At 47.3% G+C, this 56,753-nt stretch overlaps 4 protein-coding genes and 1 pseudogene across 7 annotated transcripts in view; all 5 read right to left on the bottom strand.

Moving 5' to 3' along the window:
* Window positions 1–913, bottom strand: part of LOC123168977 (uncharacterized) — a 1,800-nt gene extending 887 nt beyond the window's left edge. For both annotated transcript variants that reach the window (XR_006484584.1, XM_044586837.1), the window contains exons 1-2: window positions 590–913; window positions 370–503 (exon numbers count right to left, since the gene is read on the bottom strand). Coding sequence is in view for 1 of the 2 variants with exons in the window: in XM_044586837.1 (XP_044442772.1) it covers window positions 374–503; window positions 590–660 (201 nt within the window). In the remaining variant the exon portion in view is untranslated. The remainder of the gene's footprint in view (window positions 1–369; window positions 504–589) is intronic.
* Window positions 914–19,053: 18,140 nt separating this feature from the next.
* On the bottom strand, window positions 19,054–21,345 carry LOC123164157 (probable serine/threonine-protein kinase PBL19). Of its 2 annotated transcripts, XM_044581577.1 has the most exons (4): window positions 21,226–21,345; window positions 20,610–20,988; window positions 20,043–20,306; window positions 19,054–19,947 (listed from the first exon to the last, which is right to left on the bottom strand). In XM_044581577.1, the coding sequence occupies exons 2-4, from the start codon at window positions 20,952–20,954 to the stop codon at window positions 19,444–19,446; spliced, it is 1,113 nt and encodes a 370-aa protein (XP_044437512.1). In that variant the 5' UTR covers window positions 20,955–20,988; window positions 21,226–21,345; the 3' UTR covers window positions 19,054–19,443. The 2 variants fall into 2 exon arrangements, with proteins under 2 accessions (XP_044437512.1, XP_044437511.1); XM_044581576.1 differs by lacking the exon at window positions 21,226–21,345 and having other exon boundaries at window positions 20,610–21,205.
* A 1,604-nt stretch (window positions 21,346–22,949) lies between these two features.
* Window positions 22,950–27,720, bottom strand: LOC123164158 (novel plant SNARE 11). The gene is made up of 9 exons (XM_044581578.1): window positions 27,332–27,720; window positions 26,888–26,980; window positions 26,421–26,514; window positions 26,283–26,320; window positions 26,025–26,113; window positions 25,737–25,816; window positions 24,277–24,333; window positions 24,007–24,174; window positions 22,950–23,374 (listed from the first exon to the last, which is right to left on the bottom strand). Exons 1-9 carry the CDS (start codon window positions 27,403–27,405, stop codon window positions 23,282–23,284), a joined length of 786 nt encoding a protein of 261 aa, XP_044437513.1. The 5' UTR covers window positions 27,406–27,720; the 3' UTR covers window positions 22,950–23,281.
* A 14,916-nt stretch (window positions 27,721–42,636) lies between these two features.
* LOC123165356 (uncharacterized) lies at window positions 42,637–45,757 on the bottom strand. Of its 2 annotated transcripts, XM_044582988.1 has the most exons (5): window positions 45,651–45,750; window positions 45,325–45,557; window positions 43,915–44,059; window positions 43,259–43,352; window positions 42,637–43,135 (listed from the first exon to the last, which is right to left on the bottom strand). In XM_044582988.1, exons 1-5 carry the CDS (start codon window positions 45,672–45,674, stop codon window positions 42,813–42,815), a joined length of 819 nt encoding a protein of 272 aa, XP_044438923.1. In that variant the 5' UTR covers window positions 45,675–45,750; the 3' UTR covers window positions 42,637–42,812. The 2 variants fall into 2 exon arrangements, with proteins under 2 accessions (XP_044438923.1, XP_044438921.1); XM_044582986.1 differs by having other exon boundaries at window positions 45,325–45,757.
* An 890-nt stretch (window positions 45,758–46,647) lies between these two features.
* LOC123171194 (zinc finger protein ENHYDROUS-like) lies at window positions 46,648–49,427 on the bottom strand (annotated as a pseudogene).
* Between the last annotated feature and the right edge of the window lie 7,326 nt (window positions 49,428–56,753).

Consider the following 56,753-nt stretch of genomic DNA (forward strand, 5'->3'; position numbering starts at 1 on the left):
CAGCTCTATGGACTCCACAGTCCACACCCCTTGCAGATGCTACAGAAGTAACTAAAGTCACTATTGACAAAGAAATTACTCGATGAACAGAAGCCAGCTCACTGGTTACTGTCTTATTCGATGAGGCACCATTGCAGGGAATATTGCAACCATGGATCAAAGACAAACGATGGGATGACCAAAACAGACATGCCAAAAATTATCATCTCCCCTTTCTTTCAAAATAGCACTATAAACCAATGTATTTACAACTTTACATCTAAGCAACTTACTGACTATGGTTTAAGCACATTGGCTGCATCACCAGCTTGTTTTTCAGTCGAGCATTCTAAGCAGATGTGGAAAAAGAAGGAAGGGAGATAGCATTACCGCACTATGGTTTGGGGTGAGCGTGGGAGTCGGAGGAGGGCGCGGCAGAGGTGGCCGTGGAGCCGCTGCGAAGGTCGTCGATGATGCCACCAAGCTCGCGCCGCGCAGACTCCCTACCGAACATGAAGCCGTACCTGCAGAACAAGGGAGGTCCAAGACCTTAAGAACAATGGTTCGGCTGGCTGGGGGGATATGGGAAGCAGATCAGACTGCACGTTACCAGAAGGAGACGGCTGAGAAGACTCCGGCGGCAGCCACCGTCTGCAGCAGCGTCAGCTTCTTGGCCTGCATCTTCCGCTGGGATTTGGGGCTGATGGGAGTTCTTCGTCAGCAGCTGAGATGCAGTGCGGAAACCTTGGCTCGGACAGACCTTGGCCAACCCTGGCTCGTGGTAGGAGGCCCGTACGTGTCGTCGGCGGCGGCGGCGGGAGACGGAGGGGAGAGGAAAGGAGAGCCGGCGGCGCCTGGAGGAGAGAGAGGTGGAGGAGGGGGGTCCGCTACAGCGCTGCGCGTTACGTGCAGGCCTCTGCCGTCCGATCGAAGTCCAGGGTCCAAATCAGGCTGTTCCATTTTTCCTTTTTATGAAAAAACCAGAGCTCTTAATAGTTAATAGAATTTCACTGTTAATTAACTGAAAACCAGACGAAAAACATGTCCACAAGACAGGACACCCAGCCAAACAGACTACCCACAAAGGCCTACACATGTCACCGCAGCCCGCCGGAGAGGAACTCCGTTGAGGTTGCCAGAACAGTTTCATCGTCATAGTTTATCCTCGACTAAGCGACTCCGACTTCACCGCAGACGATCAACCAACTCTTCCACTTTCACATGCACGAGTATTATGTTACCCTCACACTTCATTCTATGGAGAAGGTGGGAGGTGCGCATTGGCGACAATGGAGGTAGGCGTCGGTGGTGATGGACATCCAAACAAGTGGATGTGGCGGCGACGAGGGGGAATTGGAGGCAAACATGATGGTATTTCTCATGTAAATAGTACGAAGCATAAGGGGTAGCGCCACCAGAATGAAGAGGACTTATTCCATGCTAACGGTGATGCCCCGTCGTCTCACCACCTATGACTATGACTAGAGACTCAAATCTAACCTAAAATCCTCATCCGACCATCATCGGTCTAAAACAACAGTGTCCCTGCGCTCCTCCCCTCACCAAAGCGGTGGACGGAGGGAGAAGGGGTCGTGATCTCACCGGAGAGGAGGTAGGTTGACACTGTCGCCCTAGCTTATGGGTTTCATGGGAGGGAGGGAGGCGGAAAACGCCTTCTTGTTTACCCGAACTCAAACCAGTTGCAAGAATTTAGGTGCATGAAACCACATTTGCCTTGATCATGGGTAGCCGCAGTGGTGCATAACCAAACGCAATGGCACCTTAATTCGTCGCACCAACACACCTTCGTGTCTCGTGATATCTCTATATCTCTCGGAATCTGGTAAGTATCGAACATTCAGCATGAGCACATGGCAACTTCGAAAGTTTTTGACGGCAAGTTTAGTGATGCGAGGATGACAACTTTAGTTGCCAAGCATGACAACTTTCGTGTTTTAGTTTATGTGTGACAGAAATTTACCGTGCCTGTCCCTAACTTGTCATCCTCTCGTTGACTAAAGTTGCCATTCAGGTTGCCATGTTTAAAATCCGGATGTCCGATACTATCTCTATAGTCTGTGCAACTCTCACTCCGTCAGCATCCATTGAATACACTTGTGGATGCAGCAGAGAAACCGGGCAAAAACGACAAATTTGACCTGTGGACAAAAAGAATTCACAAAGTGAACTGCACTTGAAAAAATTTCACTCTGCTAACTGTAAGTGCATCTAGTGCCACCCCTGATTGGTTTTGGAGTATTGACGACAAACTTGGTTGAGGGACTAATGTGTTTGTGAGAATTGCAGGATAACACAGGTAGTAGTCCCTCATTGATTTGGTTACCTACCGGAGATGACCCCTAAAAATGTGTGAAGACATTGAAGACAATGGTGGTATGTGAAGATATTCACAATGAAGATTATGACTCGAGAAGACATTCACGTGAAGACTATGGAGTGCGAAGACATAGTTGTTTCGTAGTTTCCTTTTCTTCTTTGTTGAGTCATAGGAACCACCGGACTGTTAAGTGGGGTCCAAGTGAACAAAGTTGGAGTGACTGATGTGATGCTCAACCAAATCCTATGTCTTCGAGCGAAGACAATGAGAGCAAATCTTATCCAGAGCTGGATGAGTCAGCTTTACTTGTAGCCCAAGTCAAGCTGTCGCGTGAGTTTGAAATCTGACCGTTGGACACGTGTCAGTTCCTTAGTGACCCAGGGTCATTTCGGACAAATCAGGTCGGGTTGCCTCCTGGCTATAAATAGCCCACCCCCTACACCATAAATTGGTGGCTGCTCAGAGTTAGTGCACGGCTTTTGTCGTTTGAGAGCAACCCACCTCCGAAGCATTTGAGAGAGAGATCCTTGCGAGGACAAAGCCCAAAACACCCAGAGCCAAAGAGTGTCAGGCATCACTGAAGTCTTTCTGTCCGCGTGATCTGAGGACTTATTACACTTGAGGACTGTGTATCCTCCAGCCGGTTAGGCGTCGCGTTCTGAGCATCCAAGAGTCATTGTGGATTGCCGGTGAACGAAGTCTGTGAAGGTTTGGAAGTCTACCTTGAAGACTTAACAGAGTGATTGGGCGAGGACTAAGTGTCCTTAGCTCAAGGGGAATAAGGTGAAGACGCGGTCTTCTGAGTTGAATCTCAGCCTCCCTAACCAGACGTACAGTTGTCACAGCAACTGGAACTGGTCCAACAAATTCCTGTCCTCTCCAAGCTACTGGTTCTATCTTCTCCTTCTCTTTACTTACAGTATGTCTTCGTGAAGTCATTGCCTGCTTACTTGATCTGATTGACTTCACTGTGTGACGACTATTGTTGTTTGGCTTCATACTCTTCCATCTTGATCCATAATACCTAACTGCTAATAGTCTTCGTGCTTTCACTTTATTGCTTACTTGACTATGCCTTGTCTAATGTAATCTACCTTCCGCTGCATATCAATAGGTTTATTTCTATTGATTGTCTTCAAAACCCTTGTGTTTTGAAGACTTTGATAAAAATCGCCTATTCACCCCCCTCTAGCCGATAACTAGCACTTTCAATTGGTATCAGAGCAAGGTGCTCCCTTGTTCTGTGTGATTCAGTTTAACCACCTGGAGTTTTAGCTATGTCGACTGCAGGGATAATCAAAGTCTCCGCTGCGTGCCCTGTCTTCGATGGCATTGATTAACCCTACTGGAAGAATAAGATGCGTATGCATCTTGAAGCCATTGATGTCGACCTCTGGTATGTCGTCAAGAACGGTGTTCCCAAGGCCGGTGAAGGTGTCACCCCTGCTGATGTAAAGAGGTTCATTCAACTGGATTCCACTGCCAAGTACATCATCTGTGGTCATCTGACCAAAGGACAATATGGTCCTGTGAGTGCTCTGGAAACTGCGAAGCTAGTCTGGGACTGGCTCTCCAAGGTCAATGAAGGCGTCTCAACCCAGAGAGACTCAAGGATTAGTGTTCTTCGCAACCTCTTCAACCGCTTCAAGAGAAATGACAATGAGAATGTCCAGCTCACATTTGATCGCCTCACTGATATCACAAATGAGCTTCATGCACTCGGCGCCACTGAGATCACCAAGCATGAAATCGTCAAGACACTCTTGAGATCGCTCGACAGCTCATTTCACACCCTGGCCCTGATGATTGAAGAACGCCCTGACTTCAAGACTCTCGATCCGTCTGACATACTTGAGAGGCTCAACACACATGAGTTCCAGTTGTCTGAGAAAAGAGATATCTATGGTCCCAACTATGGCCGAACTCGCGCTTTGAAGGCAAAGGTTGTTTCCTCATCTGAAGAAGAATCTGACTGCAGTTCTGGGGATCCTGAAGACATTGGAAAGGAGCTTCTATGCTTGTGAAGAAGTTCCGGAAATTCACTAAGAAGAAAGGCTTCAGAAAGTCTTCAAGATCCAGCTCGAGAAATGATGAAGCTTCTACTCATGACCACAAGAAGAGAACATGCCACAAGTGCAAGAAACCTGGTCACTACATCTCTAAGTGTCCACAGTGGGACAACGAGAACAAGAAGAAGAAGAAGAAGAAGAAGAAGAAGAAGAAGAAGAAGAAGAAGAAGAAGAAGAAGAAGAAGAAGAGCAAGGAATACGATTCTGATGACAAAAAGAAGAAGAAATCCTCAAAGTCTTCTTCCAAGTCTTCGTCCAAGTCTTCATCATACAAAAAGAGCTCATCTGGCAAGGCTCGTGCATTTGTTGGCAAGGATTCAGAGGAGGAGTCTGCTTCTGAGGAGGCGGAGGTGGAGTCTGAGGAGGAGTCCGATACAGGCGTGGCAAGTCTGGCTCTAGCTACAGCCTATGTTGCCAAGTCCATCTTCAACACTGAAGACAATGGCTTCGTCACCAACGCTGATGCTAATGACAAGGACGACTCTGCCCCCACCTACTGCTTCATGTCACGCGATGCTTACTTTCAAACATCAAGTGAAGATGACTCTTGTTATGAATCCAAACCTAGCTACAAAACACTTGCTAAAATTGCAACTGAACAACAGAAAGCTATGGAACATATTCAAAAATTGCTAGACAAAAGCGATGACCTGTTGGACGCGGAAATGATCCGATCTCAGTCCTTAATTGAAGACATAAAAAATCTTCATGTTAAGTACGAGGAACTTGAAAGTCGCCATGAAACGCTCTCAACAACTCATGAAAAGCTTTCCTACGATTATCTTCAAAGGAAGCAAGAACTTGAGAAATTGAGAGCGGCTCATGAAGATCTTCAAAAGGAGAACGAGTCACTTCGCGCTCAACAGATCAGTCCCGCTCAGGAAGGATTTGAACCACCATGTCTAAAATGCCTTGAGCATGATAACGCTACCTCTGTTGCTGAATGTTCTACTGCTGCTACTGTTGCAATATCTTCAACTGTTGATGTGGTAACTAACCCCTCAACTGAGGATACCACTCCTATTGCTGATGAGAATGCCAGGTTGAAGACATTGCTTGAGACAGGAATGTACAAAAGTCTCAAAGGGCATCAGACACTATGTGATGTCCTCAAAAAGTAGATTTTGAACCGAAACCCTAGGAAAGAGGGTGTTGGGTTCGAGAGGAAAATGAATGTTGATGGCTCTTACTGGAAGCCTGAGCAGTACCCCAAAACCACATGGGTTGCTGCAAAGGGACCTTCAGTGGATCCATCCACCCTATCTGGCTTCACTTGTGCTAACCCGATTATCATTGATGAATCCTTTGATGCAAACTATAAACTATTTAAGAATCAAAATGGTGAAGTGTTTGCCAGGTATATTGGTACTAACTGCAAGAATGGGCCACCAATGAAGAAGATCTGGGTGCCCAAAAGTTGTCTTGAGAATCTTCCCGTGAATGTCATCATGACACCACCAGGGAAGAAGACAAACCCCAGACCAAAGGCTTCATATGGTCCAAAGGCTTCATACAGACAGAGGACTCACCAGAGTCACCCTAACGCCAATGTTTTGTAGGGAAATCATACTCGGACTTCTGAATATGAGTGTGTTTCTTCAAACCACTATGTTCACAAAACTAAGAACGTTTCTGCTTATTCATATGAGTATTATTCACCTCCTGCAAGGGTATTTGCTAGGGCTCCAAAGCCGAAGTTCTCAGATGCTGCACTTAGACTCATTGCTTCTAAGCCACCCCTGAAAATGTGGGTGGTTAAGAAAACTTAACTCTTTTTTGCAGGGAAAGGTCTCCAGCCGGAAATCAAAGGCGTCTGATGCTATTGCTGGGGACCTAAAACATCTTGTGGGGCGCAAGATAAAATGCCCAAATGGTCTTACTATGTATTTTGTTCCTGAATCCCTTGCAAATCATCCTATCAGTTCTAACCTTGATCTGAGCTTTGATAATCCGCTTGTTCATCAAATGTTTATGCTTCACAATACCCTTGGTGAAGCCTATCCCCCTAACTGCACTGTAGGGTATGACACCACATGCTTCAGAATGGATTATGGACAATGGATGCACTAATCACATGACCGGTGATCGAAGTCTTCTCATGGACTCAACCTTACGTCCATCTGACAAGAGTCACATCACATTTGCTGACACTGGTAAAAGCAAGGTATTGGGTCTTGGTAGAGTTGCAATCTCAAAGGATCAGCACATGGATAAAGTGATGCTTGTTGAATCCCTTGGTTTCAACTTAATGTCTGTCTCAATGCTTTGTGACTTAAACATGATTGTGATATTTGGAAAATATCGTTGCCTTGTTCTAATGGAATCTGACAAATCTCTAGTCTTTGAAGGGTATCGAAAAGATGATCTGTATATGGTAGATTTCACAGCAGGACCACAGTTGGCCGTATGTCTTCTAGCAAAAGCTTCAGAGTGTTGGCTCTGGCATCGGAGGCTAGGGCATGCTGGCATGAGGAACTTGTACACACTCACGAAGAAGAAACATGTCGTGGGCATCGAGGGCGTCAAGTTCAAGAAGGATCGTCTGTGTGGTTCCTGCGAAGCTGGAAAGATGACTAGAGCCAAGCATCCCTCGAAGACAATCATGACGACATCTCAACCCTTCGAGCTGCTTCACATGGACCTATTTGGCCCTACTCACTACTCTACTCTTACTACCACTGCTTGTCTCTATGGCTTCGTCATTGTTGATGACTATTCTAGATATACTTGGGTGCATATAATCCTTTACAAGAATGAAGTGCAGGATGTCTTCAGACGCTTCGCCAATCGTGCCATGACGAACTATGGCATCAAGATCAAGAACATCAGAAGTGATAACGGCACAGAGTTCAAGAACACAGGCCTCGACACTTATCTTGATACATTGGGCATCACTCATGAGTTCTTTGCTCCATACACACCTCAGCAGAATGGCATCGTGGAGCGCAAGAACAGAACACTTATTGAGATGGCACGGACGATGCTTGATGAGTACAAGACTCCAAGGAAGTTCTGGCTTGAAGCCATTGATACTGCATGCCACGTCATCAACCACGTTTATCTTCACAAGCTTCTAAAGAAGACATCCTATGAGCTTCTAACTGGTAAGAAGCCAAACGTCAGTTACTTCAGAGTATTTGGTGCTAGGTGCTGGATCAAGGATCCACATCACACTTCAAAATTTGCACTGAAAGCACATGAAGGTTTTATGCTTGGTTACGGAAAGGATTCGCACTCCTACAGAGTCTTCAACCTCTTTCACTATAAAGTGGTTGAAACTGTGGATGTGTGGTTCGATGAAACTAACGGCTCTCAAAGAGAGCACCTGCCAAATGTGCTAGATGAAGTCCCTCCTAGTGAATCCATCAAGCTTATGGGTACTGAAGAAATCATACCTTCAGAGGGACAGGCTGAAGAAGAGATCATCATTGCACCAAGTCAACCTGAAGACAATGCTCAGCCTGAAGCCAATGCTGAAAATGAAGACAATGATCAGCAAGGACAAAATCTTCGTCCAGTTCATCCTCGTGTTGCAAATGAAGTACAGATTGAGAAGATAATTGTTAGCATCAATGCACCTGGTCCACTCACTCGTTCAAGAGCAACTCAGCTAGCAAATTTCTGTGGGCACTTTGCATTTGTCTCTATATCTGAACCCAAGTTGCTGAAGCCTTCATGGAACCTGAATGGATTCAAGCTATGCAAGAAGAGCTTCAACAATTCGAGCTGAACAATGTGTGGGAATTAGTCAAGCGTCCTGACCCTCGCAAGCACAATATCATTGGCACCAAATGGATCTATCGCAACAAACAAGATGAGCATGGTCAAGTTGTCAGAAACAAGGCTCGTCTCGTTGCCCAAGGTTACACTCAAGTTGAAGGGATTGACTTTGATGAAACATTTGCTCCGGTGGCTAGGCTTGAAGCCATCTGCATACCGCTGGCCTATGCCAACCATCACAACATCCTTCTGTATCAAATGGATGTGAAGAATGCCTTTCTCAACGGCAAGATTGAAGAAGAAGTGTATGTTGCACAACCACCTGGCTTTGAAGATCCAAAACATCCTCATATGGTATACAGGCTCAACAAGGCACTGTATGGCCTCAAACAAGCCCCTCGTGCTTGGTATGACACACTCAAAGACTTCCTGGAGAGCAAAGGCTTCAAACCTGGTTCCCTGGATCCCACTCTCTTCATGAAGACAAATGATGGAGAACTGTTTGTGTGCCAAATCTATGTGGATGACATTATCTTCGGCTGCACTGACAAAATATACAGTGATGAGTTTGGACACATGATGCAAGAGCAATATCAGATGTCCATGATGGGTGAGCTGAAGTTCTTCCTTGGTCTTCAAATACGTCAGCAAAGCAACGACATCTTCATATCACAAGAGAAATACCTCAAAGATTGCCTGAAGAAGTTTGGAACGCAAGACTGCAAAGGATACACGACGCCAATGCCAACCAAAAGTCATCTGGGCCCCAACGACAATGGTAAAGAGTTCGATCAAAAGGTATACCGCTCCATGATTGGTTCTTTACTCTATTTATGTGCATCTAGGCCAGATATCATGCTTAGCGTTTGCATGTGTGCTCGATTCCAAGCGGTACCAAAGGAATCGCATCACTTAGCTGTGAAGCGAATTCTTCGATATTTGGCTTACACCCCAACACTAGGATTATGGTATCCAAAGGGCTCAGCATTTGATCTAGTTGAATTCTCAGATGCTGATTATGCTGGTGACAAGGTTGACCGCAAGTCCACATCAGGCACATGTCACTTTCTTGGACGATCTCTTGTCTGTTGATCTTCAAAGAAGCAGAACTGTGTGTCTCTCTCCACTGCTGAATTTGAATACATTGCTGCTGGATCTTGCTGCGCTCAGCTTCTATGGATGAAGCAAACTCTCAAGGACTATGGCATCCATCTGAAGCAAGTGCCACTTTACTGCGACAATGAAAGCGCCATCAAGATTGCCAACAACCCAGTTCAACACTCGAAGAAAAAGCACATTGAAATTCGTCATCACTTTCTCAGAGATCATGTCATGAAGGAAGATATTGATATCATTCACGTCAACACTGAAGAGCAATTGGCAGATATCTTCACAAAGCCCTTGGATGAGAAAAGGTTTTGCAAGTTGCGGTGTGAGCTAAATATCTTAGAATCCTTGAATGTCCTGTGATTGGACACACATCCCAACGCTTATGCATGTTGATGACTTAGATGTGCAACACACGAAGTAAAGTATATCTTCAATCAATGAAGACATACACTCTAAGTGTGAATACATTAATGTGGAATTTGACCTCGGAGCGCCACGATAATTGTGCGTCGTGTCTGGGTCTAATACTTCCTATACGGTGGGTAACGCCACCACCAAACTTTTGTTGAAGTGTTTCGTTTGGCGTCACATCTGCAAAGTCTTCACATTTGGTTTGTCTTCAACTTTCACTTGACTTCATGTTTATCTTCACAATGTTGATTTGGTCTTATTCTGATATATACATATATTTGTGTTCTGCCCTCTACAGCATTCACTTATAGCTATGTCTTCTTGTTTGAATCTTTTGATCTAAGTGAATGTGATCGGACCCTAATCCCTTCTATGCTTCTACCTCAGATTCTATCTATCTAAATCATATGCATTCTATTGAAACTGTCGAATGTCTTCTCTGCGTCCTTGTCAGCAGAAGATACTGAGACAAAAGTTGAATCTGTTCTAATGTTATATCCTTATTGCCTGAAACCCGGAGAAGCCGGAACGACCACTCGACAGTCCAGGCGTGCGTGGGAACATGGAACAACTTCCAATATGTTGCATGCTCGCCATGTGTCCTTCAGATGTGAACCGCCAGGGGCACCTGCGTAATTGCGCTGTGCTGTCTCTTTCCTTATAAATACACAACTCACCGCGGTCACAATCTCTTCTTCCACCTCGCCACCTCGCACAAACCCTAGCGCCTCCGCTAGCTCGCGTCGACGCCGGAGACGAAGTGCTTAGCTGTCGCGACTTCTCCGACGCCGTCCTCACGCCGGCTGCGGGCCTCGTCCTCTCCGCCGTCGCCAAGTTAGGGCACGGGAGATTGAACTGCTCGGCCTCCCTCTCAACTTCGTCTAGCAGTTCTTCGTGTGGTAATTAAATCTTACTTTTGTTGGAAATATGCCCTAGAGGCAATAATAAATGGTTATTATTATATTTCTTTGTTCATGGTAATTGTCTATTATTCATGCTATAATTGTATTGTCCGGAAATCGTAATACATGTGTGAATACGTAGACCACAACCTGTCCCTAGTAAGCCTCTAGTTGACTAGCTCGTTGATCAACAGATAGTCATGGTTTCCTGACTATGGACATTGGATGTCATTGATAACGGGATCACATCATTAGGAGAATGATGTGATGGACAAGACCCAATCTTAAGCATAGCATAAAAGATCGTGTAGTTTCGTTTGCTAGAGCTTTTCCAATGTCAAGTATCTTTTCCTTAGACCATGAGATCGTGCAACACCCGGATACCGTAGGAGTGCTTTGGGTGTGCCAAACGTCACAACGTAACTGGGTGACTATAAAGGTGCATTACGGGTATCTCCGAAAGAGTCTGTTGGGTTGGCACGGATCGAGACTGGGATTTGTCACTCCGTGTGACGGAGAGGTATCTCTGGGCCCACTCGGTAATGCATCATCATAATGAGCTCAATGTGACTAAGGCGTTAGTCACGGGATCATGCATTGCGGTACGAGTAAAGAGACTTGCCGGTAACGAGATTGAACAAGGTATTGGGATACCGACGATCGAATCTCGGGCAAGTAACATACCGATTGACAAAGGGAATTGCATATGGATTGATTGAATCCTCGACACCGTGGTTCATCCGATGAGATCATCGTGGAACATGTGGGAGCCAACATGGGTATCCAGATCCCGCTGTTGGTTATTGACCGGAGAGGCGTCTCGGTCATGTCTGCATGTCTCCCGAACCCGTAGGGTCTACACACTTAAGGTTCGGTGACGCTAGGGTTGTAGAGATATATGTATGCGGAAACCCAAAAGTTGTTCGGAGTCCCGGATGAGATCCCGGACGTCACGAGAGGTTCCGGAATGGTCCGGAGGTGAATAATTATATATAGGAAGTCCAGTTTCGGCCACCGGGAAAGTTTCGGGGGTTACCGGTATTGTACCGGGACCACCGGAAGGGTCCCGGGGGTCCACCGGGTGGGGCCACCTATCCCGGAGGGCCCCGTGGGCTGAAAGTGGAAGGGAACCAGCCCTTAGTGGGCTGGAGCGCCCCCCTTGGGCCTTCCCCCATGCGCCTAGGGTTGGGAACCCTAGGGGGGAGCTTCCCCTTGCCTTGGGGGGCAAGGCAACCCCTTCCCCCCTTGGCCGCCGCCCCCCTGGAGATCCCATCTCCCAGGGCTGGCGCACCCCCCCAGGGGCCTATATAAAGGGGGGGAGGGAGGGCAGCAACCTACAGCCTTGGGCGCCTCCCTCCTCCCCTGCAACACCTCTCTCTCTCGCAGAAGCTCGGCGAAGCCCTGCCGGAGACCCGCTACATCCACCACCACGCCGTCGTGCTGCTGGATCTCCATCAACCTCTCCTTCCCCCTTGCTGGATCAAGAAGGAGGAGACGTCGCTGCACCGTACGTGTGTTGAACGCGGAGGTGCCGTCCGTTCGGCACTCGGTCATCGGTGATTTGGATCACGGCGAGTACGACTCCGTCATCCACGTTCATTGGAACGCTTCCGCTCGCGATCTACAAGGGTATGTAGATGCACTCCTTTCCCCTCGTTGCTAGTAGACTCCATAGATGCATCTTGGTGAGCGTAGGAAAATTTTAAATTATGCTACGATTCCCAACAACTTTTTACTGCCTTTTTGATCCATCAGATCCATCCACTTTAACCAAAAGTGGTTTCTTAACTTCCAAAACTGGATCTGTCGTCTTCTGCATCTCATATCTAGCCAAGTATATTCACTTATGCTTCACAACTAGTTAGATTCCTCACTTGTACTTATTCTTGGATTCGTACAAATCTGGAACCGACTCTCACCATATAAGTGAATGTCTTCGCGCTATGAGGTCAATGTCTTCAAACTGATTTATCTTCAAAATCTTCTGAGAATGCATATGACCTCTTCCCTTCCCTCGCACCTCTAATGCTGTCACAGGTACATGTCCGTGGGAGAATCCCTTGGTTCTCATAGTCTGCATTCATTTGCAGAATTATTACAGCGACACATCAATTCTCCTGAAGCCAGTTCCTGTCTGACCAGCAGATGGAAGCCATTCACAGTCTTGAAGCCTTTCAGTCTGAATATAATGGCTACTGAGAAATCAGCTAGAAAGGGCGGCAGGCAGCGCCGTGGGGATACAGCCAAGGACTTGCCACCAGATCTCTTTGAATTGTACAAGTCTGATCCTGAAGAGAATTACAATCAGCGCAAAACCCGACCAATGGATTCGACGATATTGGGCAAAAAAATGGTTCCAATACAAATTTGTGACTGCTGAATATGCTGAAAAGAACGCCATCAAGCGACCATGGGGAGATATTCTATACAAAAATCTTCAGCCCAAGTCCAAGTCTGAAGCCATTGCTCAAGGCTTCTATCCTTGCATGGTCCGAGGACCACAGCCAGAGAATGCCGACCCATCTTCTCTGTTATGGTGTCGCGACGACAATCTTTTCAAGCGCAACTACCAGTTTGCCAAAGATTCAACTGTGAAGAACAAGAAAAATCTGGGGTGCAACTTCAACCCTAGTCCGTTTGCTCCAAAGGATGATGGCACACGTGATGCCAACCCCAATGTCATCGGCCCGTTTGACAAATTTGATGGTCTCCTCTCTTACATCGCTGCTCAGAGGGCCACTGTGGAGCAATCAGGTGATGATGCATATTCTGATGAAGCGCCAGCTCCACCTAAGCCGCAGAAGCAAAAGAAAACAAAGGCTCCAAAGCCCTCTGCTGCACCAAAAGCTTCGCGTGCGAAGCCGTTGGCAACTGCACCTCCTGAACTCGGTGTGCAATCTGAAGATCTTTCTCGTGTCTCCAAGAAGACGGAGAAGCCCAAGAAGAAGAAGCCCATGAAGATTTCTGGGCATGAGCTGACTCCAGCTGCCGTTCTGCGGAACGAAAATGAAGCCATTGATCTGTCAAGCGACGAAGATCTTGGTGATGATGCTCTTGAGCTACTGATAAAGAGCAAGCAAGAGGCAGAGATCTTCAACGATCTGCCCCTCTTTGATGTGGATATTCTGAACAACTTCATCGATGAGTGGTTTGACAACCCGAGCCTCAGCATTGATGATCTTCAGCTGCCAGTTGATATTAGCGTCACCTTCCATGGATCCATTGCAAATGAGCTGGCTCTGGCTCAGAAGATTGTCAAGCTGAAGAACAAAATTGATTATGAAAAAGGCTCAATTGAAGAAGAACATGGCCAAGCTGAGCGTGGCTGATGTTCAAAGCTTCAAGGAAACGCTTCATGAGCTCAAAGAACAGTTTCGCAAGAAACATGAAGAAGCAAAAGGTTCAAGAGAGCGGATGAAATACTTCGCAGAGAAATGTGTTCAAGCACACAATGAGGCAAAGAAGCGCAAGGCTCTTGGGCGTCCAGGAATTGACCCCAAGATGGCTGCCAAACAGAAGAAGAAGCCTGCTGTGGCCCAAGCTGAAGCATCAAGGCACGAAGCACCTCGCATTGTCTTCCCTACCAGTATGACAGGCTTGAAGCCTAAGGTCCCCTCAGCAGCTTCAGAACTGAAGAAGACAAGGGCAGCTGAGGCCGAAGCCAAGAAGTGCAAGCACAAGAATGCCTCTGATGGTGCTCCGTCAACAAAGAAGCCGAAGACAAAATCTTCGTGGAAAGAGCGTGCTGCTGCCACAGAGCCACTTGTTGTTGAGCCCATCTCAATTGCTCGTCCTGCCTCCTCCAACCAAGAGCGTCAACTTGTAGTCCATGAGCCTGCTTTCACAGAGGCTCCTGAAGATGAAGAAGTTCCAGCTGTTGACCCCATCATAGCTGAAGACATTGGTCATGGCGACAACGTAGAAGATGATGAAGTTCTTCCTCAGATCGAGCACCAACTGGTATCATCGCCTGTTCTCTCGAATAGCGAAGTCATCAACATTGGTCGTCCTTTGACGCCAATTGCTCAGGATGCTTCGTGGGCTGATCGCCCTCAACAAGAGACCCCAAGTCAAGATGACACACCCAGTTCTCCACCACCTCAAGTCACCACTTCGGTGCTTGATGACGACAACTACATGGTCCAGACCACTCCGTCACCACAGGCGTCGCCCACATTCCGCAGGCTTTGCAAAGGCCCTAGGCCACAGGTTGCAATGTCGAGCATTCCAGAAGGAGAAGTGCAACAAAGCTCGGTCGCACGTCAAGTGTTCCCTGAAACCACTCCTACTGCGAATGTCTCCGAGTCCGAAGCAAAAGCTGCTGAAGACATTCCGGCTGCATCAGCCGATGACAATCAAGAACCACGAGAAGAAGTAGAAAGAGTTGCCACACCCCCCATCACTCAAGAAGTTGTTCTCGAGGAGAACGTGTCTATGCCCGACCCTCCTGCTACTGAAACGGAGGTTGAGAACATTGAGGCGGCCACAAACAACACTGTTGAAGCCAATGACGTTGACATGGCTGATGACATTGTGGCGCCTGAAGCTAATGTTGTGCCTGAAGCAAGTGTGCCTCCTGAAGCCACTGTCAATGCCGAAGCTGCTGTTCCACCCCAAGGCCTCACACTATTGAGCAGACATATGATCGCGGCCAACTTGTCACTGTCCGATGGCCTGTTCTGGTTCCTCCCACTGCTCCCGGACCACAATTTGAATACCACGTGGAGCAAAGGCCTCAGGTCCAGAAGCCAAAGCCCAGACTGCCAAGATTTCCTGGTGCTGCAACATCGCCAGGATCGTTCAATGTAAACAACTTCAGGGCACACAACACATTCTTTGACAGTGCCAAGAACCCTTGCCAAAGATCTCATCTGATCGCTTCTGGAGCTATCAGCAACACAATTATTACTCATGTATCTTATACAATCAAGGGTGAATCTTTCCTCACATGCGTCTGGATTGTGAAGCCATTGCTGGTCTGCCCTACTTGGAAGAAGCTCTAGACTATTTCAGAGATGCTGGCCTTCTGCGGTTCGTAACTGACAAAGAGCATTGGAATGAGGAGCTTCTGCTACAATTCTATGCCACTCTTCACATTCGTGGCTACAACAGGGATCCAAAGACTTGGGTCCTTGAGTGGATGACAGGTGATGTGCACCATGAAGCCAAAGCTCAAGATATCATTGAGCTTACTTCCCTGCCCACTCCAGGTGAGCTCTATGAACCTGGTTGTCAGCTGCACATGAATGCATTGGAGAGCATATTTCAGAAGCCGGAGCCCAACATGAGTCAGATGCTCAGCATGATGAAGCCACTGCCACAAGATGCTGAATATCCTAAGGAATTCCTTGTCGAAGACCTCGAGTATCTGCCCCGTACCATTTATCACATTGTTAGATGAACTCTATGGCTCGTCAAAGGACATTCTCCTGCAGCCAAGCTTGAAGGCACATTGATGTTCTATATCTCAATGGCATTAGCTTCAATCTCAAGATTTCTTCATCAGGCAACCTGCTGCATCTAGAATTGATCTATTTGGCTTGAAGTTTTATGCTCCATGGGTGATGCGCTTAATCAAGCTTCACTCTTCTGTCAACTATCAGCCCTCTGCGGGTAACCACATTATCTTCTTGCCTGAGGTTGATATGTCTGTCGAAGCCATCTATCCTGAGCCTACCAAGGAGCCAATTTATCTTCATAATGTTGATCGCCAAAGCTTTTCACAACCAATTGAGGGAGTTCTTGCTGCAACTCGTGTTTATCCTCTGGCTGGAAATACACGTGCACCTCTTCGTGCAACTACTGAAGCCACTGAAAGCACCATTGCTCAAAGGCCTCGGAAGCGATCTCGTGTACTCAATGACCAAGAGCTTCTAGTGGCCTTGCATCAGAAATAGGATAAGCACCATGACTGGCTGAAGCGTTAGGTGCAGAGCCTCTTGGTGGATGTTAATCGCATTCGCAATCTTGCCACCAAGAATGCATTCGTATCACATGAAGCCTGTCGGAGGTCCTGGAAGAGTCTGACATTGCTAAGCTCCGAAGACGATCTTCGCGAAGATGGCTTCACTGAGCGCTATAAATTTGATTCCACGCCTCCCCGGAATGCCGTCTTGCGTCGTACTCCTTCCTTAGAAGACTCGGAGTATTCATCTTTGGCTGCAACTGTTGTTGCGAGAGTCGTCGATGAAGAAGACGATGCCACTTCACCAACCATGACTTCGCCGCGTCTCGACACTGCACCAGGCCCCTCTGCACCACCGGAATCCAACGTCGACCCTGCACCTTCATCTACTCCTGATGGGAACGAGTAGACGCTCTATGTCTTTGAACCTTTTTGGTCCTTACTGATAAAAGGGGGAGAAGCATATGAGTTGATAGTCTTCAAGCAGGTCCATACGGGTGGTTGCTATATTTTGCCAAGTGCTTACAACTCTCGTCTTTTGATACATTTGGTTCTTTGGGTTGTAACACTTAAACTCGATGGTCGTCTGCTACTTTTCTGCTACTCTGTGATGCGATGATAAATTCCGCATGAAGTCATTCCGCAGACGTCCATTTCTCATTATGCATGTCATTACCTTCATCTTACCTCTTTATGCATGATGAATTGTCTTCAAAAGTTGAAGAGGATCTCCACAAAACAAAACCTGCCATGTGCACTTGCATTCAAAAGCAAACTACTTATATGCACATCTTCGGGGGGGCCTTTTGCTACTTATGAAGACAATACCTTAACCCTTACAATTTCACATACTTTTATCCCCGTTGAAAACTTCAACCAGTTTGTCATCAATCACCAAAAAGGGGAGATTGTAAGTGCATCTAGTGCCACCCCTAGTTGGTTTTGGAGTATTGACGACAAACTTGGTTGAGGGACTAATGTGTTTCTGAGAATTGCAGGATAACACAGGTAGTAGTCCCTCATTGATTCGGTTTACCTACCGGAGATGACCCCTAAAAATGTGTGAAGACATTGACGACAATGGTGGTATGTGAAGATATTCACAACGAAGATTATGACTCGAGAAGACATTCACGTGAAGACTATGGAGTGCGAAGACATAGTTGTTTCGTAGTTTTCTTTTCTTCTTTGTTGAGTCATAGGAACCACCGCACTGTTAAGTGGGTTCCAAGTGAACAAAGTTAGAGTGACTGATGTGATGCTTAACCAAATCCTATGTCTTCGAGCGAAGACAATGAGAGCAAATCTTATCCAGAGCTGGATGAGTCAACTTTACTTGTAGCCCAAGTCAAGCTGCCGTGTGAGTTTGAAATCTGACCGTTGGACACGTGTCAGTTCCTTAGTGACCCAGGGTCATTTCGGACAAATCAGGTCGGGTTGCCTCCTGGCTATAAATAGCCAACCCCACACCATAAATTGGTGGCTGCTCAGAGTTAGTGCACGGCTTTTGTCGTTTGAGAGCAACCCACCTCCGAAGCATTTGAGAGAGAGATCCTTGCGAGGACAAAGCCCAAAACACCTAGAGCCAAAGAGTGTTAGGCATCACTGAAGTCTTTCTGTCCGCGTGATCTGAAGACTTATTACACTTGAGGACTGTGTATCCTCCAGCCGGTTAGGCATCGCGTTCTGAGCATCCAAGAGTCATTATGGATTGCCGGTGAATGAAGTCTGTGAAGGTTTGGAAGTCTACCTTGAAGACTTACCAGAGTGATTGGGCGAGGACTAAGTGTCCTTAGCTCAAGGGGAATAAGGTGAAGACGCGGTCTTCTGAGTTGAATCTTAGCCTCCCTAACCAGACGTACAGTTGTCACAGCAACTGGAACTGGTCCAACAAATCCCTGTCCTCTCCAAGCTACTGGTTCTATCTTCTCCCTCTCTTTACTTACAGTCAGTCTTCGTGAAGTCATTGTCTGCTTACTTGATTTGATTGACTTCACTGTGTGACGACTATTGTTGTTTGGCTTCATACTCTTCCATCTTGATCCATACTACCTAGCTGCTAATAGTCTTCGTGCTTTCACTTCATTGCTTACTTGACTATGGCTTGTCTAGTGTAGTCTACCTTCCACTGCATCAATAGGTTCATTTCTATTGGTTGTCTTCAAAACCCCTGTGTTTTGAAGACTTTGATAAAAATCGCATATTCACCCCCCTCTAGTCGATAACTAGCACCTTCACTAACCTTTTCGTGTAGCGCCTGACAGCGAGGCGTCACACTATACTGTGCAGCGCCTGATTGGTAGGCGCTACATGTTTGGCCATCGTCACACTTCAGACTGACTAAAAATTGCTAAGTTAATGTGCAACGCCTGTATAATATAGCGCCTATGCACTAGTGGCCGCAGCGTTCTTGATTTTGGATGCACTATATATCATGAAGAAGGTGCATGTGGCTCAACCATCAATCAAATCGGAGTTGGACGAGCGCCTCACTCTTGTCCTCTTCCCTGCGGCCCCACCCACAGGTGGATGGATACCTCTCCTTTTCCTGTGCTCGCTTAGGTGCGCATGTGTGCCTCTGGACTGTGGTAGCTAGTACTCCGTAGATAGTTTACGATGAGAGAGTAACAAATTTCCGGTCAAACTAATACTCTAGCCATCCTCCAAACCCAAGAACGCTGCGGCCACTAGTGCAGCGCCTACGCGCTAGGCGCTACTCTTAGGCGTTGCACACTAACTTAGTAATTTTTAGACAATTTAGAGTATGAAGCTGGCCAGACGTGTGGCACCTGCCAGTCAGGCGCTGCACAGTGTAGTGTGGCGCCTCGCTGTCGGGAGGAGTGAAATTTTTTCAAACACAGTTCACTTCGTGAATTTTTTTTCTATTAAATTTGTCGTTTTTTGCCGAGAAACCGCGACTCCTCATCACTGATTCTGAATTTCTGACTACTGGTATTCCGCCCGCCTGCTTGCAGTGGTGCAGCCAATAGCCGTTAATCGAATGATCGATCACCGCTTGGGCGTCGCCGGGGCCGGCTCCATCCGCAGCACGCGCTCGAGCTCCTCCACGACCTCCGCCATGTCCGGCCGCTCCTTGGGGTTCTTGCCGAGGCACCGGTCCGCCAGCCTCGCCGCCTCGCGCGCGGTGGCCAGCGGGTACCGCCCGCCCAGCCGCGGGTCCATGATGGTCCTGAAGCTGTCCCCTCCGGGCGGGTGCTGGCGCACCCACCCCAGCAGCTTCTGCTCCTCCGCCGGCCGGCTGCGCTCCACCGACCGCCGCCCCGTCAGGATCTCGTACAGCACCACCCCGAACCCCCACACGTCGCTCTTCACCGTGAGGTGCCCCGTCTCGATGTAGTCCGGCGCCGCGTAGCCGTGCGTGCCCACCACCGCCGTCGACACGTGCGTCCGCCCCTCCGTCGGCCCCTCCCTCGCCAGCCCGAAGTCCGACAGCTTCGGCCGGAACTCGCCGTCCAGGAGCACGTTCGACGCCTTGAAGTCCCTGTATATCACCTGCCACACTAAAACGCCGCCGGATCAGCCTCGCCGGACCGACCAAGAACCATCGAAGAACTCGACCGGCCGACGCTGTCGACGGCGAAATTAACCTGGACTTCCGGGAGGCCGCGGTGGAGGTAGTCGAGGCCGCGCGCGGCGCCGGCCATGATCTGCAGCCTCGTCCTCCAGGGCAGCGGCGGGTGGGCTCGGCTGAAGAGGTGGTCGTCCAGGGTCTTGTTGGGCATGAACTCGTACACCAGCAGCCTGTGCTTGCCGGCCTCCGAGTCCACCGCGCAGTAGCCCACGAGCTTCACCAGGTTCGGGTGCTCCAGGACGCCCAGGAACTGCACCTCGGCAAGCCACTGCTTGTGCCCCTGAAATCATCATCAGAAATCCCCGTAAAAGATTACAAGATGGTTGATTATGAATGAATGAATGAATTCTACTGCGATTTAATATGAGTATCGTGATGCAGATGCTGTCCCGATCGGGTGTGGAGCCTGGACCGAAGTTCACGTGGTGGTTGCGCGGTGCGAATTCTCATTGAAGGCGACATGAGTGGGCGTCCTTGTGCCCGGTGGATACGTTTATTGCTATCTTATTAAGATTCTGAGTTCATCATGGAGCTCAAGATTTCTACTAGGAGCGATTCTCGAAGAATCTACTAGCTTTCTGACCTGCAGGCTGCGCTGGTTGAGGCGCTTGACGGCGAGGACGACGCGGCCGCCGGCGGCGGAGCGGAAGAAGGCGCGGTAGACGGAGCCGAAGCCGCCCTCGCCGATCTTGAGCGCGCGGCTGAAGCCGTTGGTGGCGCTGCCGAGCTCCTCCAGCCCGAACACGCGCAGCCGCGCCGCGCCCCGCTCCTCCGACAGCTCCTGGATGCTCCTCGTCGGCGTCGACGCCGACGACGACGACGCCTTGCTCCGCTTCGGCCCGTCCGGCTTAGGCTCCGCGGGCGGCGGCTTGCCGCCGCCGGCCGGGCGCCGACGGCCCTTGCCGCCCTTGAACGCGAAGCACCCCATCAGTTCGCAGGGTTCTCAGGACAGGAGGAGCTAGCTGTCCATGGAGGCGAAGCAGTCCAAGAAGAAGATTTTCAGAAGGAAACACAAAACCAAATTCCGGCACGGCGACACAGAGGGAAACGAAGAAGGAGCTGAATCAAGAGGAAGCGGATTTAGCTTTGGCAAAGACAAGCATATGGGTGCGTGGAAACGCGCGGCATGGGACGGGAGACGCATCGGCATATATAAAAACCGCCATGGATCATGCGGGGAATCGAGAGGAGATACGTACGTCGACGGTCAACGGACCCGGCCGCCCTCGCCCTCGTGGTGACGCACTGCCAGCGTTGGTGTGCGGTTGCGCCGCGAACGCCAAGATATATGCCCACACCGCCACGTCAGAGACACACACTCTCCTGCTCAAGCCGCTGCCAACTTGTACCAGCGCTTCTGCTAGTAGCCTAGTACTGTACATCAGCTGCTGACTGGTCGTCTAATTTTTCACCAAAATAGGGAAGAGATCGGATATTTTGCATAAAAATTCCCAACAGAAAAGTGCCACACTAACTAAACTTGTCATCCGAAAACAAAAAAAAACCCAAAAAACTAAACCTTGTCATCCGAAAAAAAAATTGTTATGCGGGACAACTAAAACTGTCATTCTCGTGCCGCTAAACTTGCCATAAAAAACATTCGGAGTTGCCACGTGTTCGCGTCACACGTGTGACACTTATTAGGGTCCAAAATTCCAAAATTAGAGGCGCTCTCAAATAGGGAAAGATTTTCTTTACAAGACAACACATTTTAATCTAGTGTAAAATAAAGAATTCCCTCTTACACATTTACATGTTCAGAGCTTCACTTAGATGAACTCCTCTTTGGTTCATAGATTTTAGTTTTTTTAGAAAGCCGTCGAGAACGCTGGTGCCACATACAGAGGATTAATTCTTTGTTTCCCTTCTGTCCACCACTTCTGTTTTGAAACCAACTCTAATCCGTTGGAAGAGGTCCAGAAATGATCCGAGAGGGAGGGTTTTTTCTTCCACACAAGTCACAGTCTGCCCATGACCCGCTGAACCCAACGTCCTAACCTCTATCTCAGCCAGGTCACCGTCAGAATGCACTTTGCAGACCCCACCTGTTGACCACGGTGCTCTCTCCTTGGCGACAAGTATGAACGCGGTTGCACCGGCAGCAAGACCCCTCTCGTCGATGGGCATTAATCTAGTGCAAAGATGCTCCGTTGGATATAGAAGAAAATCAGTCAAAGATGAGAAGCTCGGAGAGGCAGTCCGTGTTTGTTTCCAACGGCGGAGCAAAGCAACAAACAAACGTGCCAACCTGGTGAAAGAAACTTGTGAGCTGCCAGCCTTTGGCAATCTTGTTAGACCATATCACTCATCCGGTGGATGGCGGCGGGGCACCGGCCGCTGGGAATTAATCCGACGGCGTGGAAGCGTCACGTACGGTAGGTTTTTTTTTTTCGAACGTGTACTCGTTATGTTTATCGTAGCAAGGGCACTGTGGTGGTGGGGGAGTCACGGTGATCAAGTGGGCGGGCGGGGAGACTACCCGGCGCGTTCCGACGAGGACAACGACCGAGCTGCCGATCCCCATTCGCGCTGATCCTACGGGCGGAGGCCAGCGGAGCATTTCATGCACGGCGACGATCAATCCTCTTGTTCTCGAAGGTTGGCGGGTTGGCGCTTTCTCCTCGCCGTGCTCATTGTTTATTCTGAATCTTTGCGCTAAACGATTTTCTAATTTAGCGAGTCCTTTTCAGGTTATGTACAAGACAGTGTAAATGGCGCACCATCTCGAGCTAGTGCACAACGGCGTTGAAAACACCATGGATCAACTATCTTTTGACGGCTTCTCGATACCTTTTAACTGGAAAGGGTGCGAAAATCGGGCAGCTTGAACTGGGAAAAAGGCGGCCTCAGGTGCCATGAAATTCCTTGCAAGACCAAAGGCTCAAAATGGCCCATCCAAGATTCATCGCCCACTAAACATCAGTAACAGCACAATCTCAAATGTTATTTGCAAAATTCAAGTATGTGTGTCTCACTCCCATGATTCCAGATGTCTGTGTAAAGTATACAGATGCCAATGTTTTCACAGGGAACATATGGTCCTTGCCAGAAACAAACCTGCCCGCTTGTCAAGAGAATAACAACATAGCACAATTCTACAGTGGTTTGTCAAGCTTCGGTTTTGCGCACGGGTCCCATGGGATGGTACGGCAGCATTACAAGTTTACAACAGTGTGCGCGATATGATTCAAGGAACTTCCAAGCGACCGCACACGGCGCCTCATCGGGTATTTTACACTTGTGTTGTGTGGACACTCACTTGTTCTCTACAATGGACAACAGCCTTCTGCTGACCGGTGGAGCGAGCCCGGGGAGGTCAGGAATGTCCTTGTTGTGTGGGTTCACAATCTGCAATGAAATCATCAGAAGGGCACTGTAAAACCAGAACATGATGACATAGAAGCACTATTAATGTAATACTACAAGTTATTTCTCACTTTTTTTCATAGCCACCAATGTCCGATGCACTACCCATTAAGGCAGTGTAACAGCTACGGTTCCGAAAACACGTAAATAGATGAACCAAACAGTTGTCTGGCTGTCCTATCCTGTCATCTATCCTTACGGAGTCTAAGTCTAGTGAAAGTGAACTATTGTACTGAAGTATTTTAGTGCACAAAGAACGGTCATGGGCAGTTTACCCATTAATGGGTAAATCAGCCAATTAATGGTTGCCTAATCTTTATCTTCTAGCAATGTGGCCTTTACAATTAGTGAACTAGTGTGGAAGCATCTGATCCACGGCAAACAGCAGAGTGATGATGACCATGAGCCACTAATGATAAAATATTGTTTGAGGAAGAGTGCATTCCGACCAACTTCTGTAAACCTCACATCAAACCAAAAGGCCAGGCAAAGGAAGTAGTACAATCGAGTTATGAATAGTTTTGAACATATTTATCCTAGTTGGCTGGGTGTGTGTAATTGTAATACACAAAGTAATGTAACTAAGCAGGTCACTGAAGAAGCTAAGCACTCACCTTAACAATGATTACAGCTATGACTCCAGCGACAATGAGAAAAAGCAAGCCCATGATGCAGCGATCAGTTGCAACCTGCCTACCAATTTCTTTCACCAATTTTGATGCCTTTTTCATGGAGAAATGAATGGAATCCAGCTCATTAACAACCCTGCTCATTTGCTCTGTCTGGTAAGAAATAACCAAAAGTTAGCTCTGGCATGGTGTGTCCCTCTTAGACAGCATAATACAATGATAGGCTGCTTCTGAGAATCAGAAAGAGCGTCTTGCCTGTGCTTTGAGAGCAGCTGCGGTTTCCGTACCCACATTGATCGTCTCTTGGACAGTCTACAAAAGATGACAGGACAGGATATCAGTATCTGGGAGCAATAATAAAGTGTGGGAACACATTAGTATGAAAGCATGAGCACTGCAATTCGTGTAAGAACTTCAGGTTCTACCCCCACAAATTGTATATTTATCAGTTAAAGGCTTAAAGCAATTAAAAATAAAAATGGTAAGGACCCAGGCAATAATCTCATTCCCACACTCAGAAAAGAAATGTCCAATGGGTGACCAAGCATTTGCTTATAATTTTGTCTGTATTTAGATGAATATCTGACTGCACGAGAAGACGAACTTGCCACTGACACAGAGCACTGTCAAGGAGACAAGGACAGATAAAGAGGAGCAGGCCCAAAAACCATTTTCTACAAACAATAGCTCTCTTTGTGAGCAGAAACTTCAAACGTTTTCGATAAATAGGTTTTCCTTGGGAGATGCCCCCGCAAGCTCAGTTATAGGTCATACAGACAGAAATAAGTTTTGCATATACACGAGGGAAAACAAAGTACACGTGCATTATAACAAATAAATGTAAGAAAATCAGAGAATCATTTACACATTTTCTTACAGAGACATCAACTCGCTCCAAGAAAGTAAAGTTAGCCCGGTTAAATATATAATGTATGATAAACTCATTTGCAATAAAGAAGAATCTATCAAACATGGCATCATGCACATTACAGAATAAAAATAACGATGCAGGTGAAACACACAGACAAACAATTTCCAGTAAATTAAGATACTCCCTCTGTAAAGAAATATAAGCTCGTTTACAAAGGGAGTACAATGCAAACAACCAAGCTAAATATCAAAATAATATGGCAGTACTGTACAGACAGAGTAATTCACTCAAGCCAAATATCAAAATAATATGGCAATACTACCTCCGTCCTGGTTTATTGGTCCCCATTGTATTTCGTGCCAAAATTTGACCATATATTTAACTAACAAAATGTTCTTGCATGTCATAACAAATTATATCATTAAAAACTATGTTCAAATACGAATCCAGCGATGTAATTTTTGTTGACATGCATTAACATTTTGTTAGTTAAATTTTTGGTCAAAATTTGGCACAAATTATAAATGGGACCAATAAACCAGGACGGAGGTAGTACTGTATACACAGAGATGTGAGTGGTTCACAGTTCACTACATTTCCTTATATAAACAAAATATGGCATAGGGTCATGACGCCTGACAAGAATATACAAGAGTTTTCACATTTGATAGCTCATAATGAAAAACGAATCGTTGACTATTAAATTGCACACAGAATCCAACAGAAGATCATTTTATGAAATATTGCCGTGTAACTCAGATTTACAGCCCCAACATGAACACGTACCAACAAGGCTGAACTACTGGACCTACCACGAAAAGGTACACTGCAGGAGAAAGCTAACCTGTTTAGATCGTGCGAGTGCTTGATCAGTCTCATCCATTAGATTGTCTCCATGCTGCATTAGCTGCTGGTTTGACATATCTACAGAAGAAAAAATATGCTGAGATCAATAATCTATCTAGGAGATATACAAATCCACACTGGACATGTCACAGACGTTTATTTTCTTTCAGTGCATTTGTCAACCACTTTCAGCGTAGAAAAGAAGGAATATTTGCAGTCCTTGAGACTGAAAGGAATGATGCTATCACATTATTTCGCTTACTGGGACTGGAATATTGCTACTTACTTGATGCTAACAGGACATTTTCTTCACCAAAGGCATCTTCACCACTTGGAGCATCAAAAAGATCAACTCGCTTATTATCACTTGCATGTCTGAAATCCAAACAACATTTATATGATCATGGGATGTTACCAGAACTGATGAAATATATTCCTTCAAGTTTATGAGCGATTATAGAGAACAAATTAAATTAGCAACACAATGACAAATCCTTGCGTGTGTGCATAGCGAAATGACATTATGAGATAGGTACAAACTCACTGTTTCTTCAGAGCAACATAAGAGTTCAATTCCTTGATCTGCAAAATAGGACAAACTCAGATTTAGTAAAAGTTGAAGAATCACAATATCAAGGTTTATAAAGAAATTGTCGGGATCGATGAGTTTCCCTGACAGTACCAGTGACTGCTTTCTCTCGTTCAGAAATTTAGCAGTGTTGGGATCAACACTGCCCGCCTCATCCTTGACAACTCGTTCAAAGTCTTTGATAAGCCTATAAAGACACGAAAAAAGCAAAATGACTATCGAAATTCAGTAAACCAGCTATCTGTTTGTCCTATAAGCTACTCCCTCCGTTCAAAAGTCTTTGATAAGCCTATAAGTGTCCTATAAGCCTATAATTTGAACTAAAACCACGGCACTTATTTTGGAACGGAGGGTGGTTAATGTCATGTCTAAGATTCCCAAAGCAGAGATTGCAGGTGGCATGCACTGCAACAAACATATTTGGTAGTATAAGATAGTGAGGCAATTGCAGTGGCAAATACTAGATGAGTTAACATGAGCTAAACCGGGGCCACAAATGCGCTCTTGCCAAATGTGTACCAACGGTATATGATACGGAAGGAAAAGAAGGAAGGAATAACCTTTTGCAGTCCCGCATCTTGTCAGTAAGCTCTTCGAGCTGCCTGCTCCGGCGGTTGGCATCCTTGATCTTGTCGAGCTTCTGGAACCCATTTCTGCAGACAAATCAACCAAAGCATCAACCCATCAATCAATCCACTGCTGTATGCATCATGCTGATGCAGAGGCCGGGGGTTATACTCCTTTTCCAAAAAAAATCAATCAATCCACCCCCTATTTCTTAGTCGCATTATACTACTACCATTTCTGCGGAGACTACAACAAACACATGCCCATTCAACCTGAACGACGAACGCTCTTCTCCAGTCTCCACAGGTCAACAATCCGACCCCCATACGCGAAATCAACAGCAATACTGAGGAGATCTACTGGGCACTCCATCGAAGCGTGTGCAAATTCAAACATAGAGAGAGAGAGAGAAATAGAAGGAAATCAGTCGAGCTTACTGCAATGCGCGGAAGATGTCGGCGATCTGCCCGTCGATCTCGGCGAGCTCCTCGTTGACCGACGCCAAATCCATCCCCTCCCCACCGGGAATCTAGTAGCCCCGCGGAGGGACCCGGGAATCCAACTAAAAATGGATCCTCGGGGAGGGACCAACCCAGCCCAGCCCAAACCAAACCAAACCCCCACGCGGCGGCCGGATCGGCGGGACCCCAGTAAGCGCAGATGCGGCGTTTACTACTACCGGGCGCGCAGGCGCAGGTTTGGGAGGGATCGATCCCCGCGCGCGCGCGCCGAGGGTGGTGGTGCCGGCGGTGGTGGAGGCCTCCCAGACGCGGCGCTCTTGGCTTGGCCTGCTTGTCTGGCTTCGTGTTTTTTTTTTTTGGCTTCGCTTTTGCTTTACGGGTTCGGTATCTTTCTTGTTGGATTCGACCTTTTTTCCGGTGGAACCACCGCGGCGCGTGTCCGTCCGATCTGCATCCGACGCCGCTCAGGACAATAGCAAACATTTAAAATATATCATATGATCTTGTAATCAATCAAATGAATGAGAATTGGTGATGTGAATTCGGTCGTGTTTGACTTGACAATGTCCTAGGAGGATGAACGTGCATGGTTGTTGGGAGGTGCCGATCCAACCTAGCATGAGCCCACATGAAGGTACACGAAATTCAGCCATTTTGTTGGCATAAAAAAAAGAGTTGAATAGGTACACATGGCAAGTTAGCAAAGACTAGCTTACTTTTTTTTAATGTTATTTTCAATTGAAATGATCTTTTATAGTATTTGTTGTTTTTCATTCATAGGGAACTTTATAATCTCGGGGAAATTTCTAACCCACACTGTTCATTTATCATCTTTCATAGTAGCACCAACCTCTGTTTTGTGTGTGGCACCACCTATTAGAAATCATCTTAACTACCCCATGAGTTCTTGTGCTTGTCGTACCATGAGTTCAACAAGAATATGTCTTGGTGGCGTGCAGTGATGGTGCCAGCCCGCTCGTAGAGCCTACGGAAAGTACAGAGGTACCTTAGCCCATGGGCATTAATTTCAATAGTGATTCTTGGGGAGAGCTCATGCCCGGAGTCGCTAGGAAGGTGCCTTCGCCATTGGAGGTGCGGAAGCTATAAGCAAGCACATAGGTGAGTATTTTAAGTCCATGTCCACGAGGTGTATCTAGGGCTTTTGAGTAATTTATGGCATGTTTATGTAAGTGTGCATATAAAGATAATGACACTGTTTTTTTGTGAGAATAGTAATAAAGACAATCAAAACATGTGAGGTGTGTTTGGCAATAAAATGTGATAGTTTTGATTGTTGTGTACATGATCTGCTTCATACTAGGGAGTATGGTCATTAGTACGTTAGCGAGGGCGTATGAGACGGTCTTGTAGCGAAGGTGGGTGTACACACGGCAAGACTGCCCCAATGATGTTTTTTTAATAAGTTCAACCGACTCGGTGGAATGTGTCCTAGTCCCATGTTAGGAGGGCCTCGGTGGGGTTGGACAATCGCAAGCTTCGAGTCATGCACAACTCCTCCAAACCCTCTCCCGAAATCCTTGTTGAGGTCGATCCGAGTCATATGCGGCAACCGGGACTCGACTCTATCGTGACCTGGCACTATTGAGGGTCCCAAAGCAATATCAATCTCCCCTTGAGTTTATTCCAATGAGAGAGAATTAGTTACATGCAAATGGGGCCATATGGGGGGTCGTGCCTTGACAGATGCCCAAGCCTACACATGGTGGTGGTGAGTAGGGATAGTAGTGTGGTGAGCCTAGGTCTATGGGTGTAAACACTAGTCAATGGTGTGTGTGGGGGTTGTCCATGGTGCACCACTCCCCTATATCCATGCATGAATGGGCTTTTGGCAAGTTTGGTCTAATTTAGACTATAGCTCCTTTTCTTTTATTTTGGTCTTTCTTGTTGACCTTGGCCTTTTATTTGTCTTCTTCTTTAACTTGTTGACCGTACATGTAGGATTAGGGACCCCCAAATGGGATTCTTTCTTTTCCCTCGGCATCTTTCTTTTGTCATTGTGTGCATATGTATGATTAGTTGAAGAACAATACACGACACATGTGATGTTGTTTTGAAGTATTGCACAATGTGTTGGGCTGGGTGGAGAGAGAAGGGAATTGATTTTTTGCACTTACAATAACTAGATGATGCCTTGTGTGATGTTTCAGGAATCACTTGTAATATATTTTAACGAGATTTGGTTCTAAGAAACATGAATACTTGGATTTTTTTTTTGAGAAAACGCAAAAAGCTTGCGTTTCTTTGTATTGAAAAGAGGGGCAAATAGTTACAATCCTCCTAGGAGGCGGTTACAGTTCTGGATGGAAGTCAATGAACGTCCCAGGTTTGTGGGATGATAGCTCTAAGGCCTAACGCGCCAGCGACAGCCCAAAGGGCGGCTTCCTCCTTGATCTTCACGAGCAGCTCAGTAACCGAAGGGCGGCCCTGGTTGAAAACACAGTCATTGCGGTGCTTCCATGGCATCCAAGGGACGAGCAGGACTGCAGAGGCGAGGCCCTTGCGCATGGCCTTAGGCACGAGCGGCCTCGTGGATTGCCACCTGTCGTTGAGTGAGGGCTCGTGGGCAGGCAGGGGAATGGGGCTCGAAGCCAGCCGAGCGTCTCGTGCCAGGTCTGTCGGGCGAAGGGGCAGGCAAGGAGGAGGTGGTTCATGGTCTCGGGCGCCTGGTCACAAAGTGGGCAGTGCACGGGGTGCGGCAGGCCGCGGCGGGCGAGACAGTCCACTGTCCAGCTTCGGTCCAGGTGTGCAAGCCAATGAAAGAACCGGACACACGGCGGCGCCCAGCTTTTCCAGGTGAGCTTCCATGCGTTGTAGGTGACGGAGCCGTGAAATGTGGCGAGGTATGCTGATCGAGCAGAGTAGGTGCCGTTCGCGCACCACTTCCAGCTTAGGCGGTCCGGCTCGGCGGAGAGAGTGGTGTGCTCGATCTTGTGCCAAAGCTGTAGGTACTGCCCAATTTCCTGGACACCCACAGTGCCCTGGATGTCTTGCGCCCATCGGTTGGCGAGGAGGCCGTCCGCCACGGTTCGAAGCTTGCGGCGGCGCTTGGGGATGCACGCGTATAGGCATGGCGCGATCTCGTGGACGGAGCGCCCATCAATCCACCGGTCCTCCCAGAAAAGGGCCTGCGCGCCGTTCCCGACCACCATGGTGGTGGAGGCGAAGAAGAAAGCGCGCTCCTCGTCGCTGAACTGCAGGTCAAGCCCAGCCCATGCCCGACCTTGGTCCGTGCGACTGAACCAAAGGCATCGCGTGCGGAGCGCAAGGCTTGTGCGTGCCAGGTCGCGAACGCCGAGTCCGCCAAGAGAGATCTGTTGGGAATCGTAGCATAATTTAAAATTTTCCTACGCTCACCAAGATGCATCTATGGAGTCTACTAGCAACGAGGGGAAAGGAGTACATCTACATACCCTTGTAGATCGCGAGCGGAAGCGTTCCAATGAACGTGGATGACGGAGTCGTACTCGCCGTGATCCAAATCACCGATGACCGAGTGCCAAACGGACGGCACCTCCGCGTTCAACACACGTACGGTGCAGCGACGTCTCCTCCTTCTTGATCCAGCAAGGGGGAAGGAGAGGTTGATGGAGATCCAGCAGCACGACGGCGTGGTGGTGGATGTAGCGGGTCTCCGGCAGGGCTTCGCCGCGCTTCTGCGAGAGAGAGAGAGAGAGAGAGAGAGAGAGGTGTTGCGGGGAGGAGGGAGGCGCCCAAGGCTGTAGGTTGCTGCCCTCCCTCCCCCCCTTTATATAGGCCCCCTGGGGGGGTGCCGGCCCTGGGAGATGGGATCTCCAAGGGGGGGCGGCGGCCAAAGGGGGGAAGGGGTTGCCTTGCCCCCCAAGGCAAGGGGGAAGCTCCCCCCTAGGGTTCCCAACCCTAGGCGCATGGGGGGAGGCCCAAGGGGGGGCGCCCCAGCCCACTAAGGGCTGGTTCCCTTCCACTTTCAGCCCACGGGGCCCTCCGGGATAGGTGGCCCCACCCGGTGGACCCCCAGGACCCTTCCGGTGGTCCCGGTACAATACCGGTAACCCCCGAAACTTTCCCGGTGGCCGAAACTTGACTTCCTATATATAATTCTTCACCTCCGGACCATTCCGGAACCTCTCGTGACGTCCGGGATCTCATCCGGGACTCCGAACAACTTTCGGGTTTCCGCATACACATATCTCTACAACCCTAGCGTCACCGAACCTTAAGTGTGTAGACCCTACGGGTTCGGGAGACATGCAGACATGACCGAGACGCCTCTCCGGTCAATAACCAACAGCGGGATCTGGATACCCATGTTGGCTCCCACATGTTCCACGATGATCTCATCGGATGAACCACGGTGTCGAGGATTCAATCAATCCCGTATGCAATTCCCTTTGTCAATCGGTATGTTACTTGCCCGAGATTCGATCGTCGGTATCCCAATACCTTGTTCAATCTCGTTACCGGCAAGTCTCTTTACTCGTACCGCAATGCATGATCCCGTGACTAACGCCTTAGTCACATTGAGCTCATTATGATGATGCATTACCGAGTGGGCCCAGAGATACCTCTCCGTCATACGGAGTGACAAATCCCAGTCTCGATCCGTGCCAATCCAACAGACACTTTCAGAGATAGCCGTAGTGCACCTTTATAGTCACCCAGTTACGTTGTGACGTTTGGCACACCCAAAGCACTCCTACGGTATCCGGGAGTTGCACGATCTCATGGTCTAAGGAAAAGATACTTGACATTGGAAAAGCTCTAGCAAACGAAACTACACGATCTTTTATGCTATGCTTAGGATTGGGTCCTGTCCATCACATCATTCTCCTAATGATGTGATCCCGTTATCAATGACATCCAATGTCCATAGTCAGGAAACCATGACTATCTGTTGATCAATGAGCTAGTCAACTAGAGGCTTACTAGGGACACTTTGTGGTCTATGTATTCACACATGTATTACGATTTCCGGACAACACAATTATAGCATGAACAATAGACAATTACCATGAACAAAGAAAATATAATAATAACCATTTATTATTGCCTCTAGGGCATATTTCCAACAGTCTCCCACTTGCACTAGAGTCAATAATCTAGTTACATTGTGATGAATCGAACACCCATTGCATCCTGGTGTTGATCATGTTTTGCCCTAGGGAGAGGTTCAGTCAACGGATCTGCTACATTCAAGTCCGTATGTACTTTACAAATATCTATGTCTCCATTTTGAACACTTTCACGAATGGAGTTGAAGCGACGCTTGATATGCCTGGTCTTCGTGTGAAACCTGGGCTCCTTCGCAAGGGCAATAGCTCCAGTGTTGTCACAGAAGAGAGTCATCGGGCCCGATGCATTGGGAATCACCCCTAGGTCGGTAATGAACTCCTTCATCCAGACTGCTTCCTGCGCTGCCTCCGAGGCTGCCATGTACTCCGCTTCACATGTAGATCCCGCCATGACGCTTTGCTTGCAACTGCACCAGCTTACTGCCCCTCCATTCAAAATATACATGTATCCGGTTTGTGACTTAGAGTTATCCAGATCTGTGTCGAAGCTAGCATCGACGTAACCCTTTACGATGAGCTCTTCGTCACCTCCATACACGAGAAACATATCCTTAGTCCTCTTCAGGTACTTCAGGATATTCTTGACCGCTGTCCAGTGTTCCATGCCGGGATTACTTTGGTATCTTCCTACCAAACTTACGGCAAGGTTTACATCAGGTCCGGTACACAGCATGGCATACATAATAGACCCTATGGCCGAGGCATAGGGGATGACACTCATCTTTTCTATATCTTCTGCCGTGGTCGGGCATTGAGCCGTGCTCAATTGCACACCTTGCAATACAGGCAAGAACCCCTTCTTAGACTGATCCATACTGAACTTCTTCAATATCTTGTCAAGGTATGTACTCTGTGAAAGACCAATGAGGCGTCTTGATCTATCTCTATAGATCTTGATGCCTAATATATAAGCAGCTTCTCCAAGGTCCTTCATTGAAAAACACTTATTCAAATAGGCCTTTATACTTTCAAAGAATTCTATATCATTTCCCATCAATAGTATGTCATCCACATACAATATGAGAAATGCTACAGAGCTCCCACTCACTTTCTTGTAAACACAGGCTTCTCCATAAGTCTGTGTAAACCCAAACGCTTTGATCATCTCATCAAAGTGAATGTTCCAACTCCGAGATGCTTGCACCAGCCCATAGATTGAGCGCTGGAGCTTGCATACTTTGTTAGCATTCTTAGGATCGACAAAACCTTCCGGCTGCATCATATACAACTCTTCCTTAAGGAAGCCATTAAGGAATGCCGTTTTGACGTCCATCTGCCATATCTCATAATCATAGTATGCGGCAATTGCTAACATGATTCGGACGGACTTCAGCTTCGCTACGGGTGAGAAAGTCTCATCGTAGTCAACCCCTTGAACTTGTCGATAACCCTTAGCGACAAGTCGAGCTTTGTAGATGGTCACATTACCATCTGCGTCCGTCTTCTTCTTAAAGATCCATTTGTTTTATATGGCTCGCCGATCATCGGGCAAGTCAGTCAAAGTCCATACTTCGTTCTCATACATGGATCCTATCTCGGATTTCATGGCTTCTAGCCATTTGTCGGAATCCGGGCCCGCCATCGCTTCTTCATAGTTCGAAGGTTCACCGTTGTCTAACAACATGATTTCCAGGACAGGGTTGCCGTACCACTCTGGTGCAGAACGTGTCCTTGTGGACCTATGAAGTTCAGTAACTTGATCTGAAGCTTCATGATCATCATCATCAACTTCCTCCCCAGTCGGTGTAGGCACCACAGGAACATTTTCCCGCGCTGCGCTACTTTTCGGTTCGGAGGGGGTGACTATCACCTCATCAAGTTCCACTTTCCTCCCACTCAATTCTTTCGAGAGAAACTCCTTCTCCAGAAAGGACCCGTTCTTGGCAACGAAGATCTTGCCTTCGGATCTGAGGTAGAAGGTATACCCAATGGTTTCCTTAGGGTATCCTATGAAGACGCATTTTTCCGATTTGGGTTCGAGCTTTTCAGGTTGAAGTTTCTTGACATAAGCATCGCATCCCCAAACTTTTAGAAACGACGGCTTAGGTTTCTTCCCAAACCATAATTCATACGGTGTCGTCTCAACGGATTTCGACGGAGCCCTATTTAAAGTGAATGCGGCAGTCTCTAAAGCATAACCCCAAAATGAGAGCGGTAAATCGGTAAGAGACATCATAGATCGCACCATATCCAATAGAGTGCGATTACGACGTTCAGACACACCATTTCTCTGAGGTGTTCCAGGCGGCGTGAGTTGTGAAACTATTCCACATTTCCTTAAGTGTGCACCAAACTCGTGACTTAAATATTCTCCACCACGATCTGATCGTAAGAATTTTATTTTTCTGTCACGTTGATTCTCAACCTCACTCTGAAATTCCTTGAACTTTTCAAAGGTTTCAGACTTGTGTTTCATTAGGTAGACATACCCATATCTACTTAAATCATCAGTGAGAGTGAGAACATAACGATATCCTCCGCGAGCCTCAACACTCATTGGACCGCACACATCGGTATGTATGATTTCCAATAAGTTGGTTGCTCGCTCCATTGTTTCGGAGAACGAAGTCTTGGTCATCTTACCCATGAGGCATGGTTCGCACGTGTCAAATGATTCGTAATCAAGAGACTCCAAAAGTCCATCTGTATGGAGCTTCTTCATGCGCTTGACACCAATGTGACCAAGGCGGCAGTGCCACAGATATGTGGGACTATCGTTATCAACTTTACATCTTTTGGTATTCACACTATGAACATGTGTAACATCACGTTCGAGATTCATCAAAAATAAACCATTGACCAGCGGGGCATGACCATAAAACATATCTCTCAAATAAATAGAACAACCATTATTCTCGGATTTAAATGAGTAGCCATCTCGAATTAAACGAGATCCAGATACAATGTTCATGCTCAAAGCTGGCACTAAATAACAATTATTGAGGTTCAAAACTATTCCCGTGGGTAGATGCAGAGGTAGCGTGCCGACGGCGATCACATCGACCTTGGAACCATTCCCGACGCGCATCGTCACCTCGTCCTTTGCCAGTCTCCGTTTATTCCATAGTTCCTGTTTTGAGTTACAAATATGAGCAACCGCACCGGTATCAAATACCCAGGAGCTACTACGAGTACTGGTAAGGTACACATCAATTACATGTATATCACATATACCTTTTGTGTTGCCGGCCTTCTTCTTGTCCGCTAAGTATTTGGGGCAGTTCCGCTTCCAGTGACCACTTTCCTTGCAATAAAAGCACTCAGTCTCGGGCTTGGGTCCATACTTTGACTTCTTCCCAGTAACTGGTTTACCGGGCGCGACAACTCTCTTGCCGTCCTTCTTGAAGTTCTTCTTACCCTTGCCCTTCTTGAACTTAGTGGTTTTATTCACCATCAACACTTGATGTTCTTTTCTGATCTCCCCTTCCGCTGATTTCAGCATTGAATATACCTCGGGAATGGTCTTTTCCATCCCCTGCATATTGTAGTTCATCACAAAGCTCTTGTAGCTTGGTGGAAGCGACTGGAGGATTCTGTCAATGACCGCGTCATCCGGAAGATTAACTCCCAGCTGAGACAAGCGGTTATGCAACCCAGACATTCTGAGTATGTGCTCACTAACAGAACTATTCTCCTCCATTTTACAGCTGAAGAACTTGTCGGAGACATCATATCTCTCGACCCGGGCATGAGCTTGAAAAACTAGTTTCAGCTCCTCGAACATCTCATATGCTCCATGTTTCTCAAAACGCTTTTGGAGACCCGGTTCTAAGTTGTAAAGCATGCCGCACTGAACGAGGGAGTAATCATCAGCATGCTGCTGCCAAGCGTTCATAACGTCTTGGTTCTCTGGGATTGGTGCATCACCTAGCGGTGCTTCTAAGACATAATCTTTCTTGGCTACTATGAGGATGAGCCTCAGGTTCCGGACCCAGTCCGTATAGTTGCTGCCATCATCTTTCAGCTTGGTTTTCTCTAGGAACGCGTTGAAATTGAGGACAACGTTGGCCATTTGATCTACAAGACATAGTGTAAAGAATTTTAGACTAAGTTCATGATAATTAAGTTCATCTAATCAAATTATTTAATGAACTCCCACTCAGATAGACATCCCTCTAGTCATCTAAGTGAAACATGATCCGAGTTTAACTAGGCCGTGTCCGATCATCACGTGAGACGGACTAGTCAAGATCGGTGAACATCTCCATGTTGATCGTATCTTCTATACGACTCATGCTCGACCTTTCGGTCCTCCGTGTTCCGAGGCCATGTCTGTACATGCTAGGCTCGTCAAGTCAACCTAAGTGTATTGCGTGTGTTCCGAGGCCATGTCTGTACATGCTAGGCTCGTCAACACCTGTTGTATTCGAACGTTAGAATCTATCACACCCGATCATCACGTGGTGCTTCGAAACAATGAACCTTCGCAACGGTGCACAGTTAGGGTGAACACTTTTCTTGAAATTATCATAAGGGATCATCTTACTTACTACCGCCGTTCTAAGCAAATAAGATGCAAAAACATGATAAACATCACATGCAATCAAATAGTGACATGATATGGCCAATATCATTATGCTCCTTTGATCTCCATCTTCGGGGCACCATGATCATCTTCGTCACCGGCATGACACCATGATCTCCATCATTGTGTCTTCATGAAGTCGTCACGCCAACGATTACTTCTACTTCTATGGCTAACTCGTTTAGCAACAAAGTAAAGTAATTTACATGGCGTTATTCAATGACACGCAGGTCATGCAAAATAATAAAGACAACTCCTATGGCTCCTGCCGGTTGTCGTACTCATCGACATGCAAGTCGTGATTCCTATTACAAGAATATGATCAATCTCATACATCACATATATCATTCATCACATCTTCTGGCCATATCACATCACATAGCACTTGCTGCAAAAACAAGTTAGACGTCCTCTAATTGTTGTTGCAAGTTTTTTCGTGGTTTGTAGGTTTCTAGCAAGAACGTTTTCTTACCTACGTATGACCACAACGCGATTTGCCAATTTCTATTTACCCTTCATAAGGACCCTTTTCATCGAATCCGTTCTGACTAAAGTAGGAGAGACAGACACCCGCTAGCCACCTTATGCATCTAGTGCATGTCAGTCGGTGGAACCTGTCTCACGTAAGCGTACGTGTAAGGTCGGTCCGGGCCGCTTCATCCCACAATGCCGCCGAAACAAGAAAAGACTAGTAGCGGCAAGAAGAATTGGCAAACTCAACGCCCACAACTGCTTTGTGTTCTACTCGTGCATAGTAACTACGCATAGGCCTGGCTCTGATACCACTGTTGGGAATCGTAGCATAATTTAAAATTTTCCTACGCTCACCAAGATGCATCTATGGAGTCTACTAGCAACGAGGGGAAAGGAGTACATCTACATACCCTTGTAGATCGTGAGCGGAAGCGTTCCAATGAACGTGGATGACGGAGTCGTACTCGCCGTGATCCAAATCACCGATGACCGAGTGCCGAACGGACGGCACCTCCGCGTTCAACACACGTACGGTGCAGCGACGTCTCCTCCTTCTTGATCCAGCAAGGGGGAAGGAGAGGTTGATGGAGATCCAGCATCACGACGGCGTGGTGGTGGATGTAGCGGGTCTCCGGCAGGGCTTCGCCGAGCTTCTACGAGAGAGAGAGAGGTGTTGCGGGGAGGAGGGAGGCGCCCAAGGCTGTAGGTTGCTGCCCTCCCTCCCCCCTTTATATAGGCCCCCTGGGGGGGCGCCAGCCCTGGGAGGGGTGCCGGCCCTGGGAGATGGGATCTCCAAGGGGGGGCGGCGGCCAAAGGGGGGAAGGGGTTGCCTTGCCCCCCAAGGCAAGGGGGAAGCTCCCCCTAGGGTTCCCAACCCTAGGCGCATGGGGGGAGGCCCAAGGGGGGGCGCCCCAGCCCACTAAGGGCTGGTTCCCTTCCACTTTCAGCCCACGGGGCCCTCCGGGATAGGTGGCCCCACCCGGTGGACCCCCGGGACCCTTCCGGTGGTCCCGGTACAATACCGATAACCCCCGAAACTTTCCCGGTGGCCGAAACTTGACTTCCTACATATAATTCTTCACCTCCGGACCATTCCGGAACCTCTCGTGACGTCCGGGATCTCATCCGGGACTCCGAACAACTTTCGGGTTTCCGCATACACATATCTCTACAACCCTAGCGTCACCGAACCTTAAGTGTGTAGACCCTACGGGTTCGGGAGACATGCAGACATGACCGAGACGCCTCTCCGGTCAATAACCAACAGCGGGATCTGGATACCCATGTTGGCTCCCACATGTTCCACGATGATCTCATCGGATGAACCACGGTGTCGAGGATTCAATCAATCCCGTATACAATTCCCTTTGTCAATCGGTATGTTACTTGCCCGAGATTCGATCGTCGGTATCCCAATACCTTGTTCAATCTCGTTACCGGCAAGTCTCTTTACTCGTACCGCAATTCATGATCCCGTGACTAACGCCTTAGTCACATTGAGCTCATTATGATGATGCATTACCGAGTGGGCCCAGAGATACCTCTCCGTCATACGGAGTGACAAATCCCAGTCTCGATCCGTGCCAACCCAACAGACACTTTCAGAGATACCCGTAGTGCACCTTTATAGTCACCCAGTTACGTTGTGACGTTTGGCACACCCAAAGCACTCCTACGGTATCCGGGAGTTGCACGATCTCATGGTCTAAGAAAAAGATACTTGACATTGGAAAAGCTCTAGCAAACGAAACTACACGATCTTTTATGCTATGCTTAGGATTGGGTCCTGTCCATCACATCATTCTCCTAATGATGTGATCCCGTTATCAATGACATCCAATGTCCATAGTCAGGAAACCATGACTATTTGTTGATCAACGAGCTAGTCAACTAGAGGCTTACTAGGGACACTTTGTGGTCTATGTATTCACACATGTATTACGATTTCCGGACAATACAATTATAGCATGAACAATAGACAATTACCATGAACAAAGAAAATATAATAATAACCATTTATTATTGCCTCTAGGGCATATTTCCAACAAGATCGGCCTGGAGACGCGCTGCCAGTTGACATGGCAATTGCCGCCGTTGGCCTCCGCGCGCCCAGCCCAAAGGAAGCCTCGCTGGATCTTCTCAAGTGCCTTCAGGGTCTTCTTTGGATAGGGATCGCCGCGAGGACCGCCTTGACGAGCGCGAGGCGGCCAGCCTTGTTCATGAGATACGCCTTCCAGCAAGGCAGCATGTCGGCGGCCCTATCGACGGCGGGCTGAAGTTGGGAGGCAGCCTTACTCTATTGTATCTTTATTTCTTTATACTTGGATTATTGTATAGTTAAAATACATTGTACTCCCTCTATAAAGAAATAAAGATCTTTTAGATCACTAACATAGTGATCTAAAAGATCTTATATTTCTTTACAGAGAGAATATTTGATTAATACAATAGAGTAATCTGCGTACGAATCCACAGCGAGTACGAGATTACAACGAGATGGGTGAAAGATCCGATGGAAGTGACGTAGATGATGATGAAGGCAGGCGATCTCGATGTCGTGGCCTATGTGCGTGAGTCAATGGTGTGGTGGATGCCCTCTTTGGATCCCTTCTATATTTTATACCTCTATAAGGGATCCTTATGGAGCTCGACACTTGAGAACCTTATGGAGCTCCCCATGTCCACAAACTTGCGCTCGGAGTTTTTGAGCTACCCTAGATTCCAGATTTTTTGGATTTACGAATCAAAGAAAAAACAATGATGGGAGTCAAATTTCAGCGTCTAGAATCAACCCCCTTGAGAGTCAGATGCAATCACGGGCGAGGCTCTCGTGCTCCGCAACCATGGCCACCAAAAACCATAGGAGGAACCCTTCTCCCACCTAGGGGGGGAGGCCAAGGAAGAAGGAGGAGGGAGGCTTTATCTCCCTCCCTTCTGGTGATATGGGGACGCCACCAAAGGAATCGTCATCACTGCCATCTCCTCCAACGTCTTCACCGTCATCTCCATCACCATCTTCTGTCTTTGGCTAGAGACTTCAACATCCATAAACCTCTGTAATCCATAATGACTTTTCGACCATTGTTTTCACAAGATTCTGGGTCTAACGTCATCGGAGGGCGTGTGGAGGTGTTTCTCCTACGGATCTCGTGGGATTTGATTTGATGTTGCTCTCCGATGGATCTCCGTAGATCTAGCCTTCGTTTGAGTGTCTACATATTGGATCCTCCGATTCACGCTTCTTTTCTTCGGCGCCGGTTGGTGTTCTGATGCATTGGTCCTATTGGACCTTAGCACGACGACTTCACGACTGTCTATTACAACAAATTCTGCTTGACTTCGATAAGGGAGGGACAATGACAACGACATGCGTTCGACTCGCTCCAATGCTTGTAGTTGTTGCTAGATAGTCTACAAACCTAAATGTGATTTTGTTGTTGCTAGGTAGTCTACGAACCTAGATGTGATTTCAGTTATTTCTGATGTTCATTATGGTGCCATGGAAGATGATGAATTTGATCGGAAGTTTTTCCTTGAAAAAATGACATGTCTCTTTAATTTGGAAGGCTACCAATTCTGGAATTTTTTCTCAACACATCCCCGTCCATCAACTTCACTTTAGGAGGGTAATTGGTCTTTGTGGGAGATAATGTGTCGGTCGTGGTAGAAGTTGAGTTCCTCGTGGTAGAAGTTGAGTCGTGTTGCTCCATGACGAAGAAGACTTCGGCGCCCTTAAAGAGTTGAGTGTATTTCCCAATTTATAAAAGAAAGTTTTTAAGGGGTTGCTCCATGACAAAGAAGACTTGGCACCCTTAAAGAGTTGTGTATTTCCCAATTTATAAAAGAAAGTTTTGTAATGGGTTAATATATGGGAAACGTTTCCAGACGGCGCGCCGGCGGAAACGTTCCGCCGGACACGCGCGGGCCCTGCGATCGCTATTGATCATGCGACTGGCGATGGAAGCACCCCTTAGAAAAAAAAACAAGGCGACGAGAGCACTGCTTCCAATCGTTCTTTTCCCATCTTCTTCTTCCCCGCAACGAGGACGCCGGGGCACCCGCATCACAGGCACCAGCCCCCGCCCGCACCCACCAGCACACATGTCTCCGGCCGCGCCCCGGCATCCTTGGCCATGCGCGTGGCCCCGATGAGATCCACCGCCGCAAGCCTCCCCCCTCTCCTCTCCCTGTTCCTCCTCCACACCTCCATCTCCTTCTCAGGGAGCATGCTACTCTGCTCAGTTTTTTTTGCTGGAAGCGGCTTGATTGGGAGCTGGAAACAGGATCCTTTTTTGCTGCAACCGGTCATCGCCGAAGCTGGAACCATCACTGTTTTGCTGGAACCGGGCGGAGCACGAGCTGGAACTGACATTTAATTTTGTTGCGACCGGCTACAGAAAAGCTTCAACCGGCGGCAAAAAAAGCTTCAATCATAGACAAGGAAGCCATGGACGATGCCGAAAAGCTGCAACCGGCTCCCTTGTTTGCTACAACCAGCTACAGAAAAGCTTCAACCGGCGGCAAAAAAAGCTTCATCCATAGACGACGGAAGCCATGGACGACGCCGAAAAGCTGCAACCGGCTCCATTGTTTGCTACAACCGGCTTCATTTTTGATACAAACAAAGGATGGTCGTGGGGCACCGGCGATGACAAGTTTTGCTGTAACCGTAGATGTTTTTTGGTACTACCGGCGAATTTTTTTGCTAACTCCATCAAGGCAGAGCTATGACCTCGCGACGGCGGCGATGATGATTTTTGCTGCAACCATAGTTGGATTTGCTACTACCGGCGAAGTTTTTGCTACATCCATTCTCAAGCGCGAACAGCGAGCACGAAAACAAGATGCTGTTGTGGGGTTCCCGCGAATCCCAGCGACGAGAACTAGCAAGGAGCAGTGCTGCGACCTGGAGGAAGGCGGGTAGGAGGAGAGCGTGGCCCCCGCCCCGCCGAGCTGCAGGAGGGTCCGTGCGCGAGATGCGGGGGAGAAAGACAAGGGTGCTGCCAGAGGAAGAAGGGAGCTGGGACGAACCGTTTTTACCTAGATCTGACGGTCTAACGTAATTGGATCTGACGGCCCGCGCGACCGGCCGAATCGTTGGGCCGGCGCAGATCAGTTCCCTTAATATATTGCCTATGGCCTTTTCAGAAGAAGAAAAATGATCACACCTCTAACACAGATAAAGTATCCATGCTTCAGCGTAGCATTACCAATTAGCCAGGAACATAACATGTCTTTATTAAACTGGTCTCAACACTCGGAAGTTTTAACTGACACAGTACGGCAGGGGACACACGCTGTACAATACATCCATATTCATAACACGAGTTATTTTCGACAGATTTAAAGCCCAATAGGCACCAAGAGCGTTTGAACTTGTAGTATATGTTCATGCCCTCTTGAACAGAACAACTAGGATGACCGCCATGGCAAGAGCCATGAAAGATCCACCAGCCGCCATCTCCGCGAACGAAGGCTTTTTAGAGGATGAGCCAGGTCCGGCCTCAGCTTCTGCCGGGTTGTGGAACAGGTCTTGGAAAAAGTTGGTTATGTTGTCAACCATCTCCATCATCGTCTTCTTCGCATTGTCCACAAAGTCCGACAAAGGCGAGGCAGTGGGCAGTGCATATTCTGGGGATGCCTCTTCAAATTTCTCCGGTGACTCTACTGAGTCAGTAGAGTCGGTGCCCTCAGGAAAAGTATTGACCAGAGCTGTATCACAGGAGAAGACAGTAATGGTCATACAATACCCACAGAAAAATAATGGGGGTACAGTTTGCGAGAAACAATAAACGCAAGATGTAACTTTTGAGGTTAGGACAAGGTGAAACATACTTTGCTGGTGACTCTTGTAAAATTCCATAACCCTCTCATTCTTCAACACCGCGTCCCACACATTTTTATCTGATGCAAGCGAGGCAACAACGCTCTGGAGATCAAGATGAAAAAACATAAGTGACAGAAACGGGATGTCAGAATGCCTCGGCTCAACTAAATCTTGCGATGCTACATATAGTTAATCACTTGACATAAATTATCTAATGACAAGAGGTATGCAACTAAAAGATGAAAATAATTCATTAAAACCATGAATTAAATGTTGGTATGTTACATACAAATTCACCTGGCATCAATTATCTAATGACAAGGTGCCATGCTTCTGGAAATGAAGCAGCTAAAAAATGGAAACCATGAACACCACACTACAACACACTCATATACAAACTAAAAGTACACAACCTACCAAAATTATCAAGGGAACAGCATAAAGCAACGATAACAAGCTATAAACTGATTGATGACTGCCACAGTATGACGTCAACACAACAAATCCTCAGTGATAACAGGTCCATAGAATTTAACTAAAAGTGTCTCTTTTCAAAAGCAACTTCACTAAAATTTTACGAGTATACAAAGCCAACAACAGAGAAATAACAGTGCAATCCATATAGACGGTAAGAACAACTGATTAAAGCAATGCAGTTACAGACCTGAGCCTCTGGGCTTGATTTTAACAATGTAAAAGCCTGCACTACATGTCCCGGCATAGCAGGAATCAATGCATCGGCTCCCAGCTTGCTAAGCTCTTGATCATGTTCCTTAACAACTTCTACTGGAGTCTCTTTAAAATAAACCCTACAAACAATCATTTTGTAAGGCTTCTTAAACAGAACATTTGGATAAAGTAACATAAGATGTACATGAAGAAGAAGGAAATATGTGCAAATGGAACAAATTCTGAAACATAAAGGTAGCAAAAACTTCAATATAAACAAACATAACATTTGTACTGGATGCACAGAGCGTTTTCTCCTGCAATATACAAGAGAACTGAAGGGGCAGCGTTGTAAGGATGTGACGAAATCATAGCCTGTTCAAGGTTAGCTTGTTGAATGAACCAACATGAGTTTAAAAAAAAACATGAGTTAGTCAACTGGAGTAGTGTAAAGGAACCAAACTGGACTCGCCTTCCTTTATTTACTACTCACTAATATATTGGAGCAGTGATGTCTGGAGTTCTTAGTGATAAGTGAAGAATAGAACCATAATTTGATAACAAATTTTAAACACAAACAGGCCTTCGAACTTCATGGCATGCTTATTTTCTTTTTGACACTAAAAGGGCAGCCCGGTGCACGTAGCTCCCGCTTGCGCAGGGTTCGGGGAAGGGTCAGAGGCTGTTTCGAGGACTTGAGGTCACAAGCAACAGCTTCACCGCTGCACCAAGGCTCCCCTTCTTATTTTCTTTTTGACACTCAGAAAACTAATTTTGATTTGATACTTCTTGAGTGCAAATTGAACACTCCCCTGAACAGCACCATAATTGACCCATCACATACAAAATGAACATAAATTTCAGAGAGGTTCTTCTCTTTATCATGAAGTATAAGTAATGGGTACAGTGAAGTATTTGACTTACAATTACAATAAGGCGATCTACAACGCGATGCTACCTACAGGCGCTAGGGGAGAAGATCCCAGCCGTTTTGCCAGATTGGGACTCTTTCCCTGGCTCAAGGTTGGCATCACTACTCTTTCCCACTGCTCTACCTATGCGATGCAGCGCTTACTTTAGGTGCGTTGGAGACAAGAGCTCTTAGCGTAGGCGCTTTCTAACTCGGTACATTTTTTACTATTTTCTTCCTTAAGCATCCCTATAAGCGTAACATGTCCTAGGGTCTCAAATTTAAGCAGTATACGAATCCAGTTCTTAAACCCTCATAAATCAATTTGGTACCATCAAATCAGAACGGGCATATTATCAAGAGAGCATAAAGCTTCTTAATATTCCAGACCACCGGCCAAAGCAATCAGAGGAAAATCAATCGTCCCCGAGAAAACCCAGAGAGCAAATCGATCTCCAACTCGACAAGTCCCAAGAAGAAATGCATCCAAGTCACCTGTCAATAGCTTCCCGGAGCTCGGCGGTGGCCTCCTCGGCCTCCTCCCGCGACGGCGGGGCGAAGACCAGCCTCGGCCCCCCGACCACCGCCACGTCCGCCTCGGACGCCGACTCGGACCTCCAGTCCGCGAACTCCCAGTCGTCCACCTCCCAGGACGCCCACTGCGACCCGGCCGGCGCCACCGCGGGGATCTCCCCGGCCGCGGACAGCAGCGGCGCCGCCGACGCGGCCTCGGCGGCGGGCGCCGTGGCGAAGGACGGGGCGACGTTGCGGAAGCGGCCCGCCGCCGCCGCGGCGCCCCCGGCGAGGCCGACCTTCGCGGCGGTGCGCATGACGCCTCCTCCCATGGCTGATGGCTCTCTCCTCTTTCGGTGGCGTCTCGCCTCTCCTCTCCTCTGCGCTCTCCCCCTTTCGTTTCTACCGTCCGAAAAAATCGGGGGGCAATTGCAAAAGAGACCTTGTGGTTTTCTAAGCTGGCTCGTGTAAGCCTTCTCTCGTGTCAGACAAGTGTAGGAAGGTGCGTGTTATGAAATACTCCCTCTGTCCTTATAGTGTCAAAAACGTTTTTATATTTTGAGACGGAGGGAGTAAAAGATTGTTCGGGGTGTTTCGTGTGAGTATACTGTGAGGGGAGGGAGGCGGTAGGGTGAGAAAGTGGATAAGAACAGAGCTTCTCTCAGATTAAAGAAAATGAAAAAAAATGGAACAGTGCTTGACTTCGATACGAAGTTATCCAGACGCGGATAGATAGACTGCGAATGACACGCGGGGCCACGTGTAAGAACACAACTGCCGACCTTTTCTTGTCCTTTTCTTCATCACTGCTCGTTTGATTCACTTAATCAAGAGGTAAAAGCACCTCAAGTATCCTAACTTGCATGAAATGTGATGATTTAATTTCAAATTTGCAAAATGCAACTCCATCATACCTCAACTTGCACTAGATGTGATGATTTAGTCCCCAGCCTATCACAGCTCGACAGCTGGCAGCCAGGTGGCTTGGCTGGTCTTCGTCCGCACTTTTGCAGGAAACACCCTGTCGTCTTCTCTAATTAACCCGCAGTACTGGATGTTAAGGTGCAGTTAACTGCAGGAAACACCGACTGATCTGTGAATGAACTTGAAAGGAAACTTTGCTTCAGGGCAGGGCAGGGCAGGAGTACTAAGCTGAAGCCTAAAGGAACAAAAGTAACTTACGTACTTGATTGTAACCTAAGAAACAAAAGAACGGCGAAAGACTGACGACTAGCTGCTGCTAATTAGACACAAGCAGCATTTTACAGCTGCTGTGCTACGTGTTACGACTGCCCAGCAGTCCTTTCACAGGATCGGCGAGCTGCTCGGGTTCCTCTCCCACGGCTTGGCCTGAGCGCCCGGGCCGGAGCCGAACGTCTCCGTCGCGCCGCTGCCGGTCCGGGCCATGCCGACCGCGCCGCCCATGGGCTGCATGAACACGGGGAGGCCCCTGCTCGTCGTTGCGCCGGTGGGGCTCATCCCGAGCCCCAGGAAGTCCAGCGTGACCGGCTTGGCGCTGAACAGTGATGACTGGCCCATCATGAGCTCCGGCAACCCCATCGGACCGCCGGTAGAGTCGTATGGTAACCCGAGGCCCAGCCCGGCCGACATCATCGGAGCTGGCTCGGGCTCCAACCGCGGCGGCCATTGCTGCAGCGACCCCTCCGGGAACTGCATTTGCATGGGCTCCTGGTGGTGGTGCTGCTGCTGTTGATGCTGACCTGACGACGTCGACGCCGGCGACGACGACGAGATGTCCAGGCCCAGCCCACGCAGGAACGAGGAGCTCGACGAGGTGGCGCCCATCTGCGCCGCCTTCTGAAGCAGCGTCGTGGCGGACATGTGCGCCGACGGGGACGGCGACGGCGGCGGGAGCTGCTGTTGCCGGTCAGCCGCAGGGGCCGAGAGCTGGGCGGACGCGGCGTCGGTCACGAGGCACAGCGACGGGGACTTGGCGGCCAGTGCGCGCTCCGGGTACTGCGGCGCCTGGGCCATGAAAGACGGCGCGAACATGCTGCCGAGGAGGCTCTGCGACGTGGCCGAGACGCTGCTGGTGCTGGCACTGACATAATGACATTGACGCCGTTGACCGAGGGCGGGGACGGCATTAGCGGCGCCGGCGGCGTGTACTGGACGACGGGCTCAGGCGCGGCAGCGCCGATCTCCCGCTCTGCATGAAGCACAAGAGTATCAGCGAATCAGCAGCAGGATTCAGATCATCACAGATAATAAAAGATTAACGTTAAGCGCTAGAAGCTGGTGCAATAGAGAGAGACAGGGCCAGAAAGCAACGGGAGGGGGGAGCCTAGTCATGATGGGACTCTTTTTCGTGTGTTCGTGGGCCACTAAACAGAAGTTCAGAACTCACATATGCCCTTTATACGATCCTAAAAGAATCCATCAAGTGGCATTCCTCATCATCTCTCAAAGATCGAAGCTGGTTTCTTGCTCTGTATGAATTTAACAAGTGCGTAAACTAATTGATTGGATTTCGAGATGCGGGCGTGCAAGAAAATGTATGTACTGGGTCACTGCTCCCCCAAGCTCTCGGACAAAAACTGCATTTTTTTGGGAGCTCTCTCGGTCTCGGTTCCATTCCAGACAAAAATCCACCACAGTAAAATCCTTCTACCCCGTCACGCAATCTTACAAAAACCATAACGCTCCAAAATATACTAACGCAATGGTCAAAGCGGCAGTACGTCCAGTACTGTCAATTTTGACCTGACGTGAACGAGAGCAGCTAAAATTGACGGACGAACAGTAGTGCGTTGACCATCATTACCTTGCTCCTCGTGCTGCTGCGGCGCGGGCGCCGGCGGCAGCTGTGGTCCGGCAGGGTGTTTCCTGCAGTTAACTGCACCTTAACATCCAGTACTGCGGGTTAATTAGAGAAGACGGCAGGGTGTTTCCTGCAAAAGTGCAGACGAAGCCTGGTCAAGCCACCTGGCTGCCACCTGTCGAGCTGTGATAGGTTGGGGACTAAATCATCACATCTAGTGCAAGTTGGAGTATGGTGAAATTGCATTTTGCAAGTTTGGGACTAAATCATCACATTTCATGCAAGTTAGGGTACTTGGGGTGCTTTTACCTCCTCAATCAAAGATTCGCATATTCATACGATTTTTCCTTTTTTTCGCCGCATACGTAATAGCAACCCATCCTGATTTCAAGCCCTTTTCGTTTTGTTTTCTGGGCCTTTTCAAGGCCACGTCTCAATGCATGTCTTTGCCTTTTTATTTTTATTTTTATTCACATTTCTCTTCTTTTTTATGATTTCCATTTAACCTTTATATGTCTTTGATTTTTTTTTAAAATTTCCTGCCTTTTTTACTTTACTATTTTTGTCCTTGTCACATTTTTCTTTCTTTGTCTTTTTATAATACTTAAATTACCATTCATTTTATTTCGAATATGCAAGTTAGCATGCTTCTAACAACATGATTGCAACAACAAAATTTATTTTCCCATTGCATGGACATAAAAAATTAGTTAGGATTGTAAAAAAGTAGGTTTTTCTTTTGCAAACTTGCGACCCAGTCACACACTTGTCTTTAAAGATGAATAGATCGACGGTTTCTCGCAAAAAAACATGCAACTGCACATCATGGAAATTGCGTGTACTTTTTTGGGGGCACAAGGCGCACATAACTAGGGGTGCAGAGAAGTTCTCTTTTTCAGCGGGCATAATACACAGGTTGAGATTAAAAAAATAAGATATTTTGAGTTTATTTCCAAATCTGCGCCAATTGCATGTGGTGAGCAACTGCAAGGGGTACAACACGCATAATTAGGGGATGCGGGTGGGTTGAGAGCGGGGGGCGCCCAACATGGTGTTGTTATTATTATTATTACTATAAATAGTACTATTGTCTTCAGGGGGAAAACAGGTGAAAATTTGAGAAAGAAGGAAAAAAATCAAAACAAAAGTTGAACGTTAGGTTCTTTTAGGTAGGTGAGATTAGGGCTGGGGTGAGCCTCATCACACCTCTTGGACGAAACTTGTAGGTGAAGCTGAAGGAGACACGGAGGAATGTCATGGGGAGGCGGAAGAGTGCCTCGGCGAGGAGGTCGCCGTTGTACATTGGGGATGCCTGCAGCGGTGATACGGGGCGACCCCGACATGTGATTCATCTCGTCCCCATCCTTGTGCCTCAATCGGCGCTCATGTTTTCTATTTGAAAGAGGCTGACGATTGTAGAAGGCACCGGTGGCGACACGGGTTTGCCCACCCATAGGCTGGGACTGTCTGGTGAGAAGGGAGACACTTCTGGAGCGAATGGGATGCTCTGGCAGGAGAGATTTTTGTTAAATGGGTTCACCTAATGATAACCCACAAGTATATGGGATCGTTTGTAGCCTTCTTCAATAAATAAGAGTGTCGAACCCAACGAGGAGCTAAAGGTAGAACAAATATTCCCTCAAGTTCTATCGACCACCGATACAACTCTACGCATGCTTAACGTTTACTTTACCTAAAACAAGTATGAAACTATTTTGCAAGAATATCACAACGAGTATTTTGCGAGAATAAAACTATGAATAAATTGCAAGGTAATAAAAGTGGATAGCTTTTGTCAACAAGAAAGTTATTTGTCCCTAGGTAATCGATAACAAGTACCGGTAATCATTCTTGTAATTTTATATGACGGAGAGGCATGAGCTAACATACTTTCTCTACTTGGATCATATGCACTTATGATTGGACCCCTAGCAAGCATCCGCAACTACTAAAGACCATTAAGGTCGTGAAACCCAACCGTAGCATTAAGTATCAAGTCCTCTTTATCCCATACGCAACAACCCACCTACTTGGGTTTAAGCTTCTGTCACTCTCGCAACCCACCATAAGCGAATCATGAACGTATTGCAACACCCTACAACGAGGACCCCTCACGTTTGCGCGAGACGGAGGGCACCGTAGGACAGCACCATAAATAAAATATACAATCATACCAACCAAGATCACGATTAACCCACATAACAAAACGGATCTACTCAGACATCATAGGATAACCATAGATCATTGGGAAATAATATATGGAGTTGAGCACCATGTTTAAGTAGAGATTACAGCGGGGAGAAGGGGTGTTACATCGCTGCATAAAGGGGGAGAGAGTTGGTGTTGACGGTAGCAAGATTGTTGATGTAGATCGCCGTCACGATCCTTGCCCCGGCGGTGTTCCGGCGCCACCGGGAGAGAGGGGGAGAGAGCCCCCCTCCTCCTCCTTCTTCTTTCTTGGCCTCCCCCCTAGAGGGGAGGAGAGTTCCCCCTCTGGTCCATGGCCTCCATGGCGGTGGAGGGGCGGGAGCCCCTCCGAATTGGATCTCCCTCTCTGTTCCCTTCTGTTTCGTGTTCCCTAGATCTAGCCGAAAACCGTTTCTTATATTCCGGGAGATCCGTAATTCCGATTGCACTGAGATTTTAACACGGTTTTTTTTTCCGGATATAAGCTTCCTTGCGCCCGAAGTAGAGCTCCAACCGACATACGAGGTGAGCACAACCCACCACCACGAGCCTGGCTCCTGGGTCGCACCCTGGTGTCTTGTGGGTTGTGTGGGCCTCCGTTTGCGGTGATTCCAACTCCCAAAAATCACATATATACCAAAATAATTCTCCGTAAAATTTTATCGCGTTGGACTTTGTTTGATATGGATTTTTTCCGAAACAAAAAACATGCAACAAACAGGAACTGGGCACTGGATCAATAAGTTAGTCCAAATAAATCATATAAAATGTTGCCAAAAGTATGTAAAACTTGTATAATATTGGCATGAAACAATAAAAAATTATAGATACGACGGAGACGTATCAGCATTCCCAAGCTTAATTCCTGCTCGTCGTCGAGTAGGTAAATGATAAAAAAGATAATTTTTGATGTGTAATGCTTCCTAGCATAAACTTGATCATACGTCTAATCATGGCATGAATATTAAGACATAAGTGATTCAAAGCAATAGTCTATAATTTGACATAAAGACATCAATACTCAGGCATCCCAACAAACAATCATGTCTTTTAAAATATCAACGCTAAAGAAATCTATCCCTACAAAATCATATAGTCTTGTCATGCTCTGTCTTCTTAACACAAAGTTTTTATCATGCACAACCTCGATGACAAGCTGAGCAATTGGTTCATACTTTTTAACGCGCTTCAGCTTTTTCAACCCTCACGCAAATACATGAGCGCAAGTCATGGATATAGCACTACGGGTGGAATAGAGTATGATGATAGGGGTAAATATAGAGAAGACAAAAAAGTAAGAAAGTCTCACATCGACGTGGCTAACTAACGGGCTATGGAGATGCCCATCAATCGATATCAATGCGAGGAGTAGGGATTGTCATGCAATGAATGCACTAAGAGCTATAAGTGTATGAAATCTCAATACGAAAACTAAGTGGATGTGCATCTAATCCTATAATGAAAAATTTCCACTAGTATATGAAAGTGACTAAATAGGAGACTCTATATGAAAAACATGGTGCTACTTTGAAGCACAAGTGTGGTAAAGGATACTAACAATGCCCCTTCTCTCTTTGTTAATTTTTTTCTTTTTCTTTTTTCTTTCCTTTTCTTTCCTTTTTCTTTTTCTTTTTTTCCTTTTTTCTTTTTATTTCTTTTCTCTCGTTGTCCGGAGTCTCATCCCGACTTGTGGGGAATCATAGTCTCCATCATCCTTTCCTCACTGGGGCACTGCTCTAAAAATGAATAATAATGATCATCACACTTCTATTTACTTATAACTCAGAAGAAATAAAAATTACAATTTGATACCTACACTACTGCAGGATGCTGCTAACGTGACACTACGATCAAAGACCCTTTCACGAAACTGTGTGCGATGCATCAATCACAAACGAGGATGTAAAAAAACCGCCAAAAAAGGTGCAAAACGTTTGCAATGGAGGATGCATCAAATACGGTTCATATTTTAGTTGCGTGTGCGATCCAGGGCATGCAATTCAGTCCAATGAACTATTTGCGATGAGGCGGAACAAAAGAAACGGGCAGCCTGATGAAGGAGTGTGCGATATAGAGCATACGGTTCACTCGGATGAACTGTTTGTGATTAGGCAACACAAAAGAAACGGGCAGTCAGATAAAGGTGTGTGCGATATACAGCATACGGATGAACTGTTTGTGATTAGGCAACACAAAAGAAACGGTCAGCCAGATCAAGGTGTGTGTGATTGAGGGCATACGCTTCAGAAGGATTAACTGTTTGCGATTAGGCAACAGAATAGAAACGGGTAAGCCAGATCAAAGTGTCTGCGATTGATGGCATACACTTCACATGGATGAACTGTTTGCGATTAGCCACAACAAACTGAAACAGTTAGATAGATCAACGTGTGTGCGCTAGACAGGCACACCCATTCTAATTAAAAGAAGCGTGAGCGATGGTAATAACGAGCGCGCACGGTTGTTGGAACAAGACGTGTGCTGACATTGCCTATTGCGGTGCACCCTATGGTGCAAACGCCACGTACGCGGCCGAGAAGGCGTACGTGCCCACGTTACGCCTTCCGGGAATAGTGCCGCACTTATAACCGTCAGTAAAGTTTGAGCATGCGTCCCGTCATAATTTTTTTAGAACAACAGGGAGGCCGCGTTCCGTCACATTCCAAATTGCAAACCTGTTCACACTGATCAAAACCTAAACGGTTTCCCACTTAGGAGCGTATTACTACGCGGTTATAAATACTACTACTCCAAGATGACTGCACATTCCTCCTCAACTCCTCATCCACAAAAAGTCAAAAACAAACAAGTCATTCATCATCGTTCCCTTGCGTCCGCCATGGCCAGCGTGAGTTCTGGGTCGAAAGATTGCCACCAGGGAGAGGCGGGCCTGGAAGCGGGAGCACGAGAGATGTCCTGCCTCGCCGCGAAAGCAGCCAACATGTCCCGCCGCACGGCCATAGCAGCAGAGAGTTCCCGCTGCGCCGCCGAAGTAGCACGGAGGACCCGCCGCGCCGTCGATGCAACAGATTGGTCCGGCCACGCCGCGGAAGTAGAAGAGATGTCCCGCCATGCCGTGAATGCAGCAGAAATGTCCTCCCGCGCGCGGCGGCCTGGGAAAATGCCTCGCGGGCAGGCGAGGACTCTTACAGGCGCATGCGTGCCCTCGTCCTTAGGCAGATGGATCATATCTCTAGGTGGGAGAGGTTGCAGGATGACCTGAAAGCCTCGTTTGAACAGTCTACCGACGTCATCCGGCAACTAAATGAGAGAAATGCGAAGCTCCGAGCTGTAACGCCCAAGATGCGGCTATATCTCCCACGTGTCGAGGCACGACTTAGAGGCATAACCACATAGTGGTTTTGTCGCAAGAAGGGTCATCTTCACACAATCCCATGTAATGAAAAAGAATGGGATAAAGAGTTGGCTTACAATCGCCACTTCACACAATACATAAATATAATTCATACATCATCCAAAATACACACATATAGACCGGCTACGGTCAAAATCCAGATGAAAATAAGACAACCCCAAATGCTAGATCCCCGATCGTCCCAACTGGGCTCCACTACTGATCATCAGGAAAAGACACATAGTAACGACCACGTTCCTCGTCGAACTCCCACTCGAGATTGACCCCATCATCTGCACTGGCATCGTCGGCACCTGCAACTGTTTCGGTAGAATCTGTGAGTCACGAGGACTCAGCAATCTCACACCCGCGAGATCAAGACTATTTAAGCTTATAGGAAAGGATGGTGTAATGAGGTGGAGCTGCAGCAGGCAATAAGCATATATGGTGGCTAGCATACGCAAAAGAGAGCGAGAAGAGAAGCAACGGAACGGTCGTCAACTAGCAATGACCAAGAAGTGATCCTGAACTCCTACTTACGTCATTCATAACTCAAACCGTGTTCACTTCCCGGACTCCGCCGAGAAGAGACCATCACGGCTACACACGCAGTTGATGTATTTTAAATTGGTCAAGTGACAAGTTCTCTACAACCGGACATTAACAAATTCCCATCTTCCTCATAACCGCGGACACGGCTTTCGAAAGATAATACCCTGCAGGGGTGTCCCAACTTAGCCCATCATAAGCTCTCACGGTCAACGAAGGATAAACCTTCTCCCGGAAAAACCCGACCAGTCTCGGAATCCCGGTTTACAAGACATTTCGATAATGGTAAAACAAGACTAGCAAAGCCCCCGAATGTGCCGACAAATCCCGATAGGAGCTGCACATATCTCGTTCTCAGGGCACAACGGATGAGCCAGACGTCGGGTTGGCATAGACACTGGTTGCCCAGGGGGCGCCGGACATCGCTCGGTTTGGGCCAGCACTCGAACGAGCACTGGTCCGGGGGTTTAAAATAAAGATGACCCTCGGGCTCGCGAAAACCCGGGGGAAAGGCTTAGGTGGCAAATGGTAAAACCAAAGTTGGGCCTTGCTGGAGGAGTTTTATTCAAGGCGAACTGTCAAGGGTGTCCCATAAATCACCCAACCGCGTAAGGAATGCAAACTCAAGGAACATAATCCCGGTATAACAGAAACTAGGGCGGCAAGAGTGGAACAAAACACCAGGCATAAGGCCGAGCCTTCCACCCTTTACCAAATATATATAGATGCATTAATTAAATAAGAGATATTGTGATATCCCAACATATCCATGTTCCAACATGGATCAAACTTCAACTTCACCTGCAACTAGCAACGCTATAAGAAGGGCTGAGCAAAAGCGGTAACTTAGCCAAACAACGGTTTGCTAGGAAAGGATGGTTAGAGGCTGACATGGCAATATGGGAGGCATGATATAGCAAGTGATAGGTAGCGCAGCATGGCAATAGAGCGAACAACTAGCAAAGCAAAGATAGAAGTGATTTCGAGGGGTGGTCATCTTGCCTGCAAGGTTCTCAGAGTTGTCGAAAGCTTGATCCTCGTAAGCGTACTCAACAGGTTCCTCGTTCACGAACTCGTCTCCCGGCTCTACCCAAGATAAGAACACAAACAAACGGAACCACAATCAACCACGAGAAATGCACAAGCAACATGATGCAAAACATGTATGATATGCAAGATATGATATGCGATGCATATGCGTGCTCCGGAAGGAAAATGATGAACAAGGCAGTAACTTGGCAAACCAAGCATGCCACTGGAAAGATGAGATAATTTCGGTCGAAATCGATATAAAGATCACCGGAAACGGATGCACGGTTTGCAATTGGCAAGCAAAACAAGAATGACACGAAACTGCGATTAACAGCATGATAGCACTTAAAATGCAACAAACAACAATGCTACCACACCCCAACATAGCAACAAAGCATATGACAGTAAACTACAGGAGATGCTTGACAAAAGATGAACACTGAGCTACTGCTAGTTCACAACATAACAAGCTCAAACAAGCATGGCAAAAGTGCAAAAAGATAACAGGTTCACATACTGTGAGATTACTGGACATGGCAGAAAACAGCATCAGGTAGCAATGTTCAGAGCACGAAATCAACATGCTACAAGAACTTAATATAGCAAAACAAGGCATGGCATTGTTCTAACAAATGCATATCACAAAAGTCCCTTACTGACCATAAGCCAAAAAGGACCATAAGATATGATGGCAAGCATGTAAACATAGCAAGTTTCGTTATCAGGTTTCGGACTTGGCAGAAAACAGAGCATGGCAGAAACAATAATATGTAGGCCTCTTTGTGAGCTTGATGCACTCACCACAAAGCAATGCCTGACAAAACAAGCATACCTACAGCAAGATGTCATGTTTATGAAGCTATCCATAGTAAGAACAAAAGCATAGAATGTATGGATCAACTACAATAAGCTTGGCAAAAATGAATATCATGTTAAGAATCTGCCAGAAATATTTTATAGCAAAAGTAGAGCAAGATTGAGTCATGCTATGGCACTCCATAATTGGAAAAAAGGGCAGGAATGGATCAATTACAACTATAGCTACAAAACATCCTTACTGAACATCTCCAAAATATGCATGGATCTCTCTGTAGCATCAAGTTTTCATGGCAACAAAATAACAGCAGACAAAGACTTAGAGAAATCACTGTCCTTGAAATCAGAAACATTACGGAGCCTAGTTTGCATGCTTGTGCTAGTCACCACAGAGATCACAAAAATACATGGCATACACCACTGGAAAGATGGCATGGCATACAGCAAAACACATGTAGAGCTCATGCCCATAAGATGCATAGATTAAAAGATACAAAAATGACAAATCTCCAAGTTCTGATAAGAACCAGAGGATAACAGCAACTAGCCCTCTTGCAACAGAGATTTGGGCATCAAGATGACCTTTAATGAACATGGTGCAATTGAACAAAATGTAGAGCATCATGAGACGAACAATTTGAAATATTACATGTGCGAAACGGAGCTATGTACAAGGAGTTATGATGCTGT

Source organism: Triticum aestivum, chromosome 7D, assembly GCF_018294505.1.
Source record: "Triticum aestivum cultivar Chinese Spring chromosome 7D, IWGSC CS RefSeq v2.1, whole genome shotgun sequence".
Lineage (NCBI taxonomy): Eukaryota > Viridiplantae > Streptophyta > Magnoliopsida > Poales > Poaceae > Triticum > Triticum aestivum.

Coding starts and splice junctions, on each gene's coding strand:
- LOC123165356 (XM_044582986.1), bottom strand. CDS start 45,674: ATGGGAGGAGGCGTCATGCGCACCGCCGCGAAGGTCGGCCTCGCCGGG. Junction 44,060..45,324: donor CTCCGGGAAGCTATTGACAG/GTGACTTGGATG, acceptor GATTGTTTGTAG/GGTTTATTTTAAAGAGACTC. Junction 43,353..43,914: donor AATCAAGCCCAGAGGCTCAG/GTCTGTAACTGC, acceptor CTTGATCTCCAG/AGCGTTGTTGCCTCGCTTGC.
- LOC123164158 (XM_044581578.1), bottom strand. CDS start 27,405: ATGGATTTGGCGTCGGTCAACGAGGAGCTCGCCGAGATCGACGGGCAG. Junction 26,981..27,331: donor GACATCTTCCGCGCATTGCA/GTAAGCTCGACT, acceptor ATTTGTCTGCAG/AAATGGGTTCCAGAAGCTCG. Junction 26,321..26,420: donor ACGAGAGAAAGCAGTCACTG/GTACTGTCAGGG, acceptor CCTATTTTGCAG/ATCAAGGAATTGAACTCTTA.
- LOC123164157 (XM_044581577.1), bottom strand. CDS start 20,954: ATGGGGTGCTTCGCGTTCAAGGGCGGCAAGGGCCGTCGGCGCCCGGCC. Junction 20,307..20,609: donor TCAACCAGCGCAGCCTGCAG/GTCAGAAAGCTA, acceptor TGATGATTTCAG/GGGCACAAGCAGTGGCTTGC. Junction 19,948..20,042: donor GCGGCCTCCCGGAAGTCCAG/GTTAATTTCGCC, acceptor TTAGTGTGGCAG/GTGATATACAGGGACTTCAA.